Raw genomic sequence first — 71,471 nt, 5'->3', positions numbered from 1 at the left:
GGCCAGATAGCATGTGTGAAAACTCAGAACGGGGGTTGGGGTAGGGTGACCAGATGTCCTGATTTTATAGGGCCAGTCCAAATTTTTGGGTCTCTTTCTTATATAGGCTTCTATTACCCTCCATCCCCTGTCCTGATTTTTCACACTTGCTGTCTGGTCACCCTAGGTGGGGGTAATTGGTGCCTATATAAGACAAAGCCCCAAATATCAGGACTGGCCCTATAAAATCAGGACATCTGGTCACCCTAGCTGGGGAACACGTCTCTCCCCCGGGCTGGCAGCGATCCTTCTCATCTGCAGGGGAGCTGCGCAGGGCAGGATGAGCTGCTGTGGCTCCGTAGGTGCCCCGTCCCTGAGATCAGATGCTGTGCTAACTTCACCCTGGTCCATTAGGCTGGCAGTGGTGCCCATTGGTGTGTGATCGGACCTGAGGGTTTGCTGTTGCCACTCTGCACCCCAAGAGGTAGATTTTGGGGTCCTGCAGTTTTCCACCTATCTCCTCCTCTGCTGCAGCTGTTGGAGCAGCAGCCTGGGGCGTGAGTGAGCCAAGCATGAAGGCAGTACTGTGTCGCCATTTAGATTGTCATTTAACAACTTTGTGTGTCAAAAATGCTTGCTAACAATCCTGAATCCAATTTCAATATTTTTTTTTAAATCAATATCTTAGCCAGAACCAGAAAATTAAGTTGTTGACAATTGTTTGGGGCAGGGAGCGGGCCAGTTTTCATCAGAGAAACAAAAAATGCTGACTGGCTTTCCAATAGCCCTGTTACTGCTAAATAGAGCCCTCCAACAACTGTAATATGCGCATCTCCTTAGTAGGGTATAGAGTGACCATATGTTGTACTAAGATTCTCTTGCTCCTTTTCCCCAGTGAGTCAGTATGGCTTTTGACAGCCCAGAGGTTGGGCAGCCAATGTCTTACGTTTTCACAGTGTTTTGTCCAACTTTCTTAAAGTAAATACTCAGTTAATATGAGTTGACAAGGCCAGGGACACTTCCTTGTGAAGAATCTGTGCAGCAGAGCATGCGAGAGCTGTGAACATGTCAGGTTTTGATGGAACTTTAGAGGCAGTGATTTATCATGTATTTCTGGCCGTGCCCAAAATGTGCTGCTATTGCTAATGTCTTTCCAAACAAAAATAAGGCACAACAGGACTCCTGTAACCGTTCTGTGCTGCCTTAATAGAGATGAGATGATTCTGTGCTGACTTCATTTTGGTCACTTTGTGCTTTACCTAGGAGTAAAACTAGGGTTATATTTTGCCACTGTTTGGAAACCCAGCTTTTTAAACTGGATAATGCCATTGATCTAGTTACAGTATAAGGTTGATAGAGAGTTGCATTAAGACTGATGCCCACTATACATTTAAAACTAAAAAGTGGCTTTGTAAAATGACATGGGTTTCCAACTCTACTGTGTCTCAGTCAGGGTGGAGCGCCTTGTGAGGTGTCTTCACACTAGCTCAAGGTCACAGACTGACAACTATCCTATATTAGTTATTTTAAATAATATTTCTGATAATTGAAACAGTTATTTCTTTAAAAAACACCCTTATTATGCATCTTAGGAGTTCCCCATTCTCGGCAGTACATGTGCACTACATTTTTGTTCCCTTTAATATGAATTATGTTCCAGCGAAGCAACCTAGAATTGGTTCCCTTAGCTCTGTGTAGCCGTATGAGAGGTGCACGATTTCTTAATGTGGTGAACCTTCTGTTGTACAAATAGGGTATAAGTTGCTTAACAGCCAGGGGTGAAAGTAACTTAAAGGACTTGCCACCGATACTCTGGAGTCCTGGGTAGGGGGAGGGGCCTCAACCGGAAGAGGCGTGGCCTCTACCGGAAGAGGCGGGGCCTTTAAATTCCCAGGCCCTTTAAACCAGGATTTAAAGGCTCGGGGCTAGGGCTGTGGTAGCAGCAGCTGGAAGCCCTGGGCCCTTTAAATGACCCCCTGAGCTCCCAGCTGCAGAGGTGGCTGGGATCCCTGGGGCTCGGGGGGCGATTTAAAGGGGGCAATTTAAAGGGCCCGGGGCTCTAGCTGCCGCTACCACAGTGGAGCCCTGGGCCCTTTAAATTGCTGACGGAGCCCCAGGGGTCCACCAGCAGGGCTCCGGCTGCCACTACCCTCCAGGGCCCTTTAAATCATCCCCAGAGCCCTGCTGCCGGAGCCCTGGGGTAGCAGCGGCTGGGCTCCGGCGGCTATTGAAAGGATCCGGGGTGGTAGAGGCAGTGGGAGCCCCGGACCCTTTAAATAGCCGTTGGAGCCCTGCCTCCACTACCCCAGGACTCCGGCAGGCTCCGGGGGCTATTTAAAGGGCCTGGGGCTCCAGCTGCCTCTACTGCCCCGGGCCCTTTAAATTGTCCCTGGAGCCTTGGGGTAGCGGCAGTGGGGCTACAGCAGTGATTTAAAGGGCCCGGGGCTACCCCAGGGCTCCGGCAGCAGGGCTCTAGAGGCAATTTAAAGGGCCCGGGGCTCCAGCCGCTGCTGGGAGCCCCAGGCCCTTTAAATTGCCGCTTGGGGAAGCCGGTCCACCCCAGGATGGCGCACCGGCTCTTGCCAGCAGGGGTGGCAGGTTTATAGAAATGTTGGTGGTGCCCAGAACCTGCCCCTGCCCAAACTCTGCCCCCCCAACTCCACCCCCCACCTGCCCAAGGCTCTGGGAGGGAGTCTGGGTGAGGGAGGAGGTCTGGGGTGCAGGCCCTGGGCTGGGGCAGGGGATTGGGGTGCAGGAGGGGTTCAGGTGCAGGCTCTGGGAGGGAGTTTGGGGATGGGAGGGGGTACAGGGGTGAGAACTGTGGGGTGAGGCTGGGGATGAGGGGCTTGGGGAGTGGGGGCGGGTCAGGGCTGAGGCAGAGGGTTAGGGTGTGGGGGGGATGAGGGCTCTGGCTGGGGCTGGAGATGAGGGGTTTGAGGTATTGGAGAGGCTCAGGGCTAGGGCAGAGGGTTCGGGTGTAGGGGGATGAGGACTCAGGCTGGGGGTGTGGGCTCTGGGGTGGGGCAGGACTGGCGATGAGTTTGGGGTGCAGGCAGGCTGCCCCAGGACTGGAGCCAGAGAGGAGGACTCCCCCCAGCCCTCTCCTCGCTGGCAGAAGTGAGCTCTGGGGTAGGGACCCCCTCACCCCCTCAGCAGCATACTCACACCCACCACTGTCACTGCAGATGCTCCTAGGGCCCCTCTCGGGTCCAGGAATCCCCCTCGCCTCCCCTGTGGTGGGTGCCATGGTGGAGGGCTGCCATCACATGTGCACCTTGTCCCCTGTTGCTGCCCCTCACTATAGCCTCACTGGGGTGGGGGAAGGGGCTGCGCCTTGCCCAACAGGGGGCAGGAGCAGTGACTGCAGGCACGGGGGGCTGCTGTACTGATGGAGGGTTCCACCGGAAAATGAAAGGGTCTGAGGGGAAGGGCAGCCTGCCCTGCCACTAATGGATGAGGGGCACTAGGAGCCTGCGGCGGCAGTTGATGCAGGGAGGCAGCATGGAGCTGCAGGGGAGAGACATGGAGGCTCTGCTCCTGGACCCAGAGAGGCGTGCGGGGGCAGCAAGGGGGGACCAGGGGACACTTGGGGGAGGTGTGGGGGGGCTGTAGGTGGGACCAGGGGGGAGACCAGGCCCTGAACATTGGTGGAGCCAGGCCCCCGGGCCCTCAATATTGCTGGAGCCACGAGCCATAGAACTCGCCTCTGCTGCTTGCCTGTACGCCTTACCGGAGTACTGGCTTACCTTCACCTCTGTTAACAGCCCACACAATTGCACAGCATTCTTTCTCTATTGTTGCATAATTTTGCTCAGCTGATGTTAGCTTTTTGCTTAAGTATGCAATGAGGTGTGTGACAAAGTTCCTCCTCTACCTTGGTGGGTCTTGCGCTTACTGGCGGATTTGCTCGACTTGGAGTTTCACAGCAGCCCTCAGTTTGGCCATTTTCATGAACCCACAGTCCAGGTCAACTCCTCCTGTGTCTGACCAGGAGTTGGGAGGTTTGGGGGGAACCCGGGCCCACCCTCTACTCCGGGTTCCAGCCCAGGGCCCTGTGGAATGCAGCTGTCTAGAGTGCCTCCTGGAACAGCTGTGTGACAGCCACAACTCCCTGGGCTACTTCCCCATGGCCTCCTCCCAACACCTTCTTTATCCTCCCCATAGGACCTTCCTCCTGGTGTCTGATGATGCTCGTACTCCTCAGTCCTCCAACAGTATGTGTTCTCACTCTCAGCTCCTAGTGCCTCTTGCTCCCAGCTACTCACACACGCACCACAAACTGAAGTGAGCTCCTTTTTAAACCCAGGTGCCCTGATTAGCCTGCCTTAATTGATTCTAGCAGCTTCTTGATTGGCTGCAGGTGTTCTAATCAGCCTGTGTCTTAATTGTCTCCAGAAGGTTCCTGATTGTTCTGGAACCTTCCCTGTTACCTTACCCAGGGAAAAGGGACCTACTTAACCTGGGGCTAATATATCTGCCTTCTATCACTCTCCTGTAGCCATCTGGCCTGACCCTGTCACAGGTGTTTCTTACTATCTTCCCCTTCTTACATGACCACTGCCCCAAATCCAATACTGGAAGCATCCAAGCACAGCAGGAATGGTTTCTCAAAATCAGGGCTGGCTAAGACAGTTTCTCTAGATAAAGCTTCATTTATGCTCTGGAAGCTCTGTTCAAAGGCCTCTGTCCACATCGCCTTGTCTGGTTTTCCTTTCTTTGTAAGGTCAGTTGTGGGAGCAACAATGTCCCTGAACCCCTTTACAAACCTACTGTAGTAGTTGGCCAAACCAATAAAGGATTGGACCTGCTTCTTTGTTTTAGGGGGAGGCCAGCTTTTATTGGCTTCTACTTTCAAGGGTTTTGGGCGAACCAGCCCACTGCTCACCCTGTGTCCCAGGACTGATATCTCTGAGGCTCCCATTTGCATTTAGAAACTTTAACAGTCAGGTTGGCTTCTCTGAGCTTTCGTAACACAATCTCCATGTGATTTATGTGATCTTGTCAAGAGCTGCTGAAGATGGCTAGATCATCTAGGTAAACCCTTATAAAAGATTCTAATCCCTGTAGGACTTCACTTATGAGCCTCCTGAATTCTGCAATCTAAATGGTAAAAATCTTGCATTCATATAGACCAGATTCCACTATGAAAGCCGATTTTTCTTGGGTATCGGCATCTTTAAGGGAATTTGCCAGTACCCTTAAGTTAAATCCAGTGTGCTTATGAATTTTGCTTCTCCCAGTATATCTAGCAGATCCTCTATTCTGGACATGGGGTAAGGATCAGGTTGAGTGATAACATTCAGCTTCCTATAATCCACACAAAACCTCAAGGGTTTGTCCTTTTGGGGTACTATCACAATAGGAGATGCCCATGGGCTTTTGGACCTAGTAACTATTCTCATTGATTTCCACCTCTTCCTGAATCTGTTTCTGCATTTCTCCCTCGGCTCGGTAAACCCTGCTCATAGCTGGATGGGGACCTGTGGTTTGAATGGAGTACATCTTCTTGCTAGTTAACCATTGCCGATTTGAGAATGTCTGCCTATGATGCTTCAATAGAGCTAATATTTCCTTTTGAGCTGGAGTTAAACCCTCCCCCATCTCAGTGCTTTCAAGCTGTGTCTCCTCTTTGCTCTCTGTAACCATATCAATTAAAGGGACAGACAAAGCTGACAAAGTCTCTTCCTCAGCTCAGCAAATCATATTCACAACTTTCCTTTCATGGTAAGTCTTCAATCTATTCACATGCACTGTTTGTACAACTCCTCTGCCAATGGGGCTTCCTCACATTATCGGTAACCTCGTTAACTCTTTCCACTACCTCTGAGGGTCCATTTCAAATATCTTGCATTTTATTCTTTCTCACAGGATCTAGCATAGGCACCATATCTCCAATTTCAAACACCCTTTCCTAAGTATGCCTATCACACCAAGCCTTCTGAACTTCCTGGCTTTTCTTAAGATTCTGCTGAACCAAATCCATCATGGCTTGTAAATTCTGTTTAAATTGAGACACGTACTCCACCACTGGCTGCTCTGTCTTCTCAGTATTACCTTCCCAAGAATCAGGGATCAGATCGAGGCATCCCGTGACCTGCCTTCCATGCAGTAGCTCAAAGGGAGCAAACCCTGTAGATTCTTGAGATACACTCCTGTACGCATACAGGAAATATGGAAGCAAAATGTCCCAGTCATTCTGGTGCCTGATCACATACATTTTCAGCATAGCTTTCAATGTTCCATTGAATCTTTCCGCCAGACTATTGGTCTCTGGGTGGTAAGGAGCAGTTTTTCGGTGTTTAATTTCACACATCTCCCATAACTGCTTAAAAACAACAGACATAAAATTTGCACCATGGTCTCACAAAATGTATCTTGGAAAATCCACTCTGCTAAAAATAGTAAGCAGTGCCATGGCCACTGTCTTTGCCTCAATATTAGACAATGCTGCAGCTTCAGGGTTATCTGGTAGCAAAATCTCTCTTCCCATTACTGGAAGGTTTAGGGAGTGGTTCCACAATATCCACAGACACTTTTGCAAATGCCTCCCCGATAATGGGTAACGGCTGCAGGGATACCTTACTAGGTCTTTTTGCACTGCTGACAACAAATCACAGCTTCTGCAATAATCCCTCACTGTTTCAAAAAGATAAGGCCAGTAGAAATTTTGCTTTAGCCTGTCACACATTCTTTCCACTCCCAGGTGCCATGCAAATGGACCATTATGAGCTAACTTTTCTATATCCCTCTGGTATCACAAGCTGTTTGCAAATACTACCACGAGGATGCTTTTTCCCTGTAGAGATTTGCTATACAACAAACGATCTTGCATGAAAAATCTGCCTTTCCCTTCCCCAGCTGGGGCTTGATTCTGATCATCAATTCTGGCCCTCTCTAATGAAACACAGTTTTTCTGCACCATAATAAACTCCTTCTGTGTTCCATTCTAGTTCAGAGCCATTTCTGACACATCAGACAAATTCTCAATCCGCACAAGCTGAGATACACTCTCTGCCTGTTCACAGTTTCCCTTACTGACATCATGCAGGGTATCTGCATCAGAGTCATACTTTCCCTGTGACCTGGTCACGATATTAACCTGATTAAACATAGCTGAAAGATCATTACCAATCAAGATATCAGCAGGTAACAAATCTCTAATACGAACCACCATATCACCTTCAAAACCCAGATTCTGACCAAAGGCACTTTTACAGACACCTCAGAGAGAGACAATATGTTCACACTCTTATCTGACAACAAAGCAGTTCCTCTCTGACCAATTCCCCTTCAACTAAAGAAATATCAGATGCAGCGTCTCACTATCCTGTACACACAATTCCACTGACCTTTGCACACTTTATGAATTCCTCATTACCCCTCCACATCTCACTCCTAATATAATTTGAGGTTATTTTCCTCTTTCACCATCTCATTTGGAATTAAAGTGCTAGCATTAACACCTGCAAGGTTAGCATTTGTACTCAAAGGAGCAGTGTTGGTGCTTATCTGGTTAGCCTCTGTATTCAGAGTAACAGCATTGGAATTTATTATGGGTGCAGATTGTGGGGTGTTTTTAAGGTTTGGGCAATTCGGTTTTATATGACCAGAGGTCCCACATCGGTGGCAGATAACCTGTTTCCCCTTAGGGTGAGAGGTTTTATGTTCTGGACTCCCAGTAGTCTTTCTAATAAAATTGGAGTTTGGTTCACTCTAAAACCCTTCATCCCTTTTAAATTGGGGTGCATAGAGATTACCCTTCCTGGAGTTTATGCCCATCATGAACCCTGTTTTCTATGTATTCATCAGCAATTATTTCTGCCTGTAAGACTGAATCAGGTTTCGTATCACAGACTGCTACTCTGATTTCTTCAGGAGCCATGTTTAACAACTTTTCTAGTGTAATTAACAGTTTATCAAAGTCACCATAAGCTCCTGCTCCTGTATTCCACTTCTTAACAAAACCAAGCAATTTATAAGTACATTCCATATAAGCAGCATTATCAGACATTCTGAGATTTATAAATTTCAATCTATAAAACTCAGGAGTAATCTTAAAACATTTCAACACCGTTTCTTTTAACTTTCTGTAATCCAGAGCATCCTCTACCCTCATTTCATTGAACACTTGCCTTGCTTTACCAGTCAGTTTGGTCAGGAGAAACCCCATCGTTTTTTCATCTGGAATTTTCTAGACATCACACAAGTGCCCAAAGATGGATAAAAATTCTTCAGAATCTTTATAAATTGGACAGACGTTATCCCTGTCTCTGCTGTTGAGAGGGGATGGAATTCCCGGCTGTGGCAGCCTCTGTTGCACTCCCAGGACTTGAATTTGGAGTGTGGCAGCTTCCATCTGGTTTTGATGTGCTTCTTTCTCAACTTGCAGCTGTTCCATTTGCCTCTTGAGAGCTTTTTTCCTCCATCTCCTCACTTGCTAGCTTCTTCCTCAATCAAAGGTCTGCCATTTTTTCTTCATGCTCAAGATGCTGCTTGTTTGCTATCATTTGCATTCAGATTGCTTCTGCTGCTGCCTTTTGATCACATTCCATGAGCAAATCTCTCATCTCTTGACCTGAGATATTCCTTGTAAGGGGCTATTTTCTTAGCTTTACATACTTATTGAACTTCTTTTGTGTTCATAGCCTCATAGAATTGTGACTGACTCATTGTCACTAATCTTTAATCCTTAAAACTTCCTCAATATCAAATTTAAATTTTGGATATACCCAGCTAGAGCCTAATCTCCAGTGGGTGAAATAGGATACTGAAAGTCCATCTTTCACAGGCTTGGGAAAAGCAAAATGTGTTTTATGATCAGTGCTAATCTAACAAATGCAATTGAAGGGATTATATATCATAGAATCACAGGACTGGAAGGGATCTCTAGAGGTCATCTAGTCCAGTCCCCTTCACTCATATGAATCAGTCCAAACAGTCAAGGCTCCAGGCTTGTTGCATGGGTCTCTAGTGTGTGGAAGCATATAGAAATGATGACTATCAGTTTTTGCTCTAAGGAGGGAAAAGAAGCAAAGTGGCTTCACTGGTCCACTGTCCAAAGAAGCATCACCATTTTGTCCATGAAGGTGGAAAGAGGGGCACAGAATTGATGGGAGGGGGTGAAGAGGAGAGGGATTTGTGGTGGAGAACAGGTTAGAATGTTAGAATATTTCACCAGACTTTGAGATTGGAGAAGTCATGGGATCACAGGGTCCAGAACATAGGTGCAGCCATGGAAAAAAATTAGCGGGTGCTTATCACCCACCGGCAGCCAGCTCCGTCGCTACCCCCTCCTCCCAGCACCTCCCGTCCACCAGCTCTTCCCCCTCCCTCCCAGCACCTCCTGCCCACCATGATCAGCTGTTCTGCGCCGTGCAGAAGGGGCTGGGAGGGAAAGGGAAGAGCGGGGATGGGGCACACTCGGAGGAGGGGGGCAGAACTGGGTGGAAAAGAGGTGAGGCGAGGCAGGGTGGTGGTTTGGGGGAAGGGTGCAGGGCCAGGGCTGGAGCGGGGGGTTGAGCATCCCCGTGGCTCAGAGGAAGCTGGCGACTGTGGTCCAGAAACAAGACACTTTGGCCCACCAGCGAAGCTGAACTGCTTAGGAATGAGTCACCTACAGAAGCAGCGCACGGCTGGAGAATTCAAGCCAACGGCACAATTAGATCTGCCATATTGCATACACTCAACAAGGCCAAAACTACACCACCACCACAATGTGCTGGAAAATCACCACATAACTAACTTTAGAGAGTTGTTTACTTCCCATCCACTCCCCTCTCCTTCGCTGTTTTCCACTCAGAGCCAATGAGGTACTCAAGTGAGCAGGAGTGCCGGGAGTTAGATTCTCTCAGGTCACTGTGTTCTGGACTCAGAGGAGCTCTGGGGAGCCAAAGGGAGGCCTATGATGTGACAGGAGATGTGGTGGGGTCCCTTGTTCTTGGTGTCTTTGGTAACATTCTAATTCTGAAGATGGCTGTAGCTGGTAGTTCAGTGACATATTCTACAGCCAGACTGCAGGCCTGGTAGCACGAGTCTAACCTCAGTCCAGAGCTGGAGAGCCTGCTGCCTCTACTTTGTATGGGTAAGTAGGTTGGAGGCTTTGGAGAGATGTACTGAAGATTCTGCTCTTCCCTTCTCTCATTCTTTTTCTTTTTTTGCCTGTTCTGGCAGTGCCCCTTGCCTGTGTAATATTTAGTCACTGGTAAGTTCCTTCCCATAGAGGGCACCAAAGCCCTCATTTCCTTCCCCTCTGATACAGACTTTGCTATGTTGCATGCCATGACTTGAGCTGCAGAGTGACCCACACCCCCCTTTTCCTTGTCTCCTGTCAGCGTGCCGCAGAGAGGGGAAGAAAAATTGCTTTCTTGCCTTCAGGGTAGCTCAAAGACTAGCATCACACCCCTCAATGCTCCTTTCATAGAATTCATTATCATCAGCCGGCAGAGAGCGATCCAGCGGTGACATGCTCCGTTTCTCACCCCCCAAGTCCCTAAGCTAATCACGCTCCCTGACTGGGGGCCGAATTGGAACCAGTGGCTAAACTGAAGGGCTTTGGATATGATCCCGAGTCCTTTGAATCATGCAGGCCCCATGAGGCAGGCCTGTACTGGAATTAGTGATCTAGAGTGGAAAGGCTCTGACTCTGGTTACCAGTTCCAGGCAAGCAGGCTCATCACTAGGGGGAGGAGGTGGACAACAGCTGCTTTCCCGGTTGCCTCTTGTCACTGCACCTGGACCACATCTCTTCCCCTACAAACACTAGCGCCTTTTCATCCCTATGCCTGGAACTCAACTGTTCCCTTCCCCAGTCCTCCATTTCCACCACCTTTTCTCTATGTTAGCCATCAACTAGACATCCCACCTGATTTCCTCACACCTTCTCCCACTTTTCCTTCCCTCCCTCTATGGCCTCCCAGAGAGGGTGGAAAGCAGAGACACCCCTATGTGCAGAGGTGCTGGAACAGTTTGAATCGTGGGGGTGCTGAGATCCATTGAACCAAACTGTAAACCCTGGATAGGATGGAAACCACTTCAAGCCAGGGGCTGTGGCAGCCCCCCCAGCACCACTAGTTCCAGCACCTATGCTTGTGAGTCTAGGAAAGGACAGCAGTTTCCCTGTTGCTGTGGTGCAGAACCTAATAGGGGAACACAGACTCTGAAGAAAAGCCAGCTGGCCAGGAGGGGCTGCCGTTGTGGCCAGCAGTGGTGAGTGGGAAGAGGAGACAGGTCAGAGGTAAGGAGAGGCCGCAGCTGAATTATTTTGAGGGGTTTGAATTGAGTACTATAGAAGAAGGGATGTGTGTGTGTGGGCGGGGGGTGTCTACTGAATACATTGTGGAGGGGTCTGGAATTGATGGGAGGGGTGAAGAGGAGAGGGGATTTTTGGTGGGAAACAGTTTAGTGTGTGAGGAGGAGAAATGAGGCCAAAAGACCAGATTGGGTAGGAAAATAGGGGAAAACCAGAAGGGTTCAATTGGGGGAAATCGTGAGTGGATTTCAGGAGGATGGAGAGGGAGAGAGATCAGGTGTGTGGGGACAGGGCCTATTCAAGACAGTCTGGGGAGCCTCTGTGAAGTCACATGGTTGGGTCTCCAGCTGCAAGGCCCAGGATTGAGTGTGCAGCCCTGCACTGAGCATGCAGCAATCTCGTCTGCCCTGCCAGCTGGCAGAGGGATCCAACCCCACCGGGGCAGGGAGAATAAGAAACATGTCCAGACCTGGAGGAGGAGGGGCTGTTTGTGGAGGGTGTTACTGGAAAAGCAGATGGAGGCTTCCTGTCAAACAAGGGGGAGGTGGGAAGACAGCTCTGTGCAACAGCTCAGCTCTCAATAATGAGAAGACATTCCTCTTCCCCAGGGGCTCCTGCTGGAGCGCTTTCAGTTAGCGCAGAGCAGCTCTTTCTCCTCACCACACACAGCACTGGAACATGAGTACATCACACCAGTACTGTAGCCCAGCCTTGGTGGGCAGGAGCGCCCCATAAGCTCTTGTGGCTGCAGGTTTGGCAGCATTTGTCTGAACAGCCTCTCAGGAGGAGCAGGAGGGACGAGAGTGAGGGTGGAATCTCACAAAGGAAATGGGACAAGTGGGGATAGAAGAGGAGAGGGAATATTTGTTAGAGTGCTGCCCAGAGGCAAGGGCACTTGGGCCCCCGTGGTTCAGGAGTGCACTGTTTGCTGACAAGTTCAGAGCATGATTTGGCCCTGGCAAGCTACTGTAGTAAAACATTCTTTTAAGCACCGGGTGGATGTGCTTAGATGCATGCGTGTTTGTTTTGAAAGGCTCCAGATTGTGGGAAATCGCACCTAGAGTCTCACAATATATATATTGGGGGCAGGGGGGAGGGCAGAACCCCCCAGGCTACGAACCCCCATGCTTCAGGGCATCCCAAACATCTCATCAACTACCCCTCCTCCCCCAATTTAATTTTTCCTCCCCTCCCCATAGCTCCCCCAAGTCCTCCTCCCTTCTGTTTGGCCAGCTCATGAGCTGTCTGGTCCTCTGTGGGGACCGTTTCATAGCACACAGTCAGTGGGTCTGCCTGGCATGAGGGGCAGCTTTGCTGGTTTTCTTTCCCCTTGTGCCAATGGTCCTGAGCCCAGTTTCCCTCCTCTGCATCTCCTAATACAAAGGCCCCAGTGGAGCTGGCATGCTTGACAGCTTTGCCCTGTCAGATTCAGCTCCTCCAGAAGAGCTGCCAGTTGAAGACACTGTTTGGCCATTAATTACAGATGGGCTTCAGAAAGAAATCACTTAATCTCCCCCTCTAGATTGAACCTAAAAGCTGCTGTTAAAACAGGCTTCTGTCACCAACCCTGCTTGTCACTGCTCCTTCCCTTCTAAACAGGGGCTGTCTCCTGCTGTTTTCACCCCACTCCACCCCAACAGAAAGGCCATAAGGGCTGAGACTAAACCCCAGAGCCTACCCATGGAGGTTATTGCTAATAAAGATCTTACGGCATTATTTACAAGTCTAGGAGGCAGGCCCTGACAGCCTGGGTAGATTCCAATCTGTGTTATCTGCCAAACTCCATTTTTGCCTTGCAGTTTCAATGGAAAAGTTGTTGTAGGTATTATGGTAGCACCTAGAGGCTCCAGCTGAGATCAGGGCCCCTATCAACTGTGCTGTACACCCGGAGAAGGACTGTCCCTGCCTTATAGAATCACTGAAGTGTAGGGCTGGTAGGGACCTTGAGTGATCATCAAGTCCAGCCCCCTGTGCTGAGGCAGGACCAAGGAAACCTAGACCATCCCTGACAGGTGTTTAACTAACCTGTTCTTAAAAACCTCCAAGGCTGGGGATTCCACAACCTCCCTTGGTAACCTGTTCTGGTACTTAACTACCCTGATCGCTAGAAAGTTGTTCTGAATATCTAACCTAAGTCTCCCTTGCTGCAGATTAAGCCCATTACTTCTTATCTGTCCTTCAGTGGATGTTGAGAACAATTGATCCCTGTCCTCTTTATAAAAGCCCTCAGCATAGTTGAAGACTGTTATATCCCCCCTCAGTCTTCTTTTCTCAAGACAGAACATGCCCAACTTTTTTAACCTTTCCTAATAGATCAGGTTTTCTAAACATTTCATCATTTTTGTTGCTCTCCTCTGGACTCTCTCTGATTTGTCCACATCTCTCCTAACACATGGCACCCAGAACTGGACCCAGTACTCCAGCTGAAGCCTCACCAGTGCAGAGTAGAGTGGAACAGTTACCTCCCATGTCTCCCTGTTCATATATCCCAGAATGACATTAGCCTTTTTTGCAACAGCATCACATTGTTGGCTCGTATTTAGAGCTGTCAAGTGATTAAAAAAATTAATTGTGATTAATTGCACAATTAAAAAATTAATCTCGATTAATCTCATGATTAATCGCGCTGTTAAACAATAATGGAATACCATTTATATAAATATTTTTTGATATTTTCAAATATATTGATTTCAATTACAACACAGAATACAAAGTGTACAGTGCTCACTTTATATTTATTTTTTATTATAAATGCACTGTAAAAATAAATAGTTTTTTCAGTTTACTTAATACAAGTACTGTAGTGCAATCTCTTTATCATGAAAGTTGAAGTTACAAATGTAGACTTATGTACAAAAAATAACTGCATTCAAAAATAAACAATGTAAAACTTTAGAGCCTCCAAGTCCACTCAGATTTACTTCTTATTCAGCCAATCGCTCAGACAAACAAGTTTGTTTACATTTGCAGGAGGTAATGCTGCTTCTTGTTTACGTCACCTGAAAGTGAGAACAGGTGTTCTCATGGCACTGTTGTAGCTGGCGTTGCAAGATATTTATGTGCCAGTTGTGCAAAAGATTCATATTTCCCTTCATGCTTCAACCACCATTCCAGAGGACATGAGTCCATGCTGATGACGGGTTCTGCTCGATAACGATCCAAAGCAATGCGGACCGACCCATGTTCATTTTCATCATCTGAGTGAGATGCCACCAGCAGAAGGTTGATTTTCTTTTTTGGTGGTTTGGGTTCTATAGTTTCCACATCAGAGTGTTGCTCTTTTAAGACTTCTGAAAGCATGCTCCACACCTCGGCCTCTCAGATTTTGGAAGGCACTTCAGATTCTTAAAGCTTGGGTCTAGTGCTGTAGCTGTCTTTAGAAATCTCACATTGGTACCTTCTTTGCACTTTGTCAGATCTGCAGTGAAAGTGTTCTTAAAACGAACAACATGCTGGGCCATCATATGAGACTGCTATGATATGAAATATATGGCAGAATGCGGGTAAAACACAGAACAGGAGACATACAATTCTCCCTTCAAGGAATTCAGTCACAAGTTTAATTAATGCATTGTTTTTTAATGAGCGTCATCAGCATGGAAGTGTGTCCTCTGGAGTGGTGGCTGAAGCATGAAGGAGCATACGAATGTTCAGCATATCTGGCACGTATATACTTTGCAATGCTGGCTACAAAAGTTCCATGTGATGTCTGTTCTCACTTTCAGGTGACATTGTAAACAAGAAGCAGGCAGTATTATCTCCTGTAAATGTATGCAAACTTGTTTCTCTTAGCAATTGGCTGAACAAGAAATAGGACTGAGTGGATGTTAGAGAGCTTATTCCTTCACTCTCCCACTTCCCTGGTCCTTCTCGCATGAACAGAGAGCAACAATACCCGAAGTACGAAGGTGCAAACAATTCGATGTTTATTGGGGTGAACTTCCAGCAAGCTTAAATCCAAGTTCCTTTTTCCTTATTTTCGAATCCCAACTTACTTCCTGTTTGCCCCTAATTTATATAGTAATATTCTTAGCTATACCTTAACCAATCATTCTACTGAAATTTACCTAACCAATCCTACCATATTGTAACATGATTAGCTAACCAATTATATCCCACCACCTTAATTAGTTTACACTCAGCAAAATTAATTATACAGCAGACAGAAGCAATCACAGAACCAGACAGAGACCATGCAAATAAAAGCAAAGTGGGAACTATAATGACAAAACAATATAGAAGTAAGGATTTCACAACTACATTTATAAAGACATTAGGGTTTCCCAGCTGTGTCTATTGATAAGTGAGTTCTTACCAGACAGAAAACTATCAACCTAAATTTCCTTTTACATCTTCTAGGCTCTTCCCTTTCTCTGGAGGTGATAGATCAGATCACCTTCCTAACAGCCCCATATTGACTAGTTTGGAATGTGAGGATGTGACCAGTCGCTTCCCAGCTTACGGCTGCCCCTGCTGCTTAGTCAAAGGCATTGGCCTAAGAACAGGGCCTCAGACTGTCACAGTGAGAGAAGGCCCTTACACAGATTCTTTCTTGTATACCTCTGTTACTAGCTAAATGATAAACATATACCTACATTCTTAAAGTATAGGCCTTTACAGGCAGGCCTGAATATCTATATCCTAACAGTGGACTTGTAGGCTCTAAAGTTTTACATAGTTTTGTTTTTGAGTGGAGTTATGTAAAAAAAAAAAACATTTGTAAGTTGCGCTTTCATGATAAAGAGATTGCATTATGGTACTTCTATGAGGTGAATTGCAAAATACTATTTCTTTTGTTTATTATTTTAACAGTGCAAATATTTGTAATCAAAAATAATATAAAGTGAGCACTGTACACTTTGTATTCTGTGCTGTAATTGAAATCAATATATTTGAAAATGTAGAAAAACATCCAAAATATTTAATAAATTTCAATTGGTATTCTATCTTTTTAACAGTGCGACTAAAACTGCGATTAATCACAATTAAATTTTTTATTCACAATTTTTTTGTGTTAATCGCATGAGTTAACTGCAATTAATTGACAGCCTTGCTCATATTCAATTCGTGATCCACTATAACCACCACATCCTTTTCAGCAGTGCTATCAGCTAGCCAGTTATTCCATTTTGTAGTTGTGCATTTGATTTTTCTTTCCTAAGTGTAGTACTTTGCACTTGTCTTCATTGACTTTCATCCTGTTGAATTCCAAGCAATTCTCCAATTTTTCAAGGTTGTTTTGAATTCTAATCCTGTCCTCCAAAGTGCTTGCACTCCTCCCAGTTGGTGTCATCTGCAAATTTTATAAGCATATTCTCCGCTCCTTTATCCAAGTCACTAATGCCAGTTTTGAACAGTACCAGACCAAGGACTGACCTCTGCAGCACCCTTCTAGATACATCCTCCCACTTTCATAGCAAACCATTGATAACTACTCTGGGTACAGTCTTTCAACCAATTGTGCACCCACTTTATAGTAATTTCATCTAGACCACATTTCCCTAGTTTGCTGATTAGAATGTCATGCGGGACTGTTTAAAAAGCCTTACTAAAATCAAGATATATCACATCTACTGCTTCTCCCATTCACTAGGCCAGTAACTCTGTCAAAGGAGGAAATTAGGTTGGTTTGGGATGATTTGTTCTTGACAAATCCATGCTGGGTATTTCTTACAACCCTATTATCTTCTAGGTGCTTACAAACTTATTGTTTTATCATTTGTTCCAGTATCTTGCTAGATATCTAATTAGGCTGTTGGGTCTCTAATTCCCCATGTCCTCTTTGTTTCCCCTTTTAAAGAGAGGTCCTATATTTGCCCTTCACTAGTCCTCTGGGACCTCACCCATACTCCAGAAGTTCTCAAAGATAAGCGCTAACGGGTCTAAGGTTGCTTCAGCTAGTTCCTTAAGTACCCTAGGATGAATTTATTCAGGCTCTGCCGACTTGAATACATTTAACTTATCTAAATAGTCTATAACCTGTTCTTTCCCTATTCTAGCTTGTGTTCCTCGCCTCTTGTTGCTAATATTACTTGTATTGTGTCTCTGGTCACTATTAACCTTTTTAGTGAAGACTGAAGCAAAATAAGCACATCTATCTCTTGCTTCTAATGTATTTAAGAACCTCTTCTTATTACCTGTTATGTCCCTTGCTAGGTGTTACTCATTTTGTGTCTTAGGCTATGTCTATACTACAGCTTCTGTCGGCAGAACTTATGTTGCTGTGAATCGATGTGAATAAACCACCCCCGGGCGCCATAAGTTACACTGACATAAGTGGCGGGGTGGACAGCGGCAGGAGAGCTTCTCCCATCGACATAGCTTCTGCAGCTCACGGAGGCAGTTTTATTATGCCAGTTGGAGAGCTCTCTCCTGTCAGCATAGAGCGTCTTCGCCAGACATGCTGCAGCGGTGCAGCTGCATCAGTGCAGCGCTGTACATGTAGACATGCCCTTAGCCTTTCTGATTTTGTCCCCACATGCTTGTGCTGTTCTTTTGTACTCCTCCTTAGCAATGTGTCCGTGTTTCCACTTTTTGTAGGATTCCTTTTTGATTTTCAGGTCATTAAAGAGCTCCTGGTGGAGTCATAGTGACCTCTTACTATTCTTCCTGTCTTTCCTTTGCATGGGGATAGTTTGCAGTTGTGCCTTTAATATTATCCCCTTGCGAAACTGCCAGCTCTCCTGAACTCCTTTATCCCTTAGATTTTCTTCCCATAAGACCTTACCTGACAGTTTTCTGAATTTGTTAAAGTCTGCTTTTTTGAAGTCTGTTGTCCTCATTCTGCTGCCTTGGGGAGCCTCATAATCCGAACAGACAAAATGGATGACAAGGGAAGTATCTCCATTTTGTGTGTGTGTATAACAGAAGCTCAGAGAGATGAAGGCCAAGGTAAAGGTATTTAAGCTCCTAACTCCCACTGATTTCAATGGAAGTTAAGAGCCTGAATACCTTTGAGGATCTAGGACAAGGTGACGCAGGGACTCTGTGTCTGACCCAGAAATTGAACCTAAATCTCAGTGTCCCATCCATAGGTGTTGACTTTCCAATCTTCCGGTGGATGCTCAAACCCTGGCTCTGCCCCAGGCCCCGCCTCCACTCCACCCCTTCCCCCAAGTCCCCACCCTGCCTCTTCCCACCCCACCCCACTCCCACTCCCACCCCTCCCCCAAGCATGCTGCATCCTTGCTCATCCCCCCTAGAGCCTCTTGCATGCAGCAAACAGCTGATTGTGGTGAGCAGGAGGCACTGGAAGGGAGGGGGAAGAGCTGATCTGTGGGGCTGCTGATGGACAGGAGGCACAGAGGAGGAAGGGAGGGAGGGCTGATAGGGGGCTGCCGGTGGGTGCTCCGCACACACCATTTTTTACCCATGGGTGCTCCAGCCCTGGAGCACCCACGGAGTCGGCGCCTATGGTCCTATTCACTGCCTCAATCGTAAGACCATCCTTCCTCTCTATCGAGCTATTCCTCATTTTCCTCCTACTTGATGCTTGCATAGCATCACTGAGAGGGAGAAGGAGATGCACCTATCTACAGATTTATACAGCACACACATTTATATAGATATATATAAAACACTTGCAGTTCCTTCAGAAGGAAAGGCATTCAGATGCTGGTACCCAGCCTTTAGCAGCTGGAGATGCTCTTTGTCATTCAATAGCCTTGCAAAAAGACAGGAATCACACTCATCCTAATTGCCTGATGTTGCAGTGTCTTTTATTATTTTATAATTATTATTTATTACTGTAGTGCCTTGGAGCCCCAGCCATGGACCAGAGCCCCACTGGTGCCGGGTTCTGTACAAAAACAGAGAGAGGTGGTCTCTGCCCCTCAAGTGATGTTGCATTAATCTGTAATGATGTTCAGTGTTATCCAGCATTGAAACAACAACAGTACAGTCCTGTTAGAGCGCCTTTCATCGAAGGGCCTCCCACAGCTTTCCAAAGGTAGGTGAGATGTTTCATCCCCATTTTACTGATAGGAAAACTGAGGCACCAAGACATAAAGTAACTTGCCCTGGGTGACTGTGAGTTAGTGACAGATCTCAAGTCACCTGACTCACAAGCCCCAGACCTAGTGATTAGATTGTGCTGCTCTCTCTCTACAGTTAGCCACACCTTTGTATGCAACATGCACTGTCGTGATCAGAGCTGGGTGATTAGAGCAAAAAGAGCATTTGAATATTTGTGGGGATTGCAAATGGCTGTTGGTTTGGCTATGTCCCTGCCCCTTCTTATTGAATGCTTATTCAAGGGGTTTCAGTCTAGGGGATGGTGACTTGGGAACAGGGGTTTGTTCATATGAACAAACAAGAGTATTTGTGCACAAACAAGTATTTTCTGTTTTAAAAGTGCCATCCAGTCAGTGGGCAGAAACAATAGCATGGAGATTTAGCTGGCTACGCAGACATCATGAACAGCCAGTAAAAGTGACCAGAACATCAACAATCCCTGGGTTGAAAGCTGTGCAGTAAATACCTATGGACACCAAATACACTCACAGTAAACAGAAAGGAGGGCCGGATTCAGAGCATAACTTGTTTACAGTGAGTAGATCAGCAAAGCTCTAGCCACACAATAATCACAGGATGTATCTTGTTAGCTCTGTATTCACCCTTTCCATGGCTAATGAGACACAGCAGGGTGTTTCTCCTTTCTCTTCCATTCTCAAGGCTGCTGGGAATGAGGGCTTGTCTACACTTAACAGGCTGGCTGCTTTAACTGTACCAGTATAGTTAAAGTGGCAAATCAAATCCTAGTGCAGTCAGTTATACCAGTATAAGAGCTCTTAGACAGTCTAGCTCATTCCAATTCAGGAACCACTCAGATATCTTTGAGACTAACAAATTTATTTGGGTATAAGCTTTCGTGCCCAAATAAATTCGTTAGTCTCTAAGGTGCCACAAGGACTCCTCGTTGTTTTTGCTGATACAGACTAACATGGCTACCCCTCTGAAACCTGTCAGGTATCTTTGTAACAGTAACTGCATCTATATCCGGGGCTTATACCTGCATAACTATCTTTGCAAAATAATAAATACATCACATCCCTAGCAGAGTTATACTGGTAAAACTTTTAAGTGTAGAGCAGGCTTGAGAGCACAGTGCTCCACTGGCTTTTTTGCTCCTTCCCGTCACATTTGCTCAGCTCTACCTTTAAAATAACGGGCCAGGTCCTCGGCTGGTGTATATCAGCAAGCTGCATTGGCACTTTAGTGATTCACACCAGCTGAGGAGCTGGCCTAGGGATTTTAAAGTATAGTCTCAAATTTGTTTTAAAACAGGTCTCCCCTGACTATAAATATGTTTTTTCCCTTCCAAAACAAGCATGTCCTTTCTTGTTTATACAAAAATTGTGGGGACACTTGATGAAATGAAAAGGTGACCACTTTAAAACAAAGATTTTTTTTTACATGTGCCATAGAATTAGCATGTGGTGCTCACTGCTACAGGAAACTAAGGCAAATAGCTTAGTTAAAATTTCAAAAAGATCAGGCATCTCTAAGACTAAAAGCAGCATCTGTAGGGTGACCATATTTCCCAAAGGGAAAACAGGATTCTGCACAGGGCTGGCCTGAGCCCTTCCATCCCCCACCCCTGTGCGGGGCTTGCCCGGTCACTGGCCCGAGCCCTGCCTGCCTTCCCCACTACACAGGGCTGGCATTGCCACTCACCCCTCCTCCGCACGTTCCTCTGCACTACATCACACTTTTTTGACAAAAGTGGGCATTTGTCCTGGTTGCTCTTACAACTGATCAAATTGGCCAGAGCAAATGGGACAAATGCCCACTTCTGCCAAAAAAGTCAGGACAGGGCTTAAAAAAGGGACTGTCCTGACCAAAACGGGATCTATGGTCACCCTGAGCATCTGCAGTAACATTAGCTAGGATCAAATGACAAGGGCTATTAACCCTCATGCTTCAGGGCATCACACGCTGATCACCAGCTGAAGTCAGGATGAAATTACCTATCAGCCTTTGAAAAATGTTAAGACGCTGGCATCCCTCCTATCACAGGAGGCTCTCTCAGCTACCCAGTGTGCTCTACAGTATAGCCCAATTCTGTCAGCTCACAGCTGGTTTCCTTGCACCGTGTGTGTCTTTTATTCCTCTGTTCCTCTGCTTTTTTTTTTTTTTTTAAACACCTTGACCATGTAACTGGCACTTTCCACACAGTCAGCCTCCCTCCCCAGCACAGCTCAGCTTCTGAACTGCCCCTTCCTTCCTGTTCCTTCTACTTAGATCCTCCCAATGACATCATTAGCCCCAGTAGTTACCACTCAGGTGCTGGCAATCTCCCAACAGAGGGTTTAATTGCTCACAGCTGAGCCTGAAGCCAACCTCATACTGCAGCAACGTCAGCGATCCAGATGCAGCTGCTAGCACTCGGTTACATTTCCCCTACTACATCCCAAGGCTCTAGACAGATGTTCCACCCACACGCAGCAGCTGCAACCAGTGCACCTCTTGCTTCTCAGCTCCCCTTTTCTGCCAATGATACAACTTTCATTGCAACGGGTTTTAATATTCGATGAGTATACAACCTTTCATTTGGGTGCATCTTCACTCTGCCTTTCTCCTCCCATTTCTATAGTCCAAGCTCCTTTCATCCTTTCTCTTTATTTCCATGTCTCTCGTTTCTCTCCTGAAGTTTTCCTCATGTCTCTCCCTTCTTTCTGGCTTTTAATCCCCCCACCCCCTGCCCCAACATCTTTTTCCATCTTCTCTTTTAGTCACCAGACTTTCCCTTTTTCCATCCTGCTTCCCTGCTCCTCTCCTCTGTGGTGCTGTGTATTGCTCTTCCCCTTGCTTTGTCTACTTCTCCATGGTCCCATTCTCCCAATCCTTTCTCCTGCCAGTCTCTTCACTTGACAACTTCATCTTTCTACCCTTCCCCTTGGGATCACAACAACCTCATCTCTTCTTTGATAATGGAGGACTGCAGTTTTTGCTCGTTCCATCCCATGAGTGCATCTCCCAGGAGGCTTTCTTCCAGTGAGGATGGATTTCCAAAAGCAGAGAGAGTGCCAAAAACCTGGATAACAATGACTAACTCTCTGCAATTATATCTGAAGGGTGTGAATCCTAAGGTATGAAAGAGATTCTGTATGGCAGGGCCAAAGGAGATCTGGTAGTAATGGAACAGAACAAATGGGATTATAAAGAATAGCAGGAAATAGCTCTTGATAGTGAGAGTTCATCCTGCATTTTGGTAAGCCAGGGCCCGGGCTAGGATCTGAATCCATCCTTGGCTCACTACTGGCAAACAGAATCCCTGCCTGGTGGCTCTCACAGGCATAAATCTTCATGCATCAGAGCATAAGCCAGTTGCTGACTGATAAGGTTAGAAAGGAACTTTTCATATGGACTGCCATATTTGGGTTCAGGAAGGAATTGACCCCTAGGTCAGATTGGCAGAGTCCCTGGGCGGAGAGGGGGTTTCGCCTTCCTCTGCAGCACGGGGCACGGGTCACTTGCAGGTTTAAATGAGAGTAAATGGTGGATTTTCTGTAACTTGAAGTCTTTAAACCATGATTTGAGGACTTCAGTAATTCAGCCGGAGGTTAGATGTCTGTTACAGGAGTGGGTGCGTGAGGTTATGTGGCCTGCAATAAGCAGGAGGTCAGACTAAATGATCACAATGGCCCTTCTGGCCTTAAAGTCTATGATTCTATAATTGTCCACTATAGGATTTCTTAAAAAGAAAAGGAGTACTTGTGGCACCTTAGAGACTAACCAATTTATTTGAGCATGAGCTTTCGTGAGCTACAGCTCACTTCATCGGATGCATACTGTGGAAACTGCAGAAGACATTATATACACAGAGACCATGAAACAATACCTCCTCCCACCCCACTCTCCTGCTGGTAATAGCTTATCTAAAGTGATCATCAAGTTGGGCCATTTCCAGCACAAATCCAGGTTTTCTCACCCTCCGCCCCTCCCACACAAACTCACTCTCCTGCTGGTAATAGCCCATCCAAAGTGAACACTCTCTTTAAAATGTGTATGATAATCAAGGTGGGCCATTTCCAGCACAAATCCAGGTTTTCTCACCCCCCCGACCCCCCTCCAAAAACCACACACACAAACTCACTCTCCTGCTGGTAATAGCTTATCCAAAGTGACCACTCTCCTCACAATGTGTATGAAAATCAAGGTGGGCCATTTCCAGCACAAATACAGGTTTTCTCACCCCCCCACCCCCCTTTTTTTTTTTCAAAAAAACACACACACAAAAACTCACTCTCCTGCTGGTAATAGCTCATCCAAAGTGACCACTCTCCCTACAGTGTGCATGATAATCAAGGTGGGCCATTTCCAGCACAAATCCAGGTTTTCTCACACACACCCTCCCCCCTCCCACACACAAACTCACTCTCCTGCTGGCAATAGCTCATCCAAACTGACCACTGGGCCATTTCGAGCATAAATCCAAGTTTAACCAGAACGTCGGGGGAGGGGTGTGTGTGAGAAAACCTGGATTGTAATGTTGGTAGGGAGGCCTCTGTGGATTAGTATGTTGTTCAGAGGTATTTTGGAAATATTCCTTGAGTCGGAGACGTCGAAAATAGGATTCTAGGTCACCACAGAACTGTATCATGTTCGTGGGGGTGGAGGGGCAGAAGGAGAGGCCCCGAGATAAGACAGCTGCTTCTGCTGGGCTGACAGTATAGTTGGCTAGGTTAACAATATTGCTGGGTGGGTTGAGGGAACCATTGCTGTGGCCCCTTGTAGCATGCACTCCCAGATACCTTCGAGACACCACTGACTTCCTGAGGAAACTACAATCCATCGGCGGTCTTCCTGATAACACCATCTTGGCCACTATGGATGTAGAAGCCCTCTACACCAACATTCCACACAAAGATGGACTACAAGCCGTCAAGAACACTATCCCTGATAATGTCACGGCTAACCTGGTGGCTGAACTTTGTGACTTTGTCCTTACCCATAACTATTTTACATTTGGGGACAATGTATACCTTCAGATCAGTGGCACTGCTATGGGTACCCGCATGGCCCCACAGTATGCCAACATTTTTATGGCTGACTTAGAACAACGCTTCCTCAGCTCTCGTCCCCTAACGCCCCTACTCTACTTGCGCTATATTGATGACATCTTCATCATCTGGACCCATGGAAAAGAAGCCCTTGAGGAATTCCACCATGATTTCAACAATTTCCATCCCACCATCAACCTCAGCCTGGTCCAGTCCACACAAGAGATCCACTTCCTGGACACTACAGTGCTAATAAACAATGGTCACATAAACACCACCCTATACCGGAAACCTACTGACCGCTATTCCTACCTACATGCCTCCAGCTTTCACCCTGATCACACCACATGATCCATCGTCTACAGCCAAGCTCTGCAATACAACCGCATTTGCTCCAACCCCTCAGACAGAGACAAACACCTACAAGATCTCTATCAAGCATTCTTACAACTACAATACCCACCCGCGGAAGTGAAGAAACAGACTGATAGAGCCAGAAGAGTTCCCAGAAGTCACCTACTACAGGACAGGCCTAACAAAGAAAATAACAGAACGCCACTAGCCGTCACCTTCAGCCCCCAACTAAAACCCCTCCAACGCATTATTAAGGATCTACAACCTATCCTGAAGGATGACCCAACACTCTCACAAATCTTGGGAGACAGGCCAGTCCTTGCCTACAGACAGCCCCCCAACCTGAAGCAAATACTCACCAAAAACCACATACCACACAACAGAACCACTAACCCAGGAACCTATCCTTGCAACAAAGCCTGTTGCCAACTGTGCCCACATATCTATTCAGGGGACACCATCAAAGGGCCTAATAACATCAGCCACACTATCAGAGGCTCGTTCACCTGCACATCCACCAATGTGATATATGCCATCATGTGCCAGCAATGCCCCTCTGCCATGTACATTGGTCAAACTGGACAATCTCTACGTAAAAGAATAAATGGACACAAATCAGATGTCAGGAATTATAACATTCATAAACCAGTCGGAGAACACTTCAATCTCTCTGGTCACACAATCACAGACATGAAGGTCTCTATCTTACAACAAAAAAACTTCAAATCCAGACTCCAGCGAGAAACTGCTGAATTGGAATTTATTTGCAAATTGGATACAATTAATTTAGGCATAGAGACTGGGAGTGGCTAAGTCATTATGCAAGGTAGCCTATTTCCCCTTGTTTTTTTCTAACCCCCCCCCCCCCCCCCCAACGTTCTGGTTAAATTTGGATTTATGCTCGAAATGGCCCAGTGGTCAGTTTGGATGAGCTATTGCCAGCAGGAGAGTGAGTTTGTGTGTGTGTGTTGGGGGGGGGGGGTGAGAAAACCTGGATTTGTGCTGGAAATGGCCCACCTTGATTATCATGCACATTGTAGGGAGATTTCAGAATAACAGCCGTGTTAGTCTGTATTCGCAAAAAGAAAAGGAGTACTTGTGGCACCTTAGAGACTAACGAATTTATTTGAGCATGAGCTTTCGTGAGCTACAGCTCACTTCATCAGATGTTTACCGTGGAAACTGCAGCAGACTTTATATACACACAGAGAATATGAAACAATACCTCCTCCCACCCCACTGTCCTGCTGGTAATAGCTTATCTAAAGTGATCAACAGGTGGGCCATTTCCAGCACAAATCCAGGTTTTCTCACCCTCCACCCCCCACACAAATTCACTCTCCTGCTGGTGCTAGCCCATCCAAAGTGACAACTCTTTGCATAATCAAGTCGGGCTATTTCCTGCATAGATCAAGGTTTTCTCACATCCCCCCCACCCCCATACACACACAAACTCACTCTCCTGCTGGTAATAGCTCATCTAAACTGACCACTCTCCAAGTTTAAATCCAAGTTAAACCAGAACATCTGGGGGGGGGGGGGGGGTAGGAAAAAACAAGAAGAAACAGGCTACCTTGCATAATGACTTAGCCACTCCCAGTCTCTATTTAAGCCTAAATTAATAGTATCCAATTTGCAAATGAATTCCAATTCAGCAGTTTCTCGCTGGAGTCTGGATTTGAAGTTTTTTTGTTTTAAGATAGCGACCTTCATGTCTGTGATTGCGTGACCAGAGAGATTGAAGTGTTCTCCGACTGGTTTATGAATGTTATAATTCTTGACATCTGATTTGTGTCCATTTATTCTTTTACGTAGAGACTGTCCAGTTTGACCGATGTACATGGCAGAGGGGCATTGCTGGCACATGATGGCATATATCACATTGGTGGATGTGCAGGTGAACGAGCCTCTGATAGTGTGGCTGATGTTATTAGGCCCTGTGATGGTGTCCCCTGAATAGATATGTGGGCACAATTGGCAACGGGCTTTGTTGCAAGGATAAGTTCCTGGGTTAGTGGTTCTGTTGTGTGGTATGTGGTTGTTGGTGAGTATTTGCTTCAGATTGCGGGGCTGTCTGTAGGCAAGGACTGGCCTGTCTCCCAAGACTTGTGAGAGTGTTGGGTCATCCTTTAGGATAGGTTGTAGATCCTTAATAATGCGTTGGAGGGGTTTTAGTTGGGGGCTGAAGGTGACCGCTAGTGGCGTTCTGTTATTTTCTTTGTTAGGCCTGTCCTGTAGTAGGTAACTTCTGGGAACTCTTCTGGCTCTATCAATCTGTTTCTTTACTTCTGCAGGTGGGTATTGTAGTTGTAAGAAAGCTTGACAGAGATCTTGTAGGTGTTTGTCTCTGTCTGAGGGGTTGGAGCAAATGCGGTTGTATCGCAGAGCTTGGCTGTAGACGATGGATCGTGTGGTGTGGTCAGGGTGAAAGCTGGAGGCATGCAGGTAGGAATAGCGGTCAGTAGGTTTCCGGTATAGGGTGGTGTTTATGTGGCCATTGTTTATTAGCACTGTAGTGTCCAGGAAGTGGATCTCTTGTGTGGACTGGACCAGGCTGAGGTTGGTGGTGGGATGGAAATTGTTGAAATCGTGGTGGAATTCCTCAAGGGCTTCTTTTCCATGGGTCCAGATGATGAAGATGTCATCAATATAGCGCAAGTAGAGTAGGGGCTTTAGGGGACGAGAGCTGAGGAAGCGTTGTTCTAAATCAGCCATAAAAATGTTGGCATACTGTGGGGCCATGCGGGTACCCATAGCAGTGCCGCTGATCTGAAGGTATACATTGTCCCCAAATGTGAAATAGTTATGGGTAAGGACAAAGTCACAAAGTTCAGCCACCAGGTTAGCCGTGACATTATCGGGGATAGTGTTCTTGACGGCTTGTAGTCCATCTTTGTGTGGAATGTTGGTGTAGAGGGCTTCTACATCCATAGTAGCCAGGATGGTGTTTTCAGGAAGATCACCGATGGATTGAAGTTTCCTCAGGAAGTCAGTGGTGTCTCGAAGGTAGCTGGGAGTGCTGGTAGCGTAGGGCCTGAGGAGGGAGTCTACATAGCCAGACAATCCTGCTGTCAGGGTGCCAGTGCCTGAGATGATGGGGCGCCCAGGATTTCCAGGTTTATGGATCTTGGGTAGTAGATAGAATATCCCAGGTCGGGGTTCCAGGGGTGTGTCTGTGCGGATTTGATCTTGTGCTTTTTCAGGAAGTTTCTTGAGCAAATGCTGTAGTTGCTTTTGGTAACTCTCAGTGGGATCATAGGGTAATGGCTTGTAGAAACTCGTGTTGGAGAGCTGCCGAGCAGCCTCTTGTTCATATTCCGACCTATTCATGATGACAACAGCACCTCCTTTGTCAGCCTTTTTGATTATGATGTCAGAGTTGTTTCTGAGGCTGTGGATGGCATTGCGTTCCGCATGGCTGAGGTTATGGGGCAAGTGATGCTGCTTTTCCACAATTTCAGCCCGTGCACGTCGGCGGAAGCACTCTATGTAGAAGTCCAGTCTGCTGTTTCGACCTTCAGGAGGAGTCCATCTAGAATCCCTCTTTCTGTAGTGTTGGCAGGGAGACCTCTGTGGATTAGTATGTTGTTCAGAGGTATTTTGGAAATATTCCTTGAGACGGAGACGTCGAAAATAGGATTCTAGGTCACCACAGAACTGTATCATGTTCGTGGGGGTGGAGGGGCAGAAGGAGAGGCCCCGAGATAGAACAGCTGCTTCTGCTGGGCTGAGAGCATAGTTGGATAGGTTAACAATATTGCTAGGTGGGGTGAGGGAACCATTGCTGTGGCCCCTTGTAGCATGTAGTAGTTTAGAAAGTTTAGTGAAAGAACCAACCTTCCACACAAACTTCCTCGTGGCTGGATTTTACTAAAACTAGACAAGCCATTTACAACGCACACTTTGCTTCTCTACAAAAGAAAAAAGACACTAAACTTTCTAAACTACTACATGCTACAAGGGGCCACAGCAATGGTTCCCTCACCCCACCTAGCAATATTGTTAACCTATCCAACTATGCTCTCAGCCCAGCAGAAGCAGCTGTTCTATCTCGGGGCCTCTCCTTCTGCCCCTCCACCCCCACGAACATGATACAGTTCTGTGGTGACCTAGAATCCTATTTTCGACGTCTCCGTCTCAAGGAATATTTCCAAAATACCTCTGAAACACATTTTAAAACACATTTTAAAGAGAGTGGTCATTTTGGATGGGCTATTACCAGCAGGAGAGTGAGTTTGTGGTGGGGGGGGGGGGGGCGGAGGGTGAGAAAACCTGGATTTGTGCTGGAAATGGCCCAACTTGATGATCACTTTAGATAAGCTATTACCAGCAGGAGAGTGGGGTGGGAGGAGGTATTGTTTCATGGTCTCTGTGTATATAATGTCTTCTGCAGTTTCCACAGTATGCATCCGATGAAGTGAGCTGTAGCTCACGAAAGCTCATGCTCAAATAAATTGGTTAGTCTCTAAGGTGCCACAAGTACTCCTTTTCTTTTTGTGAATACAGACTAACACGGCTGTTACTCTGAAACCTATAGGATTTCTTGCCTCTGGAGCATGTGGTCCTGGTTGCTGTCTGAGAAGTGGTATTGGCCTAGATAGAAATCTGGTTTGAACTGGTCTGGCAGTTCCTATGGGTATTGTACAATGCAAGAAGTGGGGTGGGTTGCTTACAGTAGCTAGAAAGGATGTACTTGTTCTGTAGGGAACAATTCTGCACTAGCCAGAGTTCAATATTCTGTTTCCATCTCTTTTGATTCTATGAACACTGACTCTGTGGCTATGTCTACACTATGAAATTAGGTCGATTTTATACAAGTCAATTTTTAGGAATCGATTTTATACAGTCAATTGGGTATGTCCCCACTAAGCGCATCAAGTTGACGGAGTGTGTCCTCAATACCGTGGCTAGCATCGACTTACGGAGTGGTGCACTGTGGGTAGCTATCCCACAGTTCCCGCAGTCTCCGCTGCCCATTGGAATTCTGGGTTAAGCTCCCAGTGCCTGATGGGGCAAAAACATTGTCGAGGGTGTTTTTGGTACATGTCATCAGTTGCCCCTCCCTCACTCCGTGCAAGCAATGGCAGACAATCATTTCGCACCTTTTTTCCTGGGTTACCCATGCAGACACCATACCATGGCAAGCATGGAGACCGTTCAGCTCACCACTGCTGTTGTGAGCATTGTAAACACCTCACGCATTATCCTGGAGTATATGCAGAACCGGGCTAAGAGACACCAGCACGACGAGGATGATTGTGATGAGGACATGGACACAGACATTCCTGAAAGCACGGGCTGTGGCAATTGGGACATCATGGAGGCAGTGGGGCTGATTGATACAGTGGAACACCAATTCTGGGCCCGGCAAACAAGCACAGACTGGTGGGACCACATAGTGTTGCAGGTATGGGATGATTCACAGTGGCTGCAAAACTTTTGCATGCATAAAACCACTTTCCTGGAACTCTGTGAGTTGCTTTACCCCACCCTGAAGAGCAGGAATACCAAGATGAGAGCTGCCCTGACAGTTAAGAAGCGAGTGGCGATAGCCCTGTGGAAGCTTGCAACGCCTGACTGCTACCGGTCAGTCGGGAATCAGTTTGGAGTGGGAAAGTCTACTGTGGGGACTGCTGTGATCCAAGTAGCCAATCCAATCACTGACGTTCTGCTATCAAGGGTAGTGACTCTGGGAAATGTGCAGCTCATACTGGATGGCTTTGCTGCAATGGGGATCCCTAACTGTGGTGGGGTGATAGACAGAACACATATCCCTATCTTGGCACCAGACCACCTTGCCAACCAGTATATAAACCAAAAGGGGTACTTTTCAATGGTGCTGCAAGCACTGGTGGATCACAAGGGATGTTTCACCGACATCAACGTGGGATGGCCAGGAAAGGTGCATGACACTCGCATCTTTAGGAACTCTGGGCTGTTCGAGCAGTTGCAAGAAGGGACTTACTTCCCAGACCAGAAAATTACCATTGGGGATGTTGAAATGCCAATAGTTATCCTTGGGGACCCAGCCTACCCCTTGCTCCCATGGCTCATGAAGCCGTACACAGGAAGCCTGGACAGTAGTAAGGAGCAGTTCAACTGTAGGCTGAGCAAGTTCAGAATGGTGATAGAATGTGCCTTTGGACGTTTAAAAGCTCGCTGGCGCTGTTTGCTGACTAGTTTAGACCTTAGCGCAACCAACATTCCCATTGTTATTGCTGCTTGCTGTGTGCTCCATACTATCTGTGAGAGTAAGGGGGAGACATTTATGGTGGGATGGGAGGTTGAGGCAAATAGCCTGGCAGCCGATTTTGATTAGCCAGACACCAGGGCGATTAGAAGAGCACAGCTAGGTGCACTGCACATCAGAGAGGCTTTGAAAACCAGTTTCATGACTGGCCAGGCTACAGTGTGACAGCTGAGTGTGTTTCTCCTTGCTGCAAACTCGCCCCCTTTGTTGATTTTAATTCCCTGTAAGCCAACCACCCTCCCCACTTCGATCACAGCTGGCAAAGGAAATAAAGTAACTATTGTTTTGAAACCATGCATTCTTTCTTTATTAATTAAAGAAAAAGTGAGGTAACTGACAAGGTAGCCCAGGTGGGGTGTGGTGCAGGAGGAGGGAAGGACAAGGCCACATTGCTTATTGTAGCCACACTAAAAATCAAACTGTTTGAATGACAGCCTTCTATTGCTTGGCCATCCTCTGTAGTGGAGTGGCTGGGTGCCTAGAGCCTCCCACCTCACGTTCTTGGGCATTTGGGTGAGGAGGATATGGAACTTGGGGAGGAGGGCAGGTGGTTATACAATGGATGCAGCAGGGGTCTGTGCTCTTGTTGGCTTTTCTGCAGCTCCAACAGATGCCTCATCATGTCCATTTGCTCCCCCATTAGCCTCAGCATCGCCTCCTGCTTCTGCTCTTCGCGCTCACTTAATGCTTTCCTGGCCTCTGCCACTGAATGCCTCCATGCATTAAGCTGTGCCCTATCAGTGCGGGAGGACTGCATGAGCTCAGAAAACATGTCATCGCGAGTGCATTTTTTTCACCTTCTAATCTGCGATAACCTCAGGGATAGAGATGATAGGGGAAGCATAGAAACATTTGCACCTGGGGGCAGATAAAAAGGGAGAGTAAAATTTAAGATGATACATTTCTGAGAACAAAAGGGAGACTCTTTCACAGTGAATCAAGCAATTCACCAAAGACAGCACATGTGCTTTAGGTGCAAGGTCGCATTTTGCCTTTTATATTGAGCGCCTGCTGGTATGATGACACATCACAAAGGCTGGGCAACAGAATTCGGTTTCCAGGCAGCCATGGTAAGCCTTTTGGTATGCGGGGTTGGCTTCTTCCGCCTTCATAACATGTGGGAATGGTTTCAAACTGCAGCGCCATCCTTTCCCATAGCAAGCAATGCCAGTTGGGTTTCACATTTAAAAGGAAGGGATACGGTTTTTGGGTGGATGTGCAGCACACACCTTCCCCCACCCCACCACATGGCTATTCTCTGGGATGATTCCTTTTAGCCAACCGCAGACAACCCATCATGAACAGGGTCCTTTTACTGTTCCCTTACAAAATTTCCCCTATTTCAACCAGGTGACCATGAATGATATCACTCTCCTGAGGCTAACACAGAAAGATAAACACCGAATGTTGCTTGAATGCGACCAAAACCCAGGACCATTCGCTGCCATGCTTTGTGCTGCAATGATTCCAGACTACTTGCTACTGGCTTGGCGTGGTAAAGTGTCCTACTGTGGAGGACGAAATCAGGCAGCCCTCCCCAGAAACCTTCTGCAAAGGCTTTCAGAGTACCTCCAGGAGAGCTTCATGGAGATGTCCCTGGAGGATTCCCGCACCATCCCCAGATACGTTAACAGACTTTTCCAGTAGCTGTACTGGCTGCAAATGCATCCCAATTCTTCAGGGCAAATCAAATATTAAACACTATTGTTTTTAAACCCTGTACTGTAGTTACAAATGTGCACTCACCAGAGGTGCCTTCCCCAGCTTCAGGATCGGGGATCCCGCCTTGGGAGGGTATTGGCTCCAGGGTGATGAAAAGGTCCTGGCTGCCGGGGAGAACAGATTCACTGCTTGTCTGTTGCGCATTCTCCTACTCCTCCTACTACTACTCCTCTTCCTCATCCACAAAATCCTCCTCCCTGTTGCGTGAGACTCCCCCCTTGCAGGTGTCCATGGACAGTGGTGGGGTAGTGGTAGGGTCCCCCCCTAGAATGCCATGCAGCTGATCATAGAAGCGGCATGTATGGGGCTCTGACCTGGAGCAACCGTTTGCCTCCTTTGTCTTTTGGTAGGCTTGCCTGAGCTCCTTAACTTTCGTGCAGCACTGCTGTGTGTCCCTGTTGTAGCCTCTCTCCACCATGCTCTGTGCAATTTTGGCATATATATTAGCATTTCTTCTTTTTGATTGGAGTTCGGCCTGCACAGATTCTTCTCCCCATACAGCAATCAGATCCAGTGTCTCCCTTTCGGTCCATGCTGGAGCTCGTTTGCAATTCTGGGGGGACTGCATGGTCACCTGTGCTGCTGAGCTCGACACGCTGACCAAACAGGAAATGAAATTCAAAATTTCCCGGGGCTTTTACTGTGTACCTGTGCATCAGAGTTCAAAGTGCTGTCCAGAGCGGTCACACTGGAGCACTCTGGGATAACTCCTGGAGGCCAATACTGTCGAATTGTGTGTGCACTACCCCAAATTCGACCCAGCAAGGTCGATTTTAGCACTAATCCCCTCACTGGGGAGGAGTACAGAAGTCGATTTTAAGAGTCCTTTAGGTCGACGGAAAGGGGTTGATTGTGTAGACGCATTCATTTTAAAATTGACCTAACATGGCTAAATTTGAGCTAACCCCAAAGTGTAGACCAGGGCTGTGTCATGCTGGCCCTGGGGAGGATTTGTGCCTCCTCGTTCTGCTTATAGCCAGTAAAACAAGCCTGGGCACTTACTGCTTGTGGTACTAGAAGATGTAGACTTTGATATTTCATGTCCACTGTTAGAGTTGTTTTCACCCCCTCTGCCAACTGGAAGAATATTTCATGCTGTTATTGAGTGGTGCTTAAAGTCAATTTCATTTGGTTTCCATCCATCTCTTCTCTCTGCTTTAGTTCTTCATTTGTATACTGGCATATTGGTGATATCAGCCTGTCGAGGAGGGGAAGTGTATGTGTTCATGGCCTATAGCAGGCTTGGTTATTAACAGTAACTGCTACAAGAGAAGCTATCAAGGAGAAAGAAACCATGGGTACAGAGCATGTTGTTTAGGTCCACTGTAATGTGAGGGTGGTGGTTTTTTATTTCTCAAATACAGAAAAAACATCTCACTCCTTCTCTGGGTGGCGTAAGTCTTGAGCACAAGAGCAGAGTGGTAGCCATCAAACCAGCAGGAGGAGGCAATCTCTGAATAGGCTTTTCTGATTAAAAAAATCACTTGGATAAATTGCCTGAAAACTTTGCACCTACTGCTTCTCTTGTACTTGCAGAGAGGGGAGAATAGAAATAGGCAGTACAGGGACAGGAAAAGCATATGTAGCTTTGTATAAGTCAAACACTACAGTGCAAAGGACTTTAAAGTCGTACTTAATGTAAAGAACACTTATAAGGGGAACATTAACACAGGGTTATTACTCTCAAGATAGTAGCAGATTTCCTTGTATTTCTGAATAAAAACTTGTCAGTCTGATATTCTCTGTTAAGTTGCCCTGACATCTTTCCTCCAAGGAAGAGAGCTCTGCTCACTATGCTCTCTCTTTCACAGGAGTTAGAGAAAATACTTATTAATGTAGATCATGTCTTGTCTGTACTTCCCCACCTCTGGCTAATGCAGGTCTATTCCCTATAGTATATTCTCCAGTGCTCCATTCAATCCTTTTTTAAATGAGTCAAGTCACTGGGGGTAGGATCCACAAAGTTACTTAAGTGCCTAAGTCTGGGCTATTGATGCCGAAGTCACAATTTTAAGCTCTGCTACATCCACAAAATCCTGCCAAACGCCATAGGCACCTAAACTCACTTGGTGCCTTAATTTGCAGGGTAAAAGTTCCCTAGGCGCTTAAGTTTCTGCCTGTGGGTATACGCACAGCTGCTTCACACTAGCTGTCCAGGTGCCTATCTCCTTCCTAGGCCCCAGAGCTATTCACAAACCTGGGGAAGACAGGCATTCAGCCACCTAAGTTGCATGGGGCTCAATCCGGTAGGTGTGATGCTTACCATTCAAGATGAGGAGTAGGAGGAGGTGGTGCTGCCCACTTAATAGCTTTTAGCCCAGTGGTTAGAGAACTCACCTGGGATGTGGGAGACCCAGGTTCAGTTCCCCCCACTCTGCCAGATGAGGAGATGAGACACCTCGTTCAAATACTGTCTCTCAGCAGAGAGCTGGTCTAACCACTGGGCTAGGGGACATTCTGATGTAGGGTTCCCTCAGTCTCTCCTGTTGAAGTCATTCAGCTCTGGATAAATAGTGAAAGAGAGATTGGAGCAGAGGGGACTGAACTATGGGTCTCCCACCTCCTAAGTAGGGGCCATGATCACCAGACTACAGAACCACTCTCTCTCTCTCTCTCTCTCTCTGGTCTAGTGACTATTTAACTATTTATCCCTAGTGGAACAGTCAATAGGCCAGAGAGAGAGAGTGACTCTATAGTCCAGTGTTTAGCCCACCCACCTGTGAGGTAGGAGAGCCAGGGGCAGCCAGTCCTCCTGCTCCAGGAGTTGTTAATTGTTCCACTGTAAATAAGCTTTGGCAGGAGAGGCTGAGGGAGCCTCACATCGGCCTACCCCATAACTCAGTGCTTAGAGTTAGTGATAGGATTTGAATGGGGAGGCCAAGTGATAAATGAAGGGGCGGGAGCTCCCGTTTATGGACACCCAGCCAGCCAGTTAGCTATAAATAGGGTGACCATATTTCCCGATGCTGAATATGGGACCTGGTAAAATTACTCATATTCAAGCGAATTCAATGGCAATCAGAATTCTGCAGTACAAATATTCAAATTAACATCAAGTTGACTGAGCCCCTGTTAAAAAGAAATACTGTGTAGTTGGATTCTTTTTATTTACCTTTTATCTTTAAGGCTGTAGAGTTCACACAGGGAGACGTGACACACACACTCCTGTACACCTCTCTCACACAGGGAGATAACTAACCGACCTGACCCTCCCTGCCTGGCGCTCTCTGCCCTCCATGCCTTGCTGGGGACCCGGGATGGACCCGCCTCTCCTGGTGCCTGGCAACACGTCTTCTCGAGGCAACACATGGGCAAGGGGCACACAGGTTCACATGCCCCCCTCCCCAGATTTCTGCCAGGATTCACACCAGAATGTGGCCAGCAGCAGCCTTTCGGGACTTTGTGGGAGGGAAGGGACGGGAGCTGCTTCCAGCCGCAGGGGAGTCAGGGGAAGGGATGACTTGGCCTGTGCTTTGCAGAGCTCATCTCTTCCCCCCACCTTCCCACTCTCCTATGGCTGGAAGCAGCTTGTCCTTTCCTACCTTAACAGTGTTGAAAGGCAGCTAACACCTCCAGGCTGCTGCTGGCCACCAACATACATAGCCACCTCCTGTCCCCCAGCTACAGCACAGGCAGGAAGGGGTTAAGTCCTAAGGATGCATTGTGCACCAGGACCCAGGGAACCTGACTGCAGGGGCTTCAGCGAATCCGGCCAGAGAGGTGGCTCAGCAGGTGAGGGTATCTAGGGGACAGAGCAGGGCAAGACCTAGGGCAGAGGGCTGGAGAGTGAAGAGGGTGCTAAGCCGCTGCCCAGGTGGCTGCTGTGCAGTCTGCAGGGTTGGGGTGCAAACAGGCTGGAAATTGCTCCCCCTACAACTCCAGAGCTTAGCTGAGGAGCAAAGAGGCTTCCTTGCGTCAGTACTGTACAGGGCTTTCGCACATGCAGAACTCAGCTCCTCCTGCCCAGCACCCTAAGCCAGAGGGTCTTGGGCTTTTCTGGGTCACCGACCCAGCCACAGGCACTGCGGGAAGGAAAGAGTCATAACATCTGCCAGCCAGGCTGTTGGTGAGCTGAGCGCTCCGATCAGGGGCTGGTTCTCCACACAGCGCTGGGAGCGGGAGGTGCCCCAACAGGGGATGGGAGGCATATGGAGGACAGTGGGGTTGGGGGGAGTGAAGGGCAAAGCAGGAAGAGGACAGCAAGAGGGGGAGCACATAAAGGGCTGATGGGCGACATGTAACTGGCTGACACCTGGTGCCTGCCCGCACTCACCAGCTACCGCAGCTCATAGCCAGTGCCGGTCAGAAACAGAATGCGGGGGCGGGGGGGTGTGAGGCCCTGGCACACAGTGGGGGCTATGCTGATGGAGCAGCCAGGGGAGCGGCCAGCCCTGTGCGCTGCAGCTTTGCCCCGCCACCAGCCTTGCACAACCACCCCCATCGCCAGCCACTGGACCCCTCTCCCCACTGCTCATGGGACCCACCAATACTGAAGGGAAGGGGAGACAGAAAATATGGGACAATTTGCCAGCTTTTAAGAAAAAGTTGGGAGACCTGCAGGAGGCCTTAAATACGGGACTGTCCCCTTAAAAACAGGACATCTGCTCACCCTAGTATAAAGTCCCTCTTGGTGGCTGTTCTCTGCTTGCTTTATCTGTAAAGGGTTAACAAAGTCCCCCAGGTAAAGAAAAGGCACCTGACCAAAAGAGCCAATGGGAAGGCTAGAACTTTTTAAAATTGGAAAAGAAGCTTTCCATTTGTGTCTGTGGTTGTTCTCCGAAGAGCGGACACACAAAGAAGCAATGCTGTAAGCAGCTTTAAGCCAGGTATAATAATAAATTATCAGATCATATTTAGAATTACTTATCTGAAACTCCCAAATGTACAAAAGTAGATCAGGAATGTTTAGAAAGACGCAATTAGGGTTATTTCTGTTTATTTCTTATGGCTAATGGATGCCTCTGTGCTAACCCCAGATGCTTTGGTTTGCTTGTAACCTTTAATCTGAACCCCCCAAGAAAGCTATTTTGGGTGCCTAATTTTTGGAATTGCTCTTTTTAAAATCTAGCGAAAGCCTAAATTCCAGATGTATTTTCTTTCTTTTTTGTTTTTAATAAAATTTACCTTTTTTAAGAGCAGGATTGAATTTTGGTGTCCTAAGAGGTTTGTACATGTTGTTTGATTAGCTAGTAGCAACAGCTAATTTCCTTTGTTTTCTTTCTCAGCTCTTCCCTGGAGGGGGTTTGTGTGAAAGGGCTTTAGGGTACCCCACAGGGAGGAATTCCCAAGTGTTCCTTCCTGGGTCTAAGGGGTTTTTTTGCATTTGGGTGGTGGCAGCGTTTACCAAGCCAAGGTCAGAGAAAACCTGTAACCTTGGGAGTTTAACACAAGCCTGGAGTGGCCAGTATTAATTTTTAAAATCCTTGCAGTCCCCCACCTTCTCCACTCAAAGTGCCAGAGTGAGGATTCAGCCTTGACGGGGGCTCCCTTCTCCCACTCTGTCAGAGAGGGGGAAATTGAACCTAGATCTCCTACATCCCAAGCAAGTGCTTTAAACACTGGGCTAAAGTTATAATATGGGTAGTGCTACCTCCTCCTCTAGACATACTGTGGTGCAAGGCCAGCACCTAACTCATTGCCACAAGAAATGCCTTGGATGCCTGAGCAGCCGGACTCCAGGCAGTGTCTCCCCATTCATGGATAACTAAGCAGAGATAGGCACCTCCTTAGTACACACTCTTCTCCTCAGCACCCCCCATTGGCTAGCTTAGGTGGCTCCCTACCTAGCATGTTGGCTTTTATGGGTCATGAACTAAGGTGCCTATTTCTCCCTATTCATTGTATAGGAGTTTAGACCTCTAACTCAGGCTTTATGGGTCAGCTGAAATCAGGAAGAACAAGCACTCTTGCAGGGAGGGGAAAACATGCATCTCACAAGATCTCCAGCCCCTTTCATTTGTGGACCAAAGAAGAACACTCTGAACAATTCCTACTTCTCCTTGGTGTTTACACCTTTCATATACTTGAAGGGAATTATCATATCTTCATTGGGATCCTCCCTCAGGAAAGCACTAAACTTTGGCAAATCTAGACATATTTAAGTAGTTTAGTCTTTTCTCATAAGTCAAATTCCTCCAAAACCTATTGCCTAGTCCAGGGAAATGGTTCATGTTCTAAAGGAAAAGACTGAGGGCGTATTTACTTTTATGTTAAGGATAATTGGTGCCACAAGTTTTCACTGAGAATTCTGATAACTTATCTTCCCCGAGGTTCTAAAATTTGGGTATTTCATTTATATTTGAACTACTTAAGACTTTAATTCCTTGGTAACTAGTGACCAATTTGGGAAGAATATAGAGAAATGCATGTTTAGAACATCTCATTGGCGGCTGCTTCTCCATGGGAATTGAGGCTTCTTGCTCTCCTTTTGTCTCTGTTAATGTTGACTGTGGCTTTTATACCTGTAAACCCTCATCATCCTAATAGGCCAAATTCAAAGATGACAAATGATGTAGCAGATTACATGTTGGTAAGTCAGCGCAAGCTGGTTGAAGTGGATGAACTTACACTCCAACAGGGCAGAAAGAGAGGGTGTAGCAAGAAAAGCAAGGAGCTGGAGAGTGTAGATGTAACAAGGTGGTCTGTCCCATTAAGGGTCAGGGGGCCTAGGAGCAGCCAGCCTTGTTCTATTATCACACCCAGCTGGGAAGGAGGCAGGAGATCCCTATAAAGGACTGAGAGAGCTCAGGAAGAGCTGTGGGATGGGGGTAAGCTCCTGTGAGTGGCCCTGGAGCAGAGGGAGGCAGGCAGAGTGAAAGGCCTCTAGGCATCTATAGATAGTTGTTGTTTAGCAAAATAACTTTGTCATATGTTTCTTTGTGAGTTTTTGCTTGAGTTAATAAACCATTCCCTGAGGGAAGGACCTGAAAGAGATCTGGACATGGTGCTGATTCTTTCCTGGGCTGGGAAGACAGGCCAACAGTTTACAGTCAAATAAAGCAAGGAGAGCCATCCAGCTACTGACATCCAAAAGCTAGACCCCATCACACTCGAGGTTCCAACACCCAAGCATGCCAACACACTCTCCTGCATCCATGTGATGACAAGATGCCACGTGGATGGCTCCTCACATGACACATCTACACTCATGCTGGCACCCACCCACCAAGAGGACACACAGACCCTAAGGCACCCACCAGATGGGGCTGGATCCTCAGCCCACTGCAGCCAATGGGAGTCTTTCCACTGACATCACTGGGCTCTGGGTCAGGCACATAAACAACCTTGGCAGAGTTTGATTTTTGACCATATAATTTTGACTGAAAGGATCAAGGTTTATTTTAAAGCATTTTTAATTTTTATCAGTTTAAATGTTCACAAATGCAGGAAATTGGGAGTGGGATCAGATCATTATTTAATGACAGCTGATGCTGCAATTCAAAAAGTTAAAGCTTTATAAGCTGTGAAAACAAGATTTGTCAACATCATGTGTCCAAATACACAAAGTAAATATCCTTAAGTCAACAAATCAGACCTGTTTTTACTGTCCAGTTGCTAGTCCCTTTATAGAAAGCCCAATTCAAAAGTCTAAATAATTTAATAAGGTCTCAAGCAGCATTTTCTTATTATTTAATTATTATTTAATGGAAACATGTTCTCATTGGTCTGTGCAGGTATAGTAAAATCAACATTTACCAATAAAAATCTAATCCTTCCTATACAATATACAATACTACCCATAGACATCTCCCAAACTCCTGAACACATGTGATCCTGGGAAGGCTGCCTGTGGGCTGCTATGATTTTATTTAATTGTCTTTAGGCTACCGGTGTGCATGGCACTTCAGTAATGTTGGCTAAAGGAGGAGCTGCTTTATATTTCTGGGTATAGTTATTTACCTTTAATAATTTATAAAGGAAGAAAGCAATTCGTTTTAGACTCAGAGACACATAACAACCCCACTCATGTGTCTAACATTTTTGAAACGCTCAACACCTCCCAGAAGACAAAGCCTTTTCCTATTTGACATAGCAATAAAGAAAATAAGAGGAAATAGAACAAACCTCTTACGGGTTCTTATTGGCAGCTTCTTGTTGGGTTCTGATGGGTTCCTGTTGGCAGCCCTTAGCTGTTGCTTTAAAATTATTCTTATTGTATGACTCCCCACCTCCACCCCCTTGCAGGCTTGCCAACCCTCCAGGACTGTCCTGGAGTCTCCAGGCATTAAAGATTAATCTTTAATTAAAGACGATGTTATGTGATGAAACCTACCGAAACTGGCAACCCTACCCCCTTGCTTAAAGAAATGTGTTTAACAGCCCGGGCTAGGTGGGGTGCAGGGGGGCACGTGGTGGATTCTGGGAGTGGGGCCCCAATCCATGAAGTGGCAGCCCCCGTTTGCCCAGGGAGGGGGCGATGCCAGCTCCCAGCTGGGTGGGAGGGTTCCGAGGATTGTATTTGATCTCCTGCGCTGGCTGGGGCTGCGGTGCTCAGCAGCAGCAGCTCCCGGGCTGGGTCTCTTCTCTTTCCCCTCTCGCGCCTCAGCGAGGCGGGCTGCGCTCCCGGGCCGGCGCCGAACGGGTGCGGGGAAGGGCGGGGAGGGAACCCGGAGGGGCAGAGTCAGTGACGTGCCCATCAGCCCCCCCCAGCTCCAGCCCCAGCCCCAGCCGGAGACACTCGGCGCCGCGCTGGTTCCAGCGGCACAAGGCAGCCGGGGGCTCCTCAGGCAGCGCCCGCTCCGCCTCGCGCTCTCTCGCTCCCGGGGCGCCCGCCCGCCTTGTTTTCTCCTGGCCGGGCCCCCCTCGCAGCTGCCACCCTGAAGTTTCTGGCCGTGCTCCTGGCCGCAGGGATGCTCGCTTTCCTTGGTGCAATCATTTGCATCATCGCGAGCGTCCACCCTGCGGCCAGCCCCGCCGGGGCTCTCCAGGGTGCTGACAATGACTCCAGCGCCGCCGCCGCCCTGCTGCCGGCCTCCGCCGCCGACAAGGGGCCGGGCGCTCTCCACGGTGCTGGGCAGAGCTTCTCGGGCGGCCCCCAGGACTCCCTGCTGGAGCTGCTCTCCAGCAGCGCCCGGCCCCGCCAGCAGCAGCAGCGCCAGCAGCTCTTCAGCCGCTTCCTCTGCACCCCGCTGCCGGCCGAGTGCCCCTCCGACAGCCCCCCGCCGGGGGACGGCCCCGCGCCCGCCGGGGACCTCTTCTTCCTGCACGCCGCGGCCGAGCAGCTGAGGCAGACGGCGCTGCAGCAGAAGGACCAGATCCTGAGCGACCAGGAGACCATCCGCGAGCTGACGGGCAAGCTGAGCCAGTGCGAGAACGGGCTGGAGCGGAGCTTCCAGGACAGCGCCTCTCTCTGGGGCGGGCCCCGGAAAGACACCATGGGCGACCTGCCCTGGGACTCGCCGGCCATGGTCCAGGAGATGGAGAATGCTGTCCGGTCGCTGAAAGACAGGATCGACAAGATAGAGGCAAGGCGTGAACCCCCACCCCCATCCCGTCCCCCCGCAGCCCCGCGCCCTCCCCTGCCGATCTCCCCTCTTCCCCCTCCTCTCCTTCCTCCCCACTCCGTGCCCCTCAGCCTGTCAGCTCCCACGGCTGAGCCTTCTCCTCCCCTGCTTTGCACGGCCCTCTCCAGGCTTTTCCTAGATTGCCAATGCCTGAGGGGTTGGGGGGAGGGGGGTTAGTGTATTTGAATACTTCATGTAATTAAATCAGAGATGTAATGTACTCTGGTAAATCAGACCCAGCCAGGCAAGCCCTGACTGTTGGCTCTGGGAACTGTGGGCCCATGGGTGGGTGGCTGGCTGTGTGGGCGGTGGTGGTGAAATGGGGACACAGTATAATGGATTGAATACCTGTGAGTGTGTGTTTGATTCCTTGCCACCTTTTCTCTGGTTTCTCCCTACTCTTTGATGTGAGATTTCCTCTGATAAAAAGCTTTCATTGAAATAAAACAAGTAGCTTTCATAGAATTCAGAGATGGAAATTATAGGGATATTGCGTGTGTGTGTGTATATACAATATATAATACATAAAAATGGATATTTCATGCCCTCCTCTCACGCTTCCAGATGCCCCACCAATGTTGGATTGTTCCCCACAGAATATTCCAGCCTAGTTTTAATTGACTCTCAGGGGATGGGGCTTTCATCACTTCCCTTCAAAGACTATTACTTATGTAAAAGACCTTAGGACATTTTATAGGTATCCATTGAAACATTTTGTAGACATCTCTTCTTCATAAATGCGGACGTGTGTCCCTTTCAACTCCGCCATCGAGTTTATTTTGAACTCATGTTTTCTCCATTCCCTACATATCTATACTATTAATTGCCCAGGGCCAGAGCAGGCCACCATTGCTCCCACAGAGTAGTACCTCACTCTGCCCATAGTCCTATTGCTGTGGGTGAGGGTAGCACCATGGAGTTAGTAGGGCTAGATTCTGCTGCCTTCGCACATAATGAGTAGTTCCTTAGTTATCCAGTTATGTCACTGATTGCAATGGGATTGCTTGCAGAATAAGGCTCTGTACTGCTCAGTGGGAGCAAAGGTGGCAGAATATTTCCTAACAATAATGAATATTGCTTACATAAGAAATAATGAATTATGAAAGTGAGGCCATGGACATTTTTGTTTACATTCAAGAAAGGGCTCTGTGTCATTTTCTGCTTGCCTGCAGTGCTATTCCTCTTCTTGTCCCTGCTTTGGGGTCACTGCCAGTGTTTCAGTCTCCAGTCTGGTTACAAGGGGATGAAAGCCAGCCTTACATAAAGACATACAACAGCTGTTCCCCTTGGTGGGTGGGTGTGGGAGGGTCTGTGTGTGGAAACTGAATTTTCATGTTGTTAGTGGCTGGTGGCAATCTCAGAGATGATATACACCTTTGCAAAGTGAGTTAAATGTCTCTTTTCTTTCTGGAATGCCCTCGGGCTAGATCTCAAGCTGGGAGATACTGATGGATTTGTGTACCTTCAAGGGGTGAAATCCTGGCCCCATTGAAGTCCATGACTTTGGTGAGGTCAGGATTTTACTCAAGGTGGGTAGCATGTCATCTGGGTACTTAATGAGGAGACATGTTTCTTATAGCGAGTAAAGGGTTGACCCTTCCCTGTGGAATGAGCATGAGTTTGCCACTCAGAACCCAAGGATCTTCCCAAGATCTGTTTGGATCTCAGGAGATCTGTCAGAGGCCAGGGCCATCTGTATAGAAACCTGGATGTCATGACTGACTCCAGGGCCCACTCATCCCCCTGCATCTGACTCCCTTGCAAGGGATTCCCCACCCATTTCTATCTATGAATGAAAAGGGGGCTCTCAGCATGGGAGAGTGAAAAGTTAACCCAGGCTGATGTCAGGGCCTGTCCTGACTCACCTGTCCACATCAATGTCTCTCAACCCCTGGAGGGCTCTCAGTGGATTCACGGGGGAGAAGAGTATGCCATGAAGGCAGCTCATCATCTTCCACACAGGAAGGGGGAGAGCTATATGTTGGGGGAATCCTATAAGCATGGAATCTAGAGATGGGTGGACAGGGATGATCCCTCTCCCAGAGACAATGTCATCAGGAATAACTTTCTGTGTGCAAGAAAGAGAGAAAAGGAGAGAAACACACTTAGGCACATACAGTGAGAGAGAGAGAGGCTGATACACACACACACACACAGAGAAAGAGCTAACACAATACGTGAAGCCACTCAGATTATCCGTGCAACAGATATGAAGAAAAACACAAGAAGAGATAGAGACAAACAAAGACACGGAGAGAGACAGATATGCAGGATGGCGAGACAAAGAGAGAGGCAAGTGTACGCACATAGGAACAGACTATGAAACACGCATGGATTACAGATCCACACAGACATACAGAGTGAGAAGAACTAGTGAGCTCCCAGAGAACAACATGCACACAGAGGAGAGAAACAGGTACACATAGGAACCGAGGAAAAGACTGTCACACACACAGTGTGAGACAGACACACAAAGACACACATGCAAGGAGATAAAGACCCATCTAGAGAGAGAGCCAGACACACCAGACCCAAAGAAACCCTTCAGAATGGAGAGACACATGGGCAGAGGGTCAGAAAGATGCAAAGACTGAGTGAGAGAAACACACAAACACAACTGGACACACACAGAGGGGTAGAGAGGAAAAGTCTCTCTCTCTTTCACGCACACACAAACACACACACAGAAGGACAGTACAACGCACAGAAACCCAGAGAGAGAGAGTGAGTATATATGGTGGTGGGTGTGCATTACATTTCATCTCATTGAACATCATGAGATGACAAGGTAGATAATAAGCTTTCGTGAGCTACAGCTCACTTCATCGGATGCATACTGTGGAAAGTGTAGAAGATCTTTTTATATACACACAAAGCATGAAAAAATACCTCCTCCCACCGAACTCTCCTGCTGGTAATAGCTTATCTAAAGTGATCACTCTCCTTACAATGTGTATGATAATAAAGGTGGGCCATTTCCAGCACAAATCCAGGGTTTAACAAGAACGTCTGAGGCGCGGTGGGGGTAGGAAAAAACAAGGGGAAATAGGTTACCTTGCATAATGACTTAGCCACTCCCAGTCTCTATTCAAGCCTAAATTAATTGTATCCAATTTGCAAATGAATTCCAATTCAACAGTTTCTCGCTGGAGTCTGGATTTGAAGTTTTTTTGTTGTAATATAGCAACTTTCATGTCTGTAATCGTGTGACCAGAGAGATTGAAGTGTTCTCTGACTGGTTTATGAATGTTATAATTCTTGACATCTGATTTGTGTCCATTTATTCTTTTACGTAGAGACTGTCCAGTTTGACCAATGTACATGGCAGAGGGGCATTGCTGGCACATGATGGCATATATCACATTGGTGGATGTGCAGGTGAACGAGCCTCTGATAGTGTGGCTGATGTTATGAGGCCCTGTGATGGTGTCCCCTGAATAGATATGTGGGCACAGTTGGCAACGGGCTTTGTTGCAAGGATAGGTTCCTGGGTTAGTGGTTCTGTTGTGTGGTATGTGGTTGCTGGTGAGTATTTGCTTCAGGTTGGGGGGCTGTCTGTAGGCAAGGACTGGCCTGTCTCCCAAGATTTGTGAGAGTGTTGGGTCATCCTTCAGGATAGGTTGTAGATCCTTAATAATGCGTTGGAGGGGTTTTAGTTGGGGGCTGAAGGTGACGGCTAGTGGCGTTCTGTTATTTTCTTTGTTAGGCCTGTTCTGTAGTAGGTGACTTCTGGGAACTCTTCTGGCTCTATCAGTCTGTTTCTTCACTTCCGCAGGTGGGTATTGTAGTTGTAAGAATGCTTGATAGAGATCTTGTAGGTGTTTGTCTCTGTCTGAGGGGTTGGAGCAAATGCGGTTGTATTGCAGAGCTTGGCTGTAGACGATGGATCATGTGGTGTGATCAGGGTGAAAGCTGGAGGCATGTAGGTAGGAATAGCGGTCAGTAGGTTTCCGGTATAGGGTGGTGTTTATGTGACCATCGTTTATTAGCACTGTAGTGTCCAGGAAGTGGATCTCTTGTGTGGACTGGACCAGGCTGAGGTTGATGGTGGGATGAAAATTGTTGAAATCATGGTGGAATTCCTCAAGGGCTTCTTTTCCATGGGTCCAGATGATGAAGATGTCATCAATATAGCGCAAGTAGAGTAGGGGCGTTAGGGGACGAGAGCTGAGGAAGCGTTGTTCTAAGTCAGCCATAAAAATGTTGGCGTACTGTGGGGCCATGTGGGTACCCATAGCAGTGCCACTGATCTGAAGGTATACATTGTACCCAAATGTAAAATAGTTATGGATAAGGACAAAGTCACAAAGTTCAGCCACCAGGTTAGCCGTGACATTATCGGGGATAGTGTTCTTGATGGCTTGTAGTCCATCTTTGTGTGGAATGTTGGTGTAGAGGGCTTCTACATCCCTAGTGGCCAGGATGGTGTTATCAGGAAGATCACTGATGGATTGTAGTTTCCTCAGGAAGTCAGTGGTGTCTCGAAGGTATCTGGGAGTGCTGGTAGCGTAGGGCCTGAGGAGGGAGTCTACATAGTCAGACAATCCTGCTGTCAGGGTGCCAATGCCTGAGATGATGGGGCGCCCAGGATTTCCAGGTTTATGGATCTTGGGTAGTAGATAGAATATCCCAGGTTGGGGTTCCAGGGGTGTGTCTGTGCGGATTTGATCTTGTGCTTTTTCAGGGAGTTTCTTGAGCAAATGCTGTAGTTTCTTTTGGTAACTCTCAGTGGGATCAGAGGGTAATGGTAATGTGTCACCCCTCCCCATGTGAACCTTAAAGCCTTAAAGATAAGACGGTAAATAAAAATAATCGAACTACTCAGTATTTCTTTTTAACAGGGGCTCAGTCAACTTGATGTTAGTTTGAACGTTTGTACAATTGATTGCCATTGAACTTGCTTGAATACGAGTAATGGTTACCAGGTGTCCCGTATTCAGCATAGGGAAATATGGTCACCCTACACCTAATACAAGACAAAACATCCCATTATGAAGCAGAAATATGATAGTCCCTCTTGACACAGCTTGATTAGTCAGCCTCTAAAATACTGCATTCAATTTTCGGCACCTGATGCCAAGAAGAGGGCAGAGGAAGAGGAAGTTGTCAGCAATCTGGAGGAAGCAACCAAAATTATTGGGGATGGGAGTGATTGACCAAAGAAGGAAGATTAAAAGAGCTGAGCACATAACAGACCACAGGTATTTGAAAGGTGTTGCTTTTAAGGAGGGGGAGGAATTGTTCAATGTGGGTATCACTAGGAGCAATAGGATGGAATTGAGCAAAGGGTAAACTTCACCTGAATCTTAAGAAACATTCCTTAAGGGCAAGATTTCTTAGCCTGTGGAACAGTCTTCCAAGGGAAGGAGTGGAAGCCCTAGCAAGTTGGCACTTTTAGATAGGATTGGACAAAGCTCTAGAAAATAAACTGTATGGGGAATATTCTGCAGTAGTTGGAGATGAGGGGAGTTCGACAAGATATGGCCTAATATGTCTCTTCTAATTATGATTTCTGTGCTTTTTGATCCAGATTGTGGTGCTGGGTTGTGTCTCTGCACCTCAGCTTCCAGTTTTATTTGCTTTCTGCTAAGGATGTTTTTAAAGATAAAAATTCTGTCTGTGCGTGGGAGGGGGATAAAGTGGGGGGAAAGAATCAATTGGTGGGGATCTGTCATGTCAGAAGTCTTTCTTTGGGACTGACAGAGCTCTTGGCACTGAATAAGGAATAGAAAAAGAGCTGTTCCCTGCCCTCAGGAGCTTAGTCTCAATAGACAGACAAAACCAAATGCACTGGGAGACTCATAGGAAGGTTCTGTCTTAGAGCATCTATCTGGTAACAAGCACATTAAGCGACAGTCTTTTTATTGACATGGGTTAACATATGCAGGTTTTGCAGGAGATGTGAGTTTTGGGAGGGATTTGAAAGAAGATTATTAATATAATCTGGATGCTGTTAGTGTGGCTGTCAGACATAACAGGATTTATTGGTGCTTTAAAAACCCCCTATTAAGTAGTTTCGTTCTTAATTTTTTAAAAGTGATTTAGCTGTGGTGAGACAGGCTGGCTTAATAATCCTGGAGGCTGGAATCCCCTATCCCCAAAGAACAGGGGCACAACAGACAGAACCAGTAACACTTCCCAGGCACACCACCCTCAGCAACTGTGCACCCAGCTCGCTCTGAAGAGACCCCTACCAGCTGAGGGTATCCTTGGGCCTTTCAGTCCCCAGCCTTCCTGCTGAGACTGCAGATAGAGAAGGGAAGAACAGCGTCCGTTGTGTTGGATTTGTGTGTGGAATGTGGACACCTGTCCACTATGGAAATGGAATGGGTTACCTAACTCATTTCACATAGGCCATCAGACAGTCATCGTCAGATGGGAACAACTCTTCCGACACTACCGAACTCAGGCTAAATTCAAACAGGTGCCTAGAGATAAAAGCTTCTATAACCAATTGCTTAATCCCGCCAGCCGCTCAGTCTGCCAAGCGAGTCTTCCTTTCTTCTTCCTGTGCAGTATTTTTTTCTATTTTCTCACGTTCTCTCCATGTCTCTCTAGACACACACACGCATACCTATGCTTGGGCATCTGTTCTTGGCTTGCAAAGCCAGTGATGCCAGAGGTACCAGTTAAATTATTTTAAGCCCCAAACTTAAGAGAAAACAATTAACCTTAACCCAATTTGCTGCTTTCAGTCTGTGGAGCCTTCTCCACTCCAGCACCCATCTGAAATGGGTAAAGGTGGAAGGGAAACGGACAGGCCAATCCAGAGTTTTATAAAGGAACTAACCCTTATTAAACCACAATACTATTCTACACTAATCACCCAGTAACTGCCATGTCATTGTTGTAAACTGTAATGTTTTGGCCTATTACATAAATTACTAGTGTACCTTTGTCTAAGGGAATCTGCTATGGAGAAAAACAGGCACATCCATCCCATTTCAGTTCATGGCAAAGCAGAGACATTGGGCCTCTAACCAGGAAAAAAAGATCCTAGGTGGAAAAAGGCTATTTTGTCACATCTGGTCCACTCTCCACCGCCACCTCCACTGTAAGGTGGTTCTCTATGGTACATCTGTAGTGGCTTTGTCTCGGTGAATTTTAAGTGACTTCAGCACCAGGGCTTTCTACCTCTTCCCCTGGGAGACTGGTCTGCAGTCTAACAAGCCTCTCTGATAGGAATGGTTTCTTGTCATTCATATGGAGCAAGTGTACTGAGGCAGTGCCCAGCCCCAGGCTGCAGAGTGGCTGTAGAAAGGCTGTGCTCAGGCTAATGCAGTCCTAATGCTACAGTAGCACCTGTGGCCATCTCCATGGGGGAGAGGAGGAAGTGAGGCTTGGCAGGACGGGGGGGGGGGGGGAATCCATGTAGGAGCAGAATCTCTTTTGCTATGTGTACGTACAGTGCCTAGCACAATGGAGCTCTAGTCTCAGCTGGAGCCTCTAGGTCCTACTGTGATAACAAGAATTCTCCAGCCCCATTTTTTCCGCAAACCACTTCAATCCCATCTGCCCCCTGCATGCCAGTGTGCATGGGTCCCCACAAAGCTGAGCTCCCTTTATGGACCTCTGCTACACCCCCTTGCACAGTGGAACCACAATGGTGTTGCTTCCAGAGGAGTCTCTGCAAAGACAGGAGGAGGACTGGTCCCATGGCTCCCAAGTGATGCAATCTAGACTGAGAGGTTTCCCATGAGTATACGGGGCATTAGTCCTTGGTCCTGTCCTCTTTACCGTAGCAGTTAAGGTGAACATATTGGAGGAAGGGAAGGGGGGGGAGATTGTAACAAAAGCAGTGGGAACAGATTTTGTAATGCATTAGTTAAACGAGGGGCTTTGATCTCCTTATATAAATGAAAGTGCATTTGCTTGACAACGAACAGAAACCAATCAAGTCCCAAGACTCACAGATTGCCAAGGTGTTGGCTTCCCCCCACCACTCCAGACGTTGACATTTAATGTGGTTAATATTAACTGGCAAATTTCAATCTTTTTGTTGGCTTGGCAGCACAAAAGCATAAAGAAGCCCCCGCTGCCCACCCCCCGCTTGCTGCCTTCGCTTTGGCAGGTGGGCAGCACTGAGCTGAATGAGCAGCTTTTCAGAATTCGTTCCGTACATTCCCTTCTACCAAAAGGGCAGCGGAAAATGACACTAGGGCAGCAGTTACGGCTCTGAAGTCATTTGGTCTGAGGGGAAAGGTGCTAGACTGGCAGCCCTGGAAACTGAAATTGCCAGCACAGGGCACAGCTCAGCCGGCGGCAGTGAAAATTTCCATCACTCCACTGTATCTTAGTGCTGACTGTAGGGGAAGCCCTTTGATGTGGGGAGTTCAGTGTCCATGGCCCTGTCAATCCTGGGCCTCTCTGGTGAGCTGGGCAATTAAGCCCCCGATGGGATGATGGTTTTGTGCTGTGAAAATCTGTCCCACTAGGAATGGGATTGAAACACCCCTCAGCTAATTCTGCACAAGCCACTGACCACGTGTCAGGAGGTATTTATTTCCTGGTCCATTGGCCTGGGACCAGGCTGGAACTGCTGACCTGGAGGTGAAAGGCTGCGGGAACCATTCACCATCCAATCGTTTGGCAAATACATTTTTGTCTCTTCCCACAAAGAGTGAGGCTAACATGATAGTTCCAGGGAGAGCTGTAAATGGTGTCCTCATACTCCGTAAACCTCCTGTCTTGCTTCCCACCTGGGCCAAGCAGAGTCCTTATAGGAATGGCCAGACAGATCCCACTAGTCAATCCTAACTGCTCCTCACCCTCTCCTAGAAGATGAGCTAACCCAGAGGAGCCTGTCCAAAAATCATGCTCTTTGCTGCCAACCCCAAGCACAAGCCAAGTTTTGAGGTGCAGGGGCCCTTGTTGGCATCTCCCAACCTAGCACAAACCTTCCCATCTGGCTGACCCCCCCACCTCCATGTGAAAGGTGATGTAGAGCGGAACCCTCTTTAACACTCCCAGGGACAAGCACCACCATCCAAAACCCCAACCAGCTTCTGAAGCCCTCTCTCCTTGCAGCCCCAAACTGACCCTCTCACAGCTTCTGAAATCTTCCCTCCCCGCCCCCCAGAGACAAACCCCCTCCCAGCTGCCAAAACCTTATGCTCTGCTCCACAGTGACAGTTTCCACTGTCTCCTGCCCAGTTGCCAAGCCCTTTCCACCCACCACTGACTTCTGTTGCTTTCTGAAGTTGTCTGGGGCTCCGCAGGTCTGATTTTGCACCGCCCCCTGCTACGGTTGATTGAGGTTCTCTGCTAGGGAAGTGGGATGACATTCTTACTGTCCCTTTCAGTTAGCACACAGGGAAAGTGGTGACAAGTGAAGGCTCCGTGTGTGGGCAGGTTACGAGGGCTCATCGTCCCATATGCTGGCAGTGCCAAAGCCAATACTGTAGTCTGGTTCTCCTTAGATCGGATACAAGATCATCTTTGTGACCCATCCAGGAATCAGCGGAGTCAGGGGAGAGAACAGATAAACTGAGCTAGACAGATCAATACAAAAAGAGACAAAAAAGGTAGGGGAGAGAGACAAAAATAATTAGAGAGAGAATGTGGTATGAAGGGAGCTAGAGAAAGAGAGAAAAGTTTCAGAGAGAGAGAGAAATGGAGGAAGCTGCCAGAAGAAAGAAAGGACGTTACAGAGAAAGAAAGGAAAGAAGGAAAAGAAAGAAAAGGCAGTCAGTCAGAGGGAATGAGGGAGAGAAACAAACCTTTATTGATCAGTGTAGGGCAGATTGTCATGATGCTAACAACAGTGACAAGAGCTCTTTTCTATTAACAGGTGGAGCTGAACATATAAACAGGGACATGGCATTTAAATCCAGAGCTAGAACAATCAAAGGGTGTAGCAGACAGTATCTCTGCAGCCTTTGTAATATCCAAGCAGCCTAAATGGATTAGAAAAGCCCTCAAAATCCGCAGCAACAGTAATAGTAAATAAATAAATCAAAGCTAAAACCAACAGGGAGCACAAGTAAATAACCCCACCAAAACAAAGCAGGGCACCCCCCACACACACCTGATCATAAATTATTCCTCTCATGGGCATGTAAATGACTCATTCAGCTTTCCCTCCTCTCCATCCATCCCCCTTCCCTGATGTTCCTCTCCTCAGCTTTCTCTTCTCCTTTCTGTGTCTTTATCAATGTGTCATTTTGCTTACACCAAAAGCACCATGTGCCCCATGGGGAGTAACTAGAAGTAATGGCACAAATTTGAGCAAAGGGAAAATGTGGCTGGAGATCAGGAAATGTGTTCCTAACAGTGAGAACTTCAAAGGCTATAGAATAGTCTCCCAAGGAAAGTGGTGGGAGCCCTGTTGTTTGGGACAATTAAAGCTAGAATGGAAATACCACCAGGGAATAGATTTTAGAGGACAATCCTGCATTGGCTGGTGGCAGGGGGTGGAACTAGATAGCATAATAGATCTTTTTCATCTTTAATGCTTACAATTCTATGACTGTAATTGCAATTAAAGAATCTTTTGCCCTGAAGGAGGCCAGGATAGAGAAGTACTCAGCAGGCAGTTGACTAAAGAGAGAATTCACCCCCCTCTAACTATCACCTCTTTGCTGAGGGATCATTTTCTTGTCAATTCATCTGTATTTTAAAAGTATATTCTATGCCTTATTTTACCCACAGTGGGGATGTTTTTTCCCTTGATAGAATAACCAGAGAAGTGATGCAGTTTGTGATGGTTTTTTTTAAATGATTATTATTCAGAAAGAGGTTCTGTTATCACCGGCTTAGCTAAAAAAGCACAGCAGAGGCAGCTGGTCTTCTCCCACCTACTAGGTTGCTAGGAAGTCCATCTCTCTGCATGAGTCTTTGCCGGACAGTCCTGGAATTATTGCTCTATTATTAATGCTGTTATTATTAATGCAAAGAAGATGAGAAAGAAAGTTGTTCACCAGTAGCCCTCCCTGCTCTTTCTCAGGAAATAGATTGTGTGGAATATGCCTTTCTGATCCTAGACCATCCCAGTTCACCATTCCAAAGAAAGGAGACATACCCAACATGCTGATGGGCAGGACTCCTTCCTGACTTCTGGTCTGAGAGGAGACAGATCTTTGACCTAGCAGAACAAGGCAGAGCAAGACCCAGTGGTTGGAGAATGAAGTCAGACAAATTTAGACTAGAAATAAGGTCCACATTTTTAACAGTGAGGTAATTAACCAGTGAATAAATTACCAAGGAATGTGGTGGATTCTCCATTGCTTGAAGTCTTTAAATCAAGACTGGATATCTTTCTCTCAAACGGAAGTTATGAGCTTGATTCAGGAATTACTGGGTGAGGTTTTCTGGCTTGTGTTTTGCAGGAGGTCATACTATTTGACCATGAAGGTTCCTCCTGGCCTTAAACTCAATGAATCTAATGATCTACTAAGGTGACCTGCAAAACTTAATATTAAAATGAGCTTGTGCCCTTTCTTTGCTTCTTTTGGATCAGAGCCGGCAATTTTCTGACCAAATATTTTTTCGTCAGAATTTGCTCATTCATTGAGTCAAAATGTTTTGCCAGGTAGGTTTCAAAACTGCCTCATTTCCCACAAGATTGCCCCCTCCTGGCTCCTCAGCAGCCTGCCTGCTGGACTGCCCAGGGCTGGAGACCCCAGTACTTCCTGGGTCTGCAGCTTCAGGGTAGCTCGCCAGACTGCCTTGGGGCTGGGAAGCCCAGGGCTTCCAGGGCCCATGGCTCCATGGCAACACACAAGGCGAACTTCCCCGGGGCAGGGGCTTCATTTGCAAAGAATTTTGTTTTCATTCCTAATTGGAATGACACCAGATTTCAAAGTATCTAAAGCCTGTGTGAAAGGGGACTCCCTTTCTCCACCCAGCTCTACTGATGATGAATAAAGAAGTCCTGAAAGTGTGCGTGTGAGAGGTTTCTGCTTGTTTGTTTACCTTAAAAATTCAGGTCTTGTTTGCCCTGGAAAACTCTTGAACTAGTGACTTCACACAGCCAGTAGAGAGGAGAAGGCGATTTTAGTCAGACTGTTTAAAAACCCTTTGGACCAGACCATCATCTGAAGAGCTGGCTCTATAATTTTAGTTTGTTTATCTGGACACCTACATCACTCCTATGACTAATGAAGATTTTGATGAAGGAACATCTTTGTTAAAGTTTCAACACCACCCAACACTTCAGTCAAGATCTGAGAGCTCACAACATACATGTTCTGAGACCCGCAACAGCTCCTGCACCAAAACCTGGAAGGGGGGGCAGAGAATGCCAAACACTGATCTCCCTTTCAGGGGAAAAAGACCGTGTGTGGATTAACTACACAAAGAGACTATTCTAGCCACCAATAACTGAAGAGAGCAGGAGTGAGGAAATTCAATATGTACCTGAGCATGCTAGTGAGAGCTTAGGGAAGAGCTGGGAGGAGGAGGAGCTGTTCCATTTGTATAGGTTTGCTTGAATGGAGTCCACTTTAACCCTACAGCCTGTTTGCTTATTTCAATCTAATTACACAGAGCTGCTTTGTTTTAAATTTCCGGGCATGCTAATGAATTCTTTTGTTGCTGCTTAGCTTGAATAGCTCCTATTCCAAGTCTGTGATTCCCTTGGGAGTTACTTTGGTTGCCAGCAGTGGGAAAGCTGCATGCAAGACATTCCCCGATAGGGTCTCCTACCTGTTTAAACCTTCCAGTTAGACTTCCAGACAGAGGGCCTGACTCTCCTCTCACTCACACCGGCTTTATGCCAGTGTGACTCCACTGAGCTCAGCAGGAGGACTCCTGATTTGCACCAATGTGAGGGAAATCAGAACCAGGCCTGGAATCTTCTGTGCCTGTTTATCAAATTGAATAGACTTCTCTTAGAACCCTGAGAGAGCTGTTCCCATATTAACCAAAGGGGCCACTACAGGGGTGCAGGAACCTCCTTCCCCTTCCCCCTGAGCCAGAGGTCTAGGACGGGAATCCAGCTGGGATCTCTCTTTGGCCCAGCACAGCAATGTATGTCACCCTTATAAAAATATAACTGCTGATAGATAGATTAGATAGATAAATAGGGCACAAGTCAAACAACACATCTGTCTATCCAAGTGTCAGCACTTTGCACAGCGGTCCAGTGGACCTTGGTTTAATTCCCAGCTCTGGTCTTTGTTCCACAGGCTGAAATACTGTGGAACAGTGTTCTTAGCCCCCAGTGCAGGAAAAGGGCCTCATGTCCCCTTAACAGCCAATCCCCTTCTGGCCAGTAAAGGGTATGTCTACACAGCAAAAAAAAGAAACACAGAAGCAAGACTCAGAGCCCAGGTCAACTGATTTGGGCTCACGGAGCTCAGGTTGTGGGGCTAAAAACAGCAGTGTCAATGTTTGTGCTCTGGCTGGAGCCTGGGCTCCAAAACCTGGCGACTGGGGAGGGTCTCAGAGCCTGAGCTCCAGCCTGAGCCGGAACATTTACACTGCTACTTTTAGCCGCACAGTGTGAGCCCCATGAGCCCAAGTCAATTGATCCAGGCTTGGAGACTTGCTACCCCTGGAGGGTCGGGAGAGGTTTGCTGTGTCGATATATTCCAAGAAGCAGAGATAAATGATGGTGCGGAATCCTCAGGGCATTGACAGGGAAATAGAAACTGTCCTGTAGCATGGGATGAAATTATGCTGGCATTGGATTCTGGAGTCCAAGGAAAGATGGATTTCAACATGTTAATGCGTCACACACTGGTGTCTACTAGCCACACTTCTGAGTCTCAGTGTTCCTCCCTAAGCTCTGGGTGCTGGAGGAGTGGAGCACAGAATGGAGCTAGCCTGGGTGGGGCCCGCTTTCTGTGTGAATAGAAATGCTTGCCTTAGAGGGCACTGCTGGAGATCCCCATTTGGATTCTGGGCAATACCAGTTCTTCCCAGCTAGGGAACCGGAAGTGCTGCTGGCAGTGATAATAGAAATCAGCCAGAAATCCACTTTTGCTGGCCTTTGCAGAAGCTTCTAGGCTGTGAAAACACAGGAAGTCACCACCCTGTGACAGTTTCCAATGAAGCAAAGCAGAAAATGGAGAATTTTCTCTGGATCCCTTTCCTAGCCCACGTGGTGGTGAGGTGCCTGTTGGCAGTGCAGTCTGGGCTCAGACCAAGCCAGTTTGCAGTAGAACAGCCTGCAGGCCCATCAGTTTCTTTAACATCTAAGCAGGGTGGAAGGAAAATAACTTGTTTAAAAGGTTTTTTCTGTTGATGACAAATGGATTTTTGAACAGTGTGAAAAATGTGTTTGAAATGTTTCCAGTTTTTCCACTAAAGAATTTAAAAGAAAAAAATCATTCTGAGTCATTTGGTTGATGAAGTGGAAAATTCCACACACACAAAAATTAAAACAAATTCATTTCATTCAAAATATGTATGGAAAATAATTTCCTTTTTTTCAACCAGCTCTACATTGAAACTCTCACTGAACATTAGCATTCAGTTTCTAGTCTTTAGGGCTGTGGAAAAGACCTTCAGAACACAGACCCAATGCAGTCTGGAGAGAAATGATAATGCTATGTGTGGGGGGGTGGCCTAGTGATTAGAGCATGGACAAGAACTTAGGACACCTGGGTTCTATTCCCAGCTCTGCCATTGGCCTGATGGGTGACTTGGGTAAATCCCTTCACATCTCTGTGCTTCTGTTTTCCCATCTGTAAAATGGGGACAGTCATGTAATGTGCTTTGAGATCTACTGATGAAGAACATTAGACATTGCTGCTACTCTTATGTTGCAAATGCTGCCCCAATCCTGTCAGCACTGATGGTCTTAAGTACAGTGGAACTAACTGCTGTGGGTTCCGCTGTGTGTTGGGGTGGGGAGGCAGGTCATGTACAGTGACCCTATGTCAAGGTATGGGCAGGTGGAGGTGCAGTGAAGTGGCCTGCAGATTCATAGGAGCACAGGAATTGCCAGACCGTCTACCCCAGTATCTTGTCTCTGACCGTCAGCAGCAGCAGGTGCTTCAGAGGACAGTGCAAGAACCCCAGCACTGCATGCCCAGGGGTCTCATCCTCAATCACAGCCCTGCAGAGGAGCAGCTGTGGCCCAGCCCACCATGTGGTGTGTACAGAGATTCCTTTTCCATTCCCCTCTGCTCGTTGATCCTATGCACAAAGCAGACTTTTGGTCTTGAGAGTGGCATTAAGAGCTCCTGTTCCTGTCACTGGGGAGTTGATTCTAACCCTAAAGATGTCAGTTTCAGTTATGAACTATTTCATGTCTGGTCCTTTTATCAGATCTCTAGCTAGTCTGGGATTGTGGGTGGAGTTGGGGATTTTTGGTGGGGCGTGGGGAGAGCTTCACCACTCCCACTGCCGTGCCCTGTCCCCAGTCAGACCTCGGAGCACAGCAACTGACAGAGCGAGCACATGGCCTGGGATAATGGAGCCTGTTTTACTATGAGGAAAAGATTTGCGTGGGTATCAGAATTAGTCCCCAAATTTTTCCAAAAGGGCCAGAGGGTCCTTCACTCCCAACTGGACAAGCCACTGGGGAGGGGCAGAAGCGACATTGGTGTAACATCTCACTAGAGATGGGTGGAAGGGACTTTCATGTAATGCTTCATTGGAGGTGGGTGCAAGACGCTCAGTTTAACATCCCAACTGGTCAGTGAATGGTGTTTTGTATCCTTCCTCTCTCTAGTCTAGGTCTGTAGCAGGAATTATCAATTGAGGGATGTCTCAATGAGGAAGGTTTTTCCAACCATCAATACTTCTTGCAAATCCAACTCGAAAAGAGGCAGGAGGCATTGATGGAAAAGCAGGACAGATGTACATGTGTATAAAAACAGACCAATACGCCACAGGCAGGGGCGGGACAGGCAGGCAGAGATGGATTGGTTACCTGTAAACAGACAAACTAGGTGCAGGAGGAACCTATACTCCAGACACCTGGAAAGAAAGCAAGAGACAGAGACAGTGTTTGATCTTTCAGGTCAGTTTCCCTGCCCCTGGCACATTTTCCTTCCTCGCTTGCCACTTTGAGCCGATATCAGCGCTCACCTGAGCTGGTCGTACCCCCAAATGCCCTCTCCCCAAGTCATTAACTAAGCAGTGATTATCCAGAAGCCTCTGGGGGGCAAAGGCTGAGCGTCACAGCTGTTCTTTCCCACCCGACCCTGCGTCTGTAGGAGAGCCTAAGCTTAACATAGCAAGAGGGATACACGGGGGAAATAAAAGAAGTTTGTTTCTCTGGGGGAAGAGAATGGGAGATAGCATGAGGCAGCTCCTCAATTCTGCACGGGCAGGAGGAGGGCTGGAACGGGAAGAGGGTGGAAGGTGACTACAGTTACAAACACACACACATACAGGCACCCCAGCCCTGGCATCAGTAGCCTTGAGAGGATTTGTGAAGCCCAGCGCAAAGGGAGGCAGAGAGTGTAAGCTAGTCCAGAGAAGAGCTGATATTGGAGGGGGAATGAATCCCGGCAGCAGCCACCTCGCCTTCACCACGCTGGCGTTAAGAGCAGGAGGCGTGTGGGATGGTGTCGAGCGCTGACTCCCACAGCACCATCTGCCATCACCGAACTGATTACGTACAGGAGGCAGCACATTTTAGGCTAAGACAATACCCTGTCCTTGCGAACAGTGTCAGCTGGGGATGGGGTTGAATAGGAGGGTTTCTCTGGCTGAACTGAGCCCTTCTGCCAGAATGGACAGGGGCATAGACAAAGGCTGTGCAGCAGGGCCCCCCAAGGGCAATACCCTTTCAGTCAGCTCTCCCCTCTCACCACAGCTTCCACCACCACTGAGTAATACCATCCCCTTCTCCCATCTGGCCTGGTGTCCGCTAGGGAGCCTGCAGGATGATGGTTGGGTCTTTTGAAAATGCCGGAACATCTTGGGACATGCCCTCAATGTTCCTGACCAGGGCTTTGCAATAGCCAAAGCAGAGCCTGCCTCAAAGAGTCCAGTGCAGGTTTTACTCTGAGCCTGGTCCATGGGGAGGTAGGACTTCGAGAGTTTGGGGTGGGCAGCGCAGGCATGATCTGTAAATCTCAGCACTGGGATTTAAACTCCCAGCAACTGGAGACACTGTAGGTGCGGCCACTGCACCCCAAGATTCTGTTATACAAGTTAATACACACCCTGGTGGGGAGCTTTACCAGCTGGGGCCTTATCTCCTGTTGGGGTCCTCCCCACACTTTGCCATGTACTACCTGCTGTGACCTCACACACAAACACAGAGAGAGAGCAGCGACTGAGCTGAGCTAAGAGGATTACAGCTCCACTTTGTGATGTTACAATGACAGTCGCCTGAAAGTCGGAGATGAGAGTGGCAGGGAGGGAGAGGACCTCTGATCTTTCCTTGCTCAGCCCCAGCCACTGTTATAGACTCAGAGCCTTTAAGGTCAGAAGGGACCATTGTGATCATCTAGTCGGACCTCCCACACGTCGCAGGCTACAGAACTTCACCCTCCCTCTCCTGTGATAGACCCCCTAACCACTGGCTGAGTTACTGGAGTCCTCAAATCATGATTTAAAGACTTCAAGTTACAGCGAATTCACCATTTACACCAGTTTAAACCACCAAGTGACCCATGTGCCGCGCTGAAGGGGAAGGCGAAAAAATCCCAATCTGACACGGGGGAACATTCCTTCCCGACCCCAAATATGGCGATTTGTTGGACCCTGAGCACGTGGGCAAGACCCACCAGCCACACACCTGGGAAAGTATTCTCTGTAGTAACTCAGAGCCCCCCCATCTAGTGTCCAATGCTGGCCATTGGGAAAATCCTCACAAAATTTCCAGTCACAGCCCCAAGGTCTCCTTTCTCCATGGAGAAAGTTTGTCCAAAGACAGAACTGACATCAATGGAAGTCCCTTTCTCTATTCAACCCCAAGGTAACAGGGAAGGATCATGAAGGGTAACCAGTTGACGTGCTTAATGTCAGATATGTTTGTAATGAAACTAATGGAGTCTCCTAAAGGTGAGGGTCACATGAAGACGGAGGCCCCTAAAGACCAACCAGTTTGACTTGGAAGTCCAGGGCTTTATCCCCAGGTGACTCTGAAGAGATGGGGCTGGGTAATTTGTTTTCAGCTTTGTGGTTATGTTTATCCCTGATTTTTGTCTTTCTTCCTTTCCCTCTCCCCTCCCTGTTCTTCACCTCTCTTTCCGAGTGCAGCAGGAGCTCCCAGCACGAGCCAACGCCTCCACCCCCTCCTCCCCTGTGCTGACCCGAGATGTGCTCCACACCGAGATGGAGGCGCTAGAAGAGCAGCTCCTCTCCAAGATACTGTCTCTGGAGAAAGAGCACTCCTCCATTACTAGCAACAACGGCCAGCAGCAACGAGAGGTGGAGAAGGAGCTGAGTGTTCTCCAGAGCCGGGTCTCTGAGTTGGAACAGGGTCAGTACTGCTAGGGGAGAGTCTGATTAAACCATGATCTGCTCCTGGCTGATTCAAAAAATCCTATCCCCCCACCTGCCGTCTATGCACATGACGGTGCCTCACCATTCTTAATCAGGAGGAAGGGTAGATGCTTTGGGCTAGAGATGAAATACCGTGTCACTCTAACGATTATTTATCAGTGTATCTGATTCTGTACAAATAAGTGGAAACACAGCCTGTGGCCTAAGGAGATTACAATCTAACCTGGACTCGGGCCAGGTTCAAATATAGGGCACAGAGTCTGAAGGGCCAGACATTGAGCAGTAAGGGTGTTCTTTCAAATCTCTCCTATGCACTGTGCTCATTGGGCTATTGCTGCCTGGCCTGTTTGATTGCACCATGCCCTTTCAATGCGGCCTTGTCTATGCCATGAAACAGAACCACCACTGACAGTGGTTGTTAACAGTTGCAGCTGAGCTGGTGCTGTACATGGAGGCAGGATGGTGCTGAGCTGCAAGTGCTGTCAGTGGCCTTTGTCAGCAAGGGTTCCATTCTGTAGGGTTGATTTCAGTGTTGGATTGGTTTAATTTTCAGTGTTTCCATGTGGGACAGTCCCTCTACAGCTCCCACTGTTACTCACCTGTAGCCCTGTTTCTTTCCCCCCTCTCCTTTGTTTGCCCAAGAGCACCCAGTAGCACCAGACTTCAACCCTCCAGATGCCTACAAGGTGACCATCCCTGTACGGACCAACTACATGTACGCGCGCATGAAGAAGAGCCTGCCGGAGCTTTTCGCCTTCACAATCTGCATGTGGCTGAAGTCCAAGGCCTCGTCTGGGCTGGGCACTCCTTTCTCCTATTCTGCCCCTGGACAAGCCAATGAGATTGTGCTGATGGAGTGGGGACACAACCCCATGGAGCTGCTCATCAACGACAAGGTCAGGAGGGGTTAGAGCCTCCGAGCAGGGAGCATAGGCGGAAGTAAGCGTGTATGCCACCCTTTCCTGGAGAGGGGGAGCGGGGAGAGGGAGGAGCCTCCCACCCTACTCCCATTGATCGGGATTACTTCCATGCTTCCCCTTGTCCTGGAGAGAGGAGAGGTGTGACTACCAGACCCTATTGTTTCTAACTCAGAAACCTTATTTACCCACCCCTGCTCTTTCCTTCTCCCTGCTCCTTCCCCCTCCCCTTTCCTACCTCTCCCTTTCTCTCTTATTTGCCTCCTTTCTGTTTCCCTCTCTCCACCTCCTCCCTCCTGAGGGGATCTTCCTCTTTCCAGACACAGTCCTGAGGATCTCTCCTCCGCCCCCTCCCTGCATCTCCCAGTTCCCCTCTACACTATCCCTGAAAATCAGGCTGCTGCATGTCAGAGCCAGTGGGAGAAGGTCTGTGCAGGACTCCTGACCTGCTGCTGCAAGTGACTGCTGGGAGAGATTGTCCCACAACATGCCAAGGGTGCGCTGTGGCTTTTAAGGCAGCCCCATGACACCCCTGGTTTGGTTTTGGGTTTTTTTAAGGTTGCCCAGCTGCCCCTAAATCTGAAGGATGGGAAATGGCACCACATCTGCATCGCCTGGACCACCCGGGATGGCGTGTGGTGGGCATATGAGGACGGTGAGCAGCGCGGGTCCAGTGAGAGCCTGGCCGCCTGGCATCCCATCAAACCCCACGGGGTGATAATCCTGGGCCAGGAGCAGGTAGGTTGCAGTTGCTGCATCATCTTGGGAACAATTAACCTGGTATTCTGTGGAATATGCACAGCCTTCTGGGGTATCTGTAAGCCTCAAAAGCAGAAAACTGGTGTCCCCTCTAGCACTCTCCCCAGACTGCAGTTACCACCCTATCTGGAGCTGGTCAGGACAGCTCCTCAGCTGATCAGAGGGACCACTGTTGACTGCTTCAGCGTCCGCCTCCCTCATCCTCTCCTCAGTGGTGCTGGGAGGGGTTGCCTGTGTCAGCCCTGCACAGCAAGAGCCCGGGTTCTTTTTGGAATCCCCTCCCTGATTGCTTCCAGGTCCAAGCTCAGTTATAGCCCGCGGATGCTTGTAGAGCACCTGGGAGTTTGGGTGGGAGTTCGCTTGGCAATGCCGTATTCAGTCTGCAGCCATTGTTGGCTGTGTGTGTTTACAGTAACAGCGCCCCTCCGGATCACCTGGGAAAGGGGATCCCCCGGAAGAGAAATCTGAGGTAGTCAGGAGTAATGCAGTGGCCATATTCATTCATTGTATTCGCTCTACCCTTGTCTGTCTCTCTCTCACTTTCTCTCCATGTCTCTCTCTTTCCTTTGTTCACTCTTGCCATTTGATTTCCTTTGTTTTTTCTCCATTTCTGTTTGTTTCTTCTTTTTCCCTCTCTATTTTACCTTTTCTCTCCTCTCACTTTTCCTTTCTCTCTCTCTCTCTCTTTCCCTCCCCCTCGTTTCCTTTGTATGTCTCTCATTCACTGTCTCTCCCTCTCCCTTTCTACCATTTCTCTGTTAATGGGCTGATACCCCCCACCCCCAATGTGCTGGTGCAGGATACGCTGGGCGGTCGATTTGACGCAACCCAGGCCTTCGTCGGCGAGATAGCTCAGTTCAACATATGGGACCACATCCTGACGCCCACGGAGATCCTGGGCCTGGCCAACTGCACCTCCCACCTGCAAGGCAACGTGATCCAGTGGGACGACGAACTAGTGGAGGTCCTTGGGGGTGCCACCAAGTGGAGCTTTGAAATGTGTGAGGAGAGGATGAAGGCATGAGAACCCCCCTCCACCCCCACCTATGGAAAGGAGCATGACAGCGACTTCCACTGTCTCCACGTCACCTAAGGAATGAGGTGGCAGGGATCCCCTTTTTCCCAAATAGAAACATCTTGAGTTCTGAATCCACTCGGGGAGGGAGGAGGGAGGAGCAAGAAAACCATCTGAACTCAAAGAAATTTGACGCTGTTTGTTTGATTGTGCCAGTTAAGGCCTATTTGACTCGTAACAAGTGAGTGGCAAGGTCCTCCACCAACCATCCATACAATGGCACCACCAGGGGTGGCTCTGGTGTGAGGATGAGGGAGCCATAGGTACCATGGGAACTCCCGAGCCAACATTTCTCCTCTCTGCACATCCTATTGCTAGCATTGCATAGTCTAGTGTGGGTACTGGGTGGAACTGCAAAGGCCATAGAGCCTAGCTGGCGGGGCATTGGTCCTGGGGAAGCCACTGGCTGACTGGGAATACCCAAGCTAACTGCATGTTCCACTGGGAGTGTCACAGTGAAAAACCCTCTTCCAGATATTAGCTCCATGGTCCTGCCAGCTGGGATTCCCCTTGGATTCCCCCCGTCTGCTATAAATACCAACACCTGGGTTCCACAGAGGACTCAACAGGTTTTGTTCATTTCCCCCACAAATGGGCCAAACTCATCCTGGGTAGAACTTAATACTTTAAGGCTGAGTTTCTCACAGCTGCCCTAGGGGCATTTGGAAGCTCAAATCCCATTTAGTTTGGGCTTCTCCATCCTGTCGGCAGATTTGAGAAACTCAGACTTTTAATATTCACTACATGAAAAAGTCTTGTAGCCTCTGAACGATGGGGGACAAGAACAAGCCCCTGATCGATTCTCAAAAGCTGTCCCATTCCTGTTTCCTTTCTTAAAATAGGATTGTTCATTCCCTCCACTCCTCCCACATCCCCTTTAAATCCCCTGAAAGGGAGACTGTCAATGCAAAACTCACAGGGCTAGATTCATTCCACTGGCCCAAGCCCTGGTGGACAGCTCACAGTAGGAGGAAGTCAGCCTGAAATACAGGGGGGAGGGTGATGCAAGGAACTCCCTGCCTGGGATCAGTCCAGTCTCAGAAGTGAATGGTGCTGGGTAGGGGAAGGGTAAAAGCAGGACAGGGTAACAGCTGGTGCGGCCTCAGTGTGCTGGAGCTGCGGGCAGATTGTGTGGAACCCCCCCGCCCTTCCTCCCGTGGAGCACACATTGGGGACACTAATTGCCTTCTCCTGGAGGTGCTCTCTCCCCTCAGCCTGGTACTGCCTGCAGAAGCAGGGGGCAAATCTGTCCCACAGACTTAAAACCAAAGCCTTGACTGTGTTACACCTGCTAGCTCCTCCTAATACTGAAGCCAACAGAGTTAGAACATGCGAAGGGCTTGAGTACCCCAGAAAGTTTTGCTGGGTTAACTGTACCCGTATAGTTAAAGCAAACAAAGCAAATTAACCCCGACCATAGTGTGGGTGCAGTTATACGGGTATCAAAATACTTGTACTGGTAATTGTACTGGTATGGCTTATTCTGGTTCAGGGAGTGGAATAAGATCTGCTTGTATAAGGCACTTTATACTGGTACAACTATAACTACTTTTGTTAAAAAAAAATCACACACATCCCCATCCAACATGGTTATCCTGTAAAACTTTTAAATGTAGACCAGGCCTTTGACTGGGATTTGCAAAGGAACCTAAGGGAGCTAGGCACTCAGTTCCCATTGAAATTCAATGGGATTTGGGCACATAATTCCTTTAGGCTCTTCTGCAAATCCCAGCCTGATTGCCTTATTCTCACTGATGCAGTTTGTTTGCTTTTTGCATGTCACTGAGCTGGGACCAGGAAACAAGCCTAGTCAGTTTCACTTTCTGCTTTAGTTTCACTTCCTAATTCCCATAACTCAGCCTGATGCTGTTGTCAGGGCTGGCTCCAGGCACCAGCTTTCCAAGCAGGTGCTTGGGGCGGCATTCAGAATGGGGCGGCAGTCCGTGTCCCGCAGCAGCAATTCGGCTCTTCCCGCCGCGGCAGCTTTTGGGCAGCAGCCCGCCGCTCTTCCGGGCGCAGCGGCAATTCAGCGGCGACTGCTTGGGGCGGCAAAATTGGTAGAGCCGCCCCTGGCTGTTGTGTTTGGGTTTCCAATAGTCCAGTCCTCCTTGAAAAGCACTGTCGTCCCCCCTCACCCCCCCCCCCCCCGCAATGCCCTGACATTTGTCATCGTAAATTTTGTGAGGCTGTGCTTTTACCACACTTAAATGCTGGGCCTAAAGCTACTTGACAGCATTGTCTTCAATCTATTACTGTCCCTACCCATCAACCCCCTCCAGTCCTAGTCAATCAAATACATCTTACACCCTCTTGGAAAGCAGGTAGTTACAGTCAATAGAATGGGTGGCAAAGCTAATGCCAACTTTACTGATAATTTTTTTTACGGATAGCTATATTTATATAATATGACTCAAACTCCATCTCATCAGCAAACCCTTTTTAGTCCTAAGAATACAGTAAATGCAAACACACACACACGTTTATACTATATAGGGAGTGGTGCTAGCCGCATGAAAGATGCATTTATCAGGCACTGTTGGCTTCCTCCCCTGCACTCTGTCCAATAAGCCATCTCCACTGGAAATACTTCGAACATTCCAAACCTCTGAAGCAATTTAAACAGCTGCCTTTAAAAACCAGCCAACCTGCCAAGAAATGTTCCCTAATTCTCCCCGCTCTAGAGGTGGAATGTTCCCCCCACCAAAATTACAAAGCTGGAGGCTCAGGATGCCCACCCACAGACAAGGTCTAGTATCTTGAGACACACCAAAGTTAAAATCAGATGCTTTTACCACTGACAAGGAGTTTTTGTTTCCAGCTCTAATAGATCAGGAGGTATCTTGACCTCAAAACCATGACGTGATGGTGTATTAGAGAGGCCTTTTAGAGGTTTTAGAAAAGCACAAGTTGACCTTTCCCTCTGGGCGGTAAAAAAGTAGATGGAAACAGCACAAGGAGCTTTCTCTGCACCAGAGGAGAGGGATGGGGGAGCTGGGAGGCCGCACGATTTTTCTAGGCAAGGAGAGAGAGGGGAGCGCTCCCTCTGCTTTTCGCAGGGGGGATAGAACTGTGCTCTGTCCTTTACTTTCACCCCTGCCTTTGAGACATGTACAGTTAGACTCCTGGTATGCAGGAAACCTGACTACAAGCAGAGGGATACAAGGTAGTTCCAATAATGTTGTTAGCACCTCTTCACCATTTCTTAAAGCATTTTTCTGTGGCCTAAACAGGCTCTCTGATGGGGTAGGGTGATCTGAGTGTTCTATTGGTACTGAATTAGGATGACCTGAATAACTCGCTCAGCGCCGTGCCACCCAGGAATAACATGGTCATCCCATGCTGATCAAGCCTCTCTACCACACCAGCATGCGTTCTCTTTCTATGCTATATATTTTCATATCTGCTGTATGTATGGAGAGATTGAGCCAGATTCAACTCTGGCTTATGTTAAAGCAGCTCCATTGTAGTCAACTGAGTTTCATTTGCACCAGGTCCAAATCTGATTGGCTGTAGCGTAGAAACTGGTGTGTTCTCTCTGAGCCACTCAGAATGCAACTTTTCAAACCTGGGATTGCAGCTGGGTGTGTTCCTTTGCTCAGCCTTCTTTCTCCACCCCCCAGCCATGCAGGGATTTGGGGTGGGCATGTCCCACTTGCAGCCAGGACTGGGAAGCATGCAGACAAAAAGCAAACTGTGATCCCAAATCTTTCCCCCTAAAACAAGTTCAGGGCCTGATTCTTCTCTCTGGCACCAGCCTGATGTAACTCCACTGACTTGACTGAAGTTGCTTTGGAGTGTCACTGGTAGAGTGAGAGATGAATCAGGCCCTTTGGGGTTTGAAGGCTTCTTCTTGTATTTTATCTGACCCTGAACACTTAGATGCTGGGTCAGTAACTAGCTGTTCCCCACTCTGCTGCTGGAAAGGCCTCAGTTACAGCCCTGGGTGGGGAAAAGTGAAGCAAGCCATTACACCCTGATCTCAGGGTTGCAACTGGAGTCTCTTCTGAAATAGAGCCAATATGTTTCCTCTTTCCATTTGGCCAACAATCTGCATTTCCCCTTCTTCACTGACTCCCCTTGGTAGGCTGCGGGCAGAGGGTATTTTCCTTGATGGGAGTGCTCATGGTTGGCCATTGCACCTGCTTTGCTAGACTCTGTGCTGCCTTCTGGTGGAGGATCTTTGGGGCAGAAAAGGTTCTGCATATCAAGGTCAAAGGCAGTTGGGAGTTGGGAAAGGGCCAGCATGGCTGGGTTAGCTAGGACAATGCTTTCCTGGGCTGCCCACCAAGTGGTGGGTGCCACCTCTGTAGTGAGCTAATCAAAGGAAAGGGGGAAGAGGTGCTCCCTGGGGCATGTTTTCCAGATCAACATTAGAGAACAAGAAGGAGAGTAGGAAGAATCCAAGATGAATTCCCTGGGGCCAGAGTACAGAAAGGAAGGGAAAACAATATCCCAAGGGATAGATAGTCCAGTCTGAGTAGTCATGCCTGCTCCATAGCCCCGTCACTTGCTAATGACATGTGGAGGTAGCCTGCCTGTGCTTCTTAGCTGCTCAGCAGGTGTGGGAGGAAAGGGGAGTTGAGGATGGATTTTCACCAGAGCACAGGGAAAGAGCCAGCACCCTTAGAGGGGAAGCAGCTTGGGGGGCGCGGGATTGAAAGCTGCTGGACTTGAAGCTGCAGGTGGGGGAGTTCATTTTCCTTTGGAGTGCATGACCACTCAGTGTTTCCAAGCTGCGTGAAGCCACTGATGTCTGCATACACTGTTGGGCGGGGGGGTGGGGGGGGGATACTTTGGGGTTTTGTAATTGCTCGTGTCGTGTTTTGCTTTCCCCTCCTCAAAACCTTCCACTTTCCATGTCTGGTGGTTCCACCTGCAGGATCTTTTCCCTTTTCTCTCTCAGCTACACAAGGTGGGGAAGTGGGGGTGCAGGGGAGACAGACAAATACATTGTTGTTTCCTGGATTATTCTAGTGTCTGTTCTGACTGGATCTCCTGCCTCTCCTCTAGCTGCCCTATGCTCACACTGAGATGCAGCTAACGCCCTGCTGGAGGGAGGGACGTGGGGGGGGAGGGGCTCAAACACAATCATGTTCAAATTGTAAAACACTGTGATCTTAGTGCACCATGACTGGGGTGGGGGAGGGGGAACAACTACGCCAAGCCGCTCCCTCTCTCTCTCTCTCTCTCTTTTGTACATCCGTGACATGAGATTCCACGTGCGCACGCGTGTATATGTATCATATCTATTTTTCTTTTGTAAAGCTGTGAACAATAAACGTGACGTTTATGTTTGATTCCCTCTGGGAGCTTAAGAACCATCCAGTGACTTGCCAACTTGAGGCAAAGGTGGTGGAGCTGCCGAGACACCTAGACAATGGCTAGTGAGCGCCGTGTTCCTGGTGCAGATTGGTATGAGGGAGAGGTCCTGGAAGCTAAACTTAGGGCATGGCTACAGTTGCAGATGTAGAGCGCTTTGAGTTAAACCAGCCTTCAGAGAGTGCAGTAGGGAAAGCGCTACAGTCTGTCCACACTGACAGCTGACAGCGCATTGGCGTGGCCACATTTGCGGCACTTGCAGCTGCATTGGGAGCGGTGCATTATGGGCAGCTGTCTCAGCATGCAAGTGCTGCAACGTGCTTTTCAAATGGGGGGTGAGGGGGTGGGGTGGAGTGTGACAGGGAGTGTGTTGTGTGTATGTGGGGGGAAGAGAGTGGGTTTTGGGGGGGGGCTGAGAGCATGTCAGTATGCTGTCTTGTAAGTTCAGACAGTAGCAGACGCCCCCCGCCCCCGACTTCTCTCTCTCTCACACAGCATTCCACATTAATGGTTGCTTTGTCTCGGAGCAAAGATAAGCAGCCAGCTGTCAGAAACAGAGCTTTCAAAGGGCATATCTGCATTCCTGCAGTGATTCAAAAACAATGACAAGAGTGGCCACTTGACTTAAGGGGATTGTGGGACATTTCCGGAGGCCGATCAGACTGCAGTAATGCAACCACCTTGTTCACCCTGACACCCGAGCGTTTCAGCCAAGATGCAGCAAGCGTTAATTTTCTTGCCGAGGTGGAGTACCAGGAGCTCTCTAGTTGTGGAGTCTGGGTGCTCTACGTGCCTTGCCAGTGTGGTCGGATAGTGAGCGAGGGCACCTGGGGCTGCTTTAATGCGCTCTAACTCGCAAGTGTAGCCAAGCCCTTAGATTATTGGGACGAAGGCTTAAATCTAGGGCTTTTATGACAGGTATGGTAGCTTTCTCTGTAATGCTTCCAGTGCCTCACAAAGGGCAAGCTAGACAGAAGGACCATCCGGGACTCGACACATGGATGAGAAAACATTATAAAGAAGAAGGGGCTAATGTGTATTGGGGTAGCACCTGGGAGCCCTAGTCCTGGACCAGGACCCCATTGTACTAGATGTGATACAAACACAGCACAAAGAGAGGATCCCTGCCTAAAGCGCTCACAGTCTAAATGGAAGGTTTCAGAGTAACAGCCGTGTTAGTCTGTATTTGCAAAAAGAACAGGAGTACTTGTGGCACCTTAGAGACTAACCAATTTATTTGAGCATAAGCTTTCGTGAGCTACAGCTCACTTCATCTAAATGTAAGGCACCAGGGCACTTTTGAGAAAGGAGAGAGCTGCTATAGAAGTGGTGGGCCTCACCTTAACCAAAGTGGAACCAGATTGCTGGTGCAGCAAAATGCCAAGATTTATTTAGCCTCCAAGCAGAGAGAAAGCTGACAGTTGTCAAGGCGCATTCAGGTTGGAACAAGGTGTCTGTTGGGGATGTCAGGCCTACAAAGTTGACTCTCTATTTGATACTAGGACAGAAATTTCAGCTGCCATGGAGGAGAAGCAGAGCTGGATCAAAGAGAGGGACTTTCTAGAAAAGTAACAGGGTGTCAGATAAAGGGGCTAATTAAAAATAGGTGCACTGTCACAAATAAAAGCTATAAATATCCATAGACCAATGTGGAAAGCATAAAGACAAAACAGACTTGAACTAGATGGGAGAGGCGCTTGTTATAACAGACATTTCTGAAACAAACAAAATCAATGGGATACTGTCGTGCTTTGGTATAAACTATACAGGAAGAACTGACTAGCTCGGGGCCCAGGTGGAAGAGGAACAGATTCTATAGGATCAAAAGAGAACACTTCTGCACAGAGAGGACTATCTGATGAAAGCGGTAGGAATACAAATGCTAGAATACAAATATACGAGGAGGATGGTGCTACCAGCCTCTCGATCAGAAAATAGCACTGAGTATGTGTGTACATGTCGTGCTCATGTGCTCCCATGCTGAGGGAGCTCAGCTGAGCAAGAAATCTAATCAAACAGTAATAACGGGTGTTTTTAGCTACCCACAAGTAAACCAGTCGTACCAGGGACCAGGTTGACAGGAGAAACTTCTTAGAACAGCTAGTTCGAAAGCAAAGAATGGCTGGGTCTACGCTAAACTTTTTTCCTTAATATTTCTCACCATTGCTGTCACTGGCACAGCTCCACCAGGGGTAGCAATAGTGGGGGTGCTTGTAGAGATGAGGCACTGGCATCTGCTAGAGTTTTACCCATAGTATCATCCCAACCTGCTCTGAGCAGGGCTAGACGAGATGGTGGTTCAAATACTGGCAGCCAGTCTGCACAAGCTCTCCACTGTTGCTTCTGCTCATGGAGCTGTGTCTGGTGCTAGCTCGGGTGGGAAATTTTAAGGCTACGTCTGTGGCAGCCACAGCCAAGGAGAGGCTATTCTCGGTTTAGGCCCTGACTCAGCGAAGCACTTAGGCCCAGATGCTCAAAGGGATTTAGGCACCTAATTCCCATTGAAATCAATTAGCATTAGGTGCCTAAATGCCTTTGAGGATCTGGCCTGTAAGCATGTGCTTAGGTGCTTTGCTGAATTGGAGTCTTACTCCTCAGCAACCCACAGAAGCTAGTTCAAGACGTAGCCATAACTGAGCCATTAAGTAATAGGGATCTTCCATATAACTAGAGCAGCATCTTCTAGGGAGACGTCATCCGAAAGTGACCACTGTGGTACTAAATAGTAGAAAAGGGGATTTAAAGAAATAAAGAGGAAACCAGTCAAAAAGACACTATAGTCAAAACCCCAGGACACTACAATCCTTAGACTCATCCTGGAGGCTTCTGGGATGATATCCTGGCTCCACTGAAGTCAACGGCAAGCTGCCCATCAAAGTCACAGAAGGCATGCATGCCCCTGTGCTGGGGTGTCCGCCCCACACAAACCCTGAGCAGGTTAATGGGGGCAAGGAGAGGCCAATTAACCTTAGATGTTGCACCTGGAG

At 47.8% G+C, this 71,471-nt stretch overlaps 1 protein-coding gene across 1 annotated transcript; it reads left to right on the top strand.

Moving 5' to 3' along the window:
* The first annotated feature begins 41,266 nt into the window (after window positions 1–41,266).
* On the top strand, window positions 41,267–68,462 carry NPTXR (neuronal pentraxin receptor). Its single transcript, XM_048846238.2, has 5 exons — window positions 41,267–42,021; window positions 60,169–60,391; window positions 61,057–61,310; window positions 61,890–62,069; window positions 62,890–68,462. The coding sequence occupies exons 1-5, from the start codon at window positions 41,407–41,409 to the stop codon at window positions 63,112–63,114; spliced, it is 1,497 nt and encodes a 498-aa protein (XP_048702195.2). The 5' UTR covers window positions 41,267–41,406; the 3' UTR covers window positions 63,115–68,462.
* Window positions 68,463–71,471: the final 3,009 nt, after the last annotated feature.

The sequence above is a fragment of the Caretta caretta genome, chromosome 1, assembly GCF_965140235.1.
Source record: "Caretta caretta isolate rCarCar2 chromosome 1, rCarCar1.hap1, whole genome shotgun sequence".
Lineage (NCBI taxonomy): Eukaryota > Metazoa > Chordata > Testudines > Cheloniidae > Caretta > Caretta caretta.
This window is presented reverse-complemented; position numbering and strand designations above follow the sequence as displayed.

What these genes read in the sequence shown, in the direction of transcription:
- NPTXR (XM_048846238.2), top strand. Translation starts at nt 41,407, where the DNA reads ATGCTCGCTTTCCTTGGTGCAATCATTTGCATCATCGCGAGCGTCCAC. An exon ending in GGTCTCTGAGTTGGAACAGG is followed by an intron (nt 60,392 to 61,056) that starts GTCAGTACTGCT and finishes TGTTTGCCCAAG; the next exon opens with AGCACCCAGTAGCACCAGAC. An exon ending in TAATCCTGGGCCAGGAGCAG is followed by an intron (nt 62,070 to 62,889) that starts GTAGGTTGCAGT and finishes GTGCTGGTGCAG; the next exon opens with GATACGCTGGGCGGTCGATT.